General features: G+C 34.1%; 1 protein-coding gene across 1 annotated transcript; it reads right to left on the bottom strand.

Moving 5' to 3' along the window:
- Positions 1-29,521: 29,521 nt before the first annotated feature.
- Positions 29,522-55,327, bottom strand: LOC139849616 (uncharacterized). The gene is made up of 2 exons (XM_071839252.1): positions 54,521-55,327; positions 29,522-29,647 (listed from the first exon to the last, which is right to left on the bottom strand). The coding sequence occupies exons 1-2, from the start codon at positions 55,325-55,327 to the stop codon at positions 29,522-29,524; spliced, it is 933 nt and encodes a 310-aa protein (XP_071695353.1).
- Positions 55,328-72,089: the final 16,762 nt, after the last annotated feature.

Below are 72,089 nucleotides of genomic sequence, written 5' to 3'. Positions count from 1 at the left end.
ATATATATATATATATATATATATTATATTTTAATTTTAATTTTAATTTTAATTTTAAATCCTAATAATAAGGGTATGTTAGCGAATGTTGTAAGGATGTAAGTCGAAATTCTGTCCGTGTAACGCTACGCTATTTTTAATCATTGTAAGTTATGTTCAACCTTTTTACATTAATGTCTCGTAGCTAAGTTATTATTATGCTTATTTAAAACGAAGTAATCATGATGTTGGGCTAAATACTAAAATTGGGTAATTGGGCTTTGTACCATAATTGGGGTTTGGACAAAAGAACGACACTTGTGGAAATTAGACTATGGGCTATTAATGGAATTTATATTTGTTTAACTAAATGATAGTTTGTTAATTTTAATATAAAGATTTACAATTGGATGTACCTATAAATAACTATATACACTCAATCGGACACGATGGGCGGGATATTTATATGTACGAATAATCGTTCATTTAACCGGACACGGGAAAGGATTAATAGTCTATGGAATTATTAAAACAGGGGTGAAATTATGTACAAGGACACTTGGCATAATTGATAACAAAGTAATAAAACCTTGTTACAGTTTAAGTCTCCAATTAGTTGGATTATTTGACTTCGGGTATAAGGATAATTTGACGAGGACACTCGCACTTTAAATTTATGACCGATGGACTGTTATGGACAAAAACCGGACGGGCATATTAAATAATCCAAGACAAAGGACAATTAACCCATGGGAATAAAACTAAAATCAACACGTCAAACATCATGATTACGGAAGTTTATATAAGCATAATTCCTTTATTTTCATATTTAATTGCACTTCTAATTATTACATTTTTATTTATTATCATTGTATTTAATTGCACTTTTAATTATCGTACTCTTTAATTATCACAAGTTTATTTCATCACACTTTTATTTATCGCAATTTCATTATCGTTATTTACTTTATGCCTTAAATTAAGTTGTATTTATTTTTAATATTTTACATTAGGTTTTAACTACGACTAAAGTTTTAAAAATCGACAAACCGGTCATTAAACGGTAAAACCCCACCTTTATAATAATAATATTACTTATATATATATTTGTATTTTTATAAATTAAAACTAATATAGCGTTAAGCTTTGTTTAAAAGATTCCCTGTGGAACGAACCGGACTTACTAAAAACTACACTACTGTACGATTAGGTACACTGTCTATAAGTGTTGTAGCAAGGTTTAAGTATATCCATTCTATAAATAAATAAATATCTTGTGTAAAATTGTATCGTATTTAATAGTATTTCGTTGTAAAATATAAGCTATTTCATATACACCTCGCATAATATCAAGTATTTTTGGCGCCGCTGCCGGGGAACTTAAACGCCAAAAACGCAACGCTAATGATATAAAAAATAATAATATAATTTTGTAAAAGTTTTTATTAAGTCCTTCGTATAAAAATATAAGTTTTAAAAAAAAATTCTAAAAATATAAAAATACAAAAAGAGTTTGTTAAAAAATATAGAAAGTTAAAAAGTATTTTTATTTTTGAGTTTAAATATAAGTATTTTATTGTTTTATATAAATATTTATTTATATTTATATACATATTTTATATTTATAGAAAAATAGAAAATTAAAAAAAATATATATATAAAAAACGAACCCTTTCTCAGCTTAAATTTGACCCTCCGCGATTCGCGGAGCATTTGAACTGGACTATACCGCACTCGCGGAGGTCCTCTGACAGGTCAAACCTGGTATCATTTAATGCGAAATTAGGGTTAATTATATTAATATTAATATTAATTAGGTTTTAATTTTAAATTATTTATTTTAGTTTTTAATTAATTTGTATTTTTACGTTATATTATGTTTTATTAAATATATAAAATTAATAGTTTTATATAAAAATAATATTTTTATAAAAAATGTACTTTTTACAACTTTTAGTATATTTTTATATTTTGTCCCTTTTAATTGTTTTAGCGTAATTTTTGTATTTTTCGCTTATATTTAGTTTTAAGTCATAGTATTTGCCATAGTTATTTTTATTTCTAGATTTTTAGGCTTTGCCGTAAAATCCCTTAAGTGCTTTTTCTTTAGACTAAGATTTAGGTGATTTAGAATTTTGCGACGCTGTTCTAAGTTTTTAGTACCTTTTTAAAATATTGCCATTTGGGATATAGAATTCCTTGTAAGCTTTAATATTTTTAGACGCAACTTTTAATTCTTAGTTTTTAGTTCCTTTTTAAGTTTCAACGCGATACTTTCTTATTTTTATTTTTCGACGCTTTTTACCTATGTATCAATTATCACTCCAATTAGTAATCTCAATTTGCAATTTTAATTTTAAGTTAGTGATAATAATAAGGTTGGGTTAGTCGAGTGTTTTAAAGTTTTATAAGTCACTCTTTTTCTTTCTTATTTCTCCAATTTTAATACCGACGCGCTCTTTTTCTTTCTTATTTCTCGCCATTCTAGTTTTTAGGACATAGAATTTTCTACTTCTTCTCTAAATTTCTTTAAATTACGAAAACTTATTTTAAACGGTTAAATTGATAGACATTAAAATTTTCTGGTTCGTAGTAATAGTTGGATTTGTACGTGGACCGGGTTATTGGAGCCAAACAGTACTCAATTATATTGAGATCAAACGAATCCTGCCCCTCTGCTGCATCTTTTGGCTATTCGAAACGTGGGCAAAATCAGAAAAGTCTATTAATTTGATAACTTATATAATTTTTATTTCTTTTTAAAAACTAATAAGATATTCAGTGAATGCACCGAGCAAAACGTTCACCACCTTTTGTATGTTCATCACCTGTAACTCGATCAAGACATCTAGCAAATATTGTCGCCGTTGATTTTTCTTTAGAATCGTCATCCAGTCGACCAAATACTCTAATTCAAATTTCCGATAATCCATTTTTTGAACCCGACCTCACAATTGAGAATCCGGAGAATATTCAGGGACAATTCGTAGATCCTGAACCATTAATTTTTCCTCCGGAACCACCAATCATTCAAACAGAGATTGTTGAGGAACCAACCATTAAATCAGAATCCTTTAGTGATTCAGATTCAACAAATTCAATCATGGAAAATCTGGAACCTTTAAGTATGGAAGACCGAATGAGAGCTAAACGCACAGGCTAAGGTCACGCAATTACTCATCCAGACATTAATGCACCAGATTATGAAATTAAAGGACAAATTCTACATATGGTAACTAATCAATACCAATTTAGTGGTGCACCGAAGGAAGATCCAAATCAACATCTTCGTACCTTTAATAAGATCTGCACTCTATTTAAAATAAGAGAAGTTGAAGATGAACAGATATATCTCATGTTATTTCCCTGGACTTTAAAAGGAGAAGCCAAAGATTGGTTGGAATCGTTACCTGAAGGGGCGATTGATACATGGGACGTTTTAGTTGAAAAATTTCTTAAACAATTCTTTCCGGCATCTAAAGCCGTGAGACTTCAAGGAGAAATTGTTACGTTCACACGGAAACCAAATGAAACTCTATATGAGGCGTGGATCAGATTTGGAAAGTTATTAAGAGGATGTCCGCAACATGATTTAGACACCTGTCAAATAGTACAAATATTCTACCAAGGATGCCACATCACTACAAGGAAAGACATAGATATAGCAGCTGGTGGTTCTATTATGAAGAAAACAGAAACTGATGCTTACAAAATTATTGATAACACTGCTTCCCACTCACATGAGTGGCACCAAGAAAAAGATATCGTTAGATCATCTAAAGCAGCTAGAGCGGATTCTAGCCATGACTTAGATTCTATTTCAGCAAAGATAGATGCTGTCGAGAGACGAATGGAAAAGATGACTAAGGATATACACTCAATACGAATTAGTTGTGAGCAGTGTGGAGGACCACATTTGACAAATGATTGTCTCAGTATTGAACTAACAATGGAACAAAGAGAAAATGTTTCATATCTAAACCAAAGGCCTGGAAATAATTATCAGAATAATTATCAACCGCCAAGACCGATTTACAATCAAAAACAGAATTATAATCGAAATGTTCCATACAACAATCAACAAGGTCCTAGTAATCAACAAGTATCTAATAATACTTACAATCAGCAAAGACCTAATTTTCAAAACAAACCACCACAAACCGATGATAAAAAGCCGAATTTAGAAGATATGATGACGAAGCTAGTTGAATCTCAAACACAGTTTTTCACATCTCAAAAACAAACCAATGAACAAAATGCTCAAGCATTTAGAAATCAACAAGCTTCTATTCAAAATCTGTAACAAGAAGTAAGTAACCTAGCAAGGTTAATAGGTGAAAGAAAACCTGAAAGTCTACCTAGTGATACAAATGCTAACCCCCGGAATGAAACAGCTAAAGCCATTACCACAAGAAGTGGTATTACACTTAAACCACTTGAAATACCTGTAATTTCTGAGGAAGCTATTCCTACTCCACAAGAACCACAACCTGAACAAGATAAGGAAAAAGAACCGGTAGTTGAAAAGGTTAATGAAGATAACACAGTTAAGGCAAAACCTTATGTTAAACCATACCAACCACCACTTCCTTACCCAAGTAAAATGAGAAAAGAGAGACTTGAAGCCGAGCAATCCAAATTCTTGGATATGTTTAAACAGATAAATGTAAATCTTCCTTTCATTGATGTGATTTCAGGAATGCCTAGATATGCTAAATTTCTGAAAGATCTAATCACGAATAGAAAGAAAATGGAAGAACTCTCGGCTGTTACTATGAATGCTAATTGTTCAGTAGTGATGTTGAATAAGATACTAGAAAAACTATCTGATCCAGGAAGTTTCACAATTCCATGTTTTCTGGGTAGTCTTAGTTCAATAGAAGCATTGGCAGACTTAGGTGCTAGTATAAATTTAATGTCGTATTCACTATACGCTAAACTAGACCTTGGAGAATTGAAACCAACATGAATACGTATACAATTAGCCGATAGATCAGTAAAATATCCTAGAGGGATAATGGAAAACATGCTAGTTAAAGTTGGTACTTTAGTATTTCCAGTAGATTTCGTTGTTCTGGACATGGAAGAAGATCCTCAAGTTCCTCTCATATTAGGATGACCATTCTTAAACACGGCTAAAGCAATGATAGACGTGTTCGGTAAGAAACTTACCCTAAGTATAGAGGACGAGAGTGTTACCTTTTCTGTTGATAGAGCAATGCAACAACCGTAATCTGCAGATGATACATGCTATTATATTCAAACTATATATTCACATGCAGAACTGTTAGAAGAATTTCCAGAATTACAAGGAACAGAAGAATGTTCTTTAGGAGAAGGAACTGAACCAATTGATGAAACTGAAAAGTTAGCTACACTTATGGCTAATGGATATGAACCAACAATAGAAGAAATTCAAATGCTAAAAGAAGAAGACAGATATCGATATAAATCATCGATAGAAGAACCTCCGAAATTAGAGTTAAAGCCACTTCCAAACCATTTGGAATACGCTTATTTACATGGTGAATCTGAATTACCTGTAATAATATCGTCTTCTCTTACTGAAAATGAAAAATCTCAACTCATTTCTGTGCTAAAAGCTCATAAACCAGCTATTGCATGGAAGATTCATGATATTAAAGGAATAAGTCCTTCGTATTGCACACATAAAATCCTTATGGAAGAAGGTCATAAAACGTATGTGCAACGTCAACGAAGACTAAATCCTAATATGCAAGATGTTGTTAAGAAAGAAATTATTAAACTGCTTGATGCAGGTTTAATTTATCCAATCTCTGATAGTCCATGGGTAAGCCCAGTTCAATGCGTGCCTAAGAAGGGTGGCATGACTGTCATTACAAATGAGAAAAATGAGCTTATTCCTACTAGGACTGTAACAGGATGGCGTGTATGTATTGATTATAGAAAATTAAATGACGCCACCAGAAAAAGATCACTTTCCCTTACCTTTCATTGATCAAATGTTGGAAAGATTAGCCAGAAATAGTTACTATTGTTTTCTTGATGGTTTTTCCGGATATTTTCAAATTCCAATAGCACCCGAAGACCAAGAGAAAACCATGTTCACGTGCCCTTATGGTACTTTTGCTTACAAACGCATGCCATTTGGACTTTGCAACGCCCCTGCAACTTTTCAAAGGTGCATGATGGCGATTTTTCATGACATGATAGAAGAATGCATGGAAGTTTTCATGGATGACTTTTCAGTCTTCGGTGATACATTTGAATCATGTCTAGTTAATCTTGAACGAATGCTTATTAGATGTGAACAATCAAATCTAGTTCTTAATTGGGAAAAATGCCATTTCATGGTTAAAGAAGGCATCGTTCTTGGACATAAAATTTCAAAGGAAGGAATTGAAGTGGATAGAGCTAAAGTAGATGCAATTGCTAAACTTCCACATCCCACCAATGTTAGAGGAGTTAGGAGTTTTCTAGGGCATGCCGGTTTTTACCGACGTTTCATAAAAGATTTTTCTAAAATTGCCACTCCTATGAATAAACTCCTAGAAAAGGATGCTCCATTCATCTTTTCAGATGAATGCATCAAATCTTTTAATATTCTTAAAGAAAAACTCACTAATGCGCCGATCATGATAACACCAAATTGGAATCTACCATTTGAACTAATGTGCGATGCAAGTGATTTTGCAATGGGAGCCGTTTTAGGACAAGGGATTGAAAAACGATTTCAACCTATATATTATGCTAGTAAGAAGTTACTAGGAGCACAAACGAATTACAGAACTACTGAAAAAGAACTCCTTGCTATTGTCTTTGCTTTTGACAAATTTCGATCATATCTCGTTCTAGCTAAAACGGTAGTCTATACCGACCATTCTGCTCTTAGATACCTATTTTCGAAACAAGATGCCAAACCATGATTAATCCGTTGGATCTTACTCTTACAAGAATTTGATATTGAAATCCGAGATAAAAGAGGAGCAGAAAATCTCGCCGCTGATCATCTTTCTCGTCTTGAAAATCTAGAATTAGAAGTTCTAAATGAATCGGCCATACAAGACAACTTTCCTGATGAATATCTATTAAAGATAGATTATAATGAAATTCCATGGTTTGCAGACTATGCAAACTACTTAGTATGTGGATTCCTTGAAAAAGGATTATCGTACCAAAAACGAAAGAAATTCTTTAGTGATATAAAACACTATTTCTGGGAAGATCCACATTTATTTAAAAGTTGTCCAGATGGAATAATACGCCGATGTGTATTCGGAGATGAAGCTAGTAAAATTTTAAACCATTGTCACACAGGACCAACAGGAGGGCATTATGGGCCTCAACTAACAGCAAGAAAAGTTTACGATGCTGGATTCTATTGGCCTACAATTTACAAAGACGCACACCTTCTTTGCAAATCCTGTGATGCTTGTCAAAGGGCCGGAAAAATAAGTCAACGTAATGAAATGCCACAAAATGTCATTCAAGTATGTGAAGTATTTGACATTTGGGGTATTGACTTTATGGGTCCATTTCCAAAATCTCATAATAATCTATATATTCTCGTTGCCATTGATTATGTATCTAAATGGGCGGAAGCACAAGCTCTCCCAACTAACGATGCACGAGTTGTAGTCAACTTTTTAAAACGTCTTTTTACAAGGTTTGGAACACCGAAAGCTTTAATAAGTGATCGGGGAACTCATTTCTGTAATAACCAACTTGAGAAAGTTCTTAAAAGATATGGAGTAACTCATAAAATCTCCTCTGCTTATCATCCACAGACAAGTGGACAAGTTGAAAATACCAACCGAGCTTTAAAACGTATTCTAGAGAAAACCGTAAGATCAAATCCGAAGGAATGGTCCATTAAATTGGAGGATGCACTCTAGGCTTTTAGAACAGCCTACAAAACTCCAATTGGAACCATACCTTTTAAACTCGTTTACGGAAAAGCATGTCATCTTCCAGTAGAAATTGAACACAAAGCATTTTGGGCTTTGAAGACATGTAATCTTGATTTACATGAAGCTGGACGTCTACGGTTAAGTCAACTAAACGAATTAGAAGAATTAAGACACGAAGCATACGAAAATTCGTTAATCTATAAGGAAAGAACAAAGAAATGGCATGATAAAAGAATCAGAAGTTCAAAAGAATTTAAAGAAGGAGACAGAGTTCTTCTTTTCAATTCACGATTCAAGCTATTTCCTGGAAAATTGAAATCAAGATGGTCTGGACCATTCATAGTCAAAAGAGTTTTTCCGTACGGAACAGTAGAATTAATAAATTCAAATGGGATTGAATTTAAGGTTAATGGTCACAGAGTTAAACATTACATAGATAGTCCAATGAAAGTTGACAACGAAGTTAATCACAATTTCGACACCACAGCTAACTAAGTATGGGGAGAATCAAGTCTTTAAAGGATAATATGTATTTCTGTTAGAGTTAGATTTTTTGTTTTCGTGTAGTTCTCGAAAATGGAACCCGAATGGTCTTTCCCTAGCAGACCCTAAAGAACTAGTCTTCTCCCCCATTCTAAATTTTTATTTTTTTTAGGTTTTACGAAATGAAGACTTCCTGTGAATTAAACCATGGTCTAATGCTACACGCTTTGATCACTAAACGTAATAATGACACCCTTCCAAGTGAAATAGTATCATTAATCAGAGAAAAAATGGACGGAGTAAGAAAGGAAAATCAAAATCAGCAGCGAAAAGAAGAGCACGACACCTTGAAAAATGTCACAAATGTGGAAAATGGTCACACGAAGGTAAATGTTCAAATAACCAAACCTATTCAAACACCGAATTTGTTACTTTATGCAGAGACGGACCGTTAATATGTTTAGAAGAAAAAACGTTAAATGCTCGAGGTTACGCCTATGTAGCCATGGAAAACCAATTAGTCCGACTATCTTATGAGTGGGCTAGAGCATATCACTAAGAAATCTATTTCACATGTAAGTTTGTACAGTTTTCATTTTTTATTTTAATTTTTAACCTTTTGATAATAAACGCTAATTTGTTTGCTATAAAGTATTAAATTGGTATTCGATAAAATTAGGTCTTGCGACCGAAATTATTGTTATCATTCAAAAATTTATTACATCACTGCGAAATTTAATGTTTATTCGTAAGGTATAAATATCTTTAATCAATCAACCCAAAATATTTCAAAAATTCGTCATGAGTTAAATTATGTCATGGAACCGAAATTACTTTACCGAAAAGAGGGGCGCATATTTTTAATAATATTTGATTGATTAAAGTGGGATAAAAGCCAAAAAGATTTTTAATTTTATTTTTACCATGTTTTTAAAATTAATATATAAATATTAAATTAATATTGTAAACTTCTTTAAAATTGTAAATATTTGAAAAACCAATATTTTTAATATAAGTTTGTATGTATAAAAACAAAAATATAAAATAAATTTGGTGTGAATTTTTAATTTTAATTTTATGCATTTTAAATTTAAGTTTGGTGTGAATTTAAAAACAAAAATTTACTTTATTTCGCTAAGTTAAAAATATGATTTTTAAAATTCGTTGTAAGTTTAAGACTAGGTCGTTGAACCGAAATTGCTTTACCCGAGGGAGGGACGAGAACTTTTATTATCATTATTTTTAATCTTATTGAATTAAAGTATGCCAAAAACATTCAAAAAAAAACCCAAAAATCTTTGCTTTTAAAAACCGCGCTTAAAAATGACAAATTTTAAAATTTTTGTCGAGGGACAGACTAGGACATCGTTCCGAAACGCCCTCATTCTAAAAAGAAACAAATTTTTTTAAATTTAATTTAATTTATGTTTTATTAGTATAAGGTTTTAATTAAAAAAAAAAACCACCGCGACTCGCGGAGGTTTAAATGGCCCCACCACCGCATTCGCGGAGGTCAAAAAACCCAGAAAAAAATATAACTGGTCGAACAGACCAGTTTCTTCACCACCATACCCATTTTTCACGAAAAACCCACGAAAAAATCGCCCAAATTCGTAATTTTTCACCATAAATCGTCAAATTTGTTGCTAAAATCACAATGAGGAGACTATTATCAAGGAATTACTCAAGGAAATCGGTAAATTTCTACACCTAAACACCATTTAATCCGAATTTTTAGTGTTCTTGAACAATTTTATGCCTAATTTGATTTTGATGCTTTCTAGTGTAATAATGCTTCAATTGTTTGTGTATTATGCTTGTATAACCTAGATTGATGCTATTTAACATGATTAGAAGCTTTGAACTTCAATTTTTGAATAATCTAGGGTTTGTGTTCTTGAGCAAAATTAGGGCTTTTTGATATAAACAGGTTATTGCCAAATTTTGTTGTTAGTTTATGCTAAATTGAGTAGTGTAGCATGTTTAGGTTGCTAAATGATCAAAACTTTGATCCTAAACATGATTTATGAAGATTAAAGTGGACTTTTTGAACCAAAATTGCATAAACTTGATTTAATTGATATGAATGCCATGAGGAACTTGTTTAATTGTTATAATGATTATTTTTGACATGTTTTAGAAGTTAAATGCAAAGAAACTTTGTATACATTTTTGTAAAAGTATATTTGTAAAAGTGTAGAATTGTTAATATTTTGAAAATGTGTATAGAGTTTAATATGAATTAAACATGTCATTGTAATTATTTAGATTTATGATTTTGCTAAAACTAATGCAAATTTGGATGCACAAAAATTGTATTTATTTTGCAGACTGAAAGGGGTGAATCTTCATCCCAGGCTCACAATGCTCCTCCGGAAGATGCAAATCAACAGGAAATTAATAACCAATACCGACAAGATATGCCTCACCCAATTGTTTCATATTCAAACATTCATGAGGCAGATTTACATCCGAATTTGAGATTTGATAGATATTGGATAGACTATCCAAAATATCAAAAGAACCTGCACAACCTTGTGTCTAATAATGTTGAGGTACCCAGAGTTATAGATTGGGCACCATTAGAGGTGGTGGAATTGGCCGAGCCAATCAGGGAATTACTTACTCAAAGGTATGGTAATTCTACTTTTAGTGATTGGGTACATTTATTCAACATGCGTAGACCTGTATATAGAGAATGGTGTATAGAGTTATTGTATACTATTGAGATAAATGATCGGGTAGATACTTTAACTGATCGTAGTTTTATTAGATTTTTATTAGGAGGGGAGATGCGCCATATGTCCTTACTAGACATGGCTCGGGCTTTAGGTATATATACGCCCGAGGAGCTAGCATCTTATGATTGCCAGAGGTTAATAGTTTATGGTAGGAGGGTGGATGAGAATTTTGATACAAATGACGTATGGAGTAGGATGACTAGCCATCGCCGATTCCAGGGGGGATTATACTCTTATCTTGATATTGATAGAGCTGAATTAAGAGTAATCCATAGGTTTTTAGCCAATTCGATTACACAACGAGGTAAGAATAAGGAAAAGGTAAATGAACAGGATTTGTTTTACCAAATGTGTATTCGAGACCCACATAGCGCTGTAAGTATACCTTTTTGTGTGGGTTATTATTTATTGACTATGGTTAGGGGTATGAGGCGTGGTAGCATAATAGGAGGTGGTATATTTATTACTTTAATTGCTGAATATCTCGGTGTGGATAGAAGTCAGGGGGGGATTATTAATGGCAGAACCAGAACCCTGCAATAGAATAGATTTGCGTATTTATCATGGTGCTAAGGTCTTAAAGAAACGAAACAATGCGGCAGCACGTTATGATGGCAGGCATCCACAGGTTGAGAGAGATCAACAGCAAGGTCAACCGGGAGGGGGTAATCCAATGACGAAAATGCAAATTTTTATGGCTCGACACGAGTATGAAATGGCTAGACAAAAAGCATTTCAAGATTGGTAGTATCATCAAAGCCAAATCATAAGCCATTGTACACACGTAGGTAGAGACTACATTCCTACCGTTATGCCCGAATTTGCTCCTTGGACTTTAGAGAGCCGACCACCATATCCTACATATGACCCGGCCCAAGCATTTTACAGCATCTATGGATACGCTTGGGACCCATACTGGAACCATCCTCCTCATCCGTAATTTTCTATTTTTGTTTATTTTATTGTAATGTTACTAATTCTTAATTTTCTTATTTCTTATTTTATTATTATTATAGCTTTTTTCTAACTTTAATAGATTTTAATAATTTTGAATGTGGTGTGAAAATTCAACTTCAAAAATATGTATATATGTGTTTGTAGTTTATCTCATGTACAAAACAGGGTAAAACAGCGCATTTTCAAAAACTGTCATTAAGTTCAGCAAAAGCTATTAATTTTGACGACAAAACGAAAAACAAATGTGATGTACCAACAGACGGAATGAACAAATGATATGCACCATTTATCATTCAGCAAACAAACGCCAATATGTTTGGAAACTTTGGTAAAATTTAATCATTTTTCTACGCTAATCACCCTCAATAATTTAAATTGTTACTGATTTCTTGCAAATGAGGGCATTGCAAGATCTTAAGTGTGGGAAGGGGTTAAATTCTTTCGGATTTTTAAAATTTTTAACTTAAACACTTGGTTATCATTAAAAATACTAGTAACATAGTAGTTGTATTAGAATCTAGTGCTCTCTGATAATAAAGAACAGCCCTAGTCTTATATACTGACTACCCACTTCTAGTAAAATTTTTCAAAATTTTCAATTAAATGAACTCAAAATCATGTTTATACATATTTATGAACGATAAAACTAGGTGTTAACACCGAAATTATTGTTACCTCGAAAAGGACATAAATTGAGAAACAAACCAAAATGTTAGAATTCATTTAAAATGGAATAGAGGACAATAAAAAGGAAAATAAAAAGCCAAGTGTGGGAAAAATTACCAAGTTATTTAAAACATATATCACATATTTTTGTACAAATAACTAAAGATACTTTTGTTTTGGACAATTTCTAAAAAATTTACCCGATTTACTGTAAGAAAGATGGATCTACACGATGAATAAATTCCATCATTAAAAGGAAGTAAAGTCTTCCGAAAAAGAAACGCACTTCTTGATTTAGGTCATGAAGTTGTCGTCCAGACCAGCTGTAGGTTGACGAAAAATCTAGAAAAGTCATCTCTAAAATCAGCAGGAAATCCACGGACCTCAGCATTAAATAGGGTCGCCAAGTGGTTAGACTTATCATAACCATGAGAGGATCTATCTTGTAAAATGGGGAGGACGCCGTGCAAATTAGCTGGATAAGACTAATGAATCAGATCCCCAGAAAGGATAATCTCTTTAAAGATCAAAAATCAGCTTTTAAGCCTGATATTACTCAATCCTAGAGATTGACCTTAAAGATTGAGAATTACAAACTCATGGAATTCAATGATATCTAAACTCGAGCTTGAACGAGAAAATATTTTGATCAAAATTACAAACCGATTTGTTTTCTGAAAACCCATTTTCAATGCGTTCATTACCATTGAACGTAAAATCCTAGGAATTCACCTGGAATTCATTAGGTCACCTGAACCAAATCGGGTGTCAACCGTAAGAACGGTGGTTGCATAGCATGGTCAAAGACAGGACCTTGTGCCAGATCGAAAAATTATAAGGGTGAGCTTTACTATTGCTCCTACCAAGGATAGTAATTGCGTCCGACACGTTATAGGCCATAATTAAAAGCATGTCAGGGGACATTGCCTTAACAATTGCTTGTTCAACACTTTCCTTTACAACCGGACGGTAGTTTACCAAAAGGTAATATACGGAGCAAGTATACTGGATGTGTTGCTTTCCCAATACAAGGTTAGCAAGTGGGTGACACAAAACCACAAGTTTTGAGCTAAAATTTTCAAATCTAAAACCCACCAAACCCACAAAAATATTTTGCAAACATCGGTGAAGGGTTATTCCGGAAAACTTATCTAGGGTAAAAACTAGATTGAATTTTCAAAAAAGATCAAATATTTTCATAAAGATCCAATTTCCTTAAAGGATCTAAATTTTATAGTCATGTGGGACTGTAACCATAACGTTACTACCATTGTTCATACCGCCGTATAGAAATCACTGATGTACAAAGTGTGAAGAATAAAGAAGTGATTCTAGTATATTTCAAGACTATATTGCTTGAGGACAAGCAACGCTCAAGTGTGAGAATATTTGATAATGCTAAAAACGAACATATATTTCATAGCATTATCCCTCAAGAAAGACAAGCTTTTAGTTGCAGTTGTCCTATTTACAAGGAATATTCGTTTAAATATTAAAAGGTGAAGACAAAAGGTAGATTCGACAAATTGAAGACGCAAACGACCAAAAAGCTCAAAAGTACAAAGTACAATCAAAGTGGTTCCAATTATTGATGAGAAACGTCTCAAAATTACAAGAGTACAAGCCGCAAAATGCAAAGTACAAGATATTAAATTATACGCAAGGACGTTCGAAAATCCGGAACCGGGACCAGAGTCAACTCTAAACGCTCAACGCAACGGACTAAAAATTACAAGTCAACTATGCACATGAATATAATATAATATATAATTAATTCTTAAAATTAATATATATATTATATTATATTATAAAAACCGTCGGCAAGCTAGGAGCCAAGCTTGTGTGAGCTGGAATCCACAGCTCCGCACTCGCAGAGCTTATAAAGGCAACAACTACCGCACTCGCGGAGGTCAAACAGTAAACGTGGGCCTATAAAAGGCCAAGCATTCGGCCGATTTTTACACATCTTTTTCTCTTCACTCATACGTAAACTTATATATATATATATATATATATATATATATATATATATATATATATATTATATTTTAATTTTAATTTTAATTTTAAATCCGAATAATAAGGGTATGTTAGCGAATGTTGTAAGGATGTAAGTCGAAATTCTGTCCGTGTAATGCTACACTATTTTTAATCATTGTAAGTTATGTTCAACCTTTTTACATTAATGTCTCGTAGCTAAGCTATTATTATGCTTATTTAAAACGAAGTAATCATGATGTTAGGCTATATATTAAAATTGGGTAATTGGTCTTTGTACCATAATTGGGGTTTGAACAAAAGAACGACACTTGTGGAAATTAGACTATGGGCTATTAATGGGCTTTATATTTGTTTAACTAAATGATAGTTTGTTAATTTTAATATAAAGATTTACAATTGGACGTACCTATAAATAACCATATACACTCAATCGGACACGATGGGCGGGATATTTATATGTACGAATAATCGTTCATTTAACCGGACACGGGAATGGATTAATAGTCTATGGAATTATTAAAACAGGGGTGAAATTATGTACAAGGACACTTGGCATAATTGATAACAAAGTAATAAAACCTTGTTACAGTTTAAGTCTCCAATTAGTTGGAATATTTGACTTCGGGTATAAGGATAATTTGACGAGGACACTCGCACTTTAAATTTATGACCGATGGACTGTTATGGACAAAAACCAGACGGACATATTAAATAATCCAAGACAAAGGACAATTAACCCATGGGCATAAAACTAAAATCAACACGTCAAACATCATGATTACGGAAGTTTAAATAAGCATAATTCCTTTATTTTCATATTTAATTGCACTTCTAATTATTACATTTTTATTTATTATCATTGTATTTAATTGCACTTTTAATTATCGTACTCTTTAATTATCGCAAGTTTATTTCATCACACTTTTATATATCGCAATTTCATTATCGTTATTTACTTTATGCCTTAAATTAAGTTGTATTTATTTTTAATATTTTACATTAGGTTTTAACTACGACTAAAGTTTTAAAAATCGACAAACCGGTCATTAAACGGTAAAACCCCCCCTTTATAATAATAATATTACTTATATATATATTTGTATTTTTATAAATTAAAACTAATATAGCGTTAAGCTTTGTTTAAAAGATTCCCTGTGGAACGAACCGGACTTACTAAAAACTACACTACTGTACGATTAGGTACACTGCCTATAAGTGTTGTAGCAAGGTTTAAGTATATCCATTCTATAAATAAATAAATATCTTGTGTAAAATTGTATCGTATTTAATAGTATTTCATTGTAAAATATAAGCTATTTCATATACACCTCGCATAACATCAACTATATCCTAGGAACCAATAAAAGATTCTTACTCGTCCCGATTCTACCCCGACCATGCCACGTTTCCTCCGCTCGGTACTTGTCATGTCATGCTTGGTGCCAAGATACACGATTGTAATAATGGTGATCGGTCACTATTACAATTGCGTACCTTACCATTTTCACATGGTCACGTAAAGTACTTTACTCGGACTGACGTGACATTCACACAAGATAACACGCGATAACTCCTAGTACCCGAATGACCAAGGTCCTTACTGCGAACTTGATCACTCAAACAGCCAAACATGCGAATCTCTCCAATAGATTCGTCCCCAGGACACCGCACTAATAGGTACCTGTATATATACACCAATATATAATATAGTAATAAACGTACACAAGTACACCACAACAACAAGTCAACCTACAACCTAGGTGACTATCACTGAAACAACGTCCAAGTTCGCCTACTTACATTAGGTACTAGCTATCTAAGGCACTAATTTACACACGAAATAAGGCCCCCACCTAATCATACTTTGGACAAGCACTAGTCCTAGTTAGTCACCTACTCTAAGGCACTAACAAAACTCAATATGACCCGTATACCAACAAGTCCCGCAAATAGCGCATAACCGTCAATAAGTCTAAGACTAGGCACCTATTACAAGGTCACCTAATTCCCTTAGACTATGCTCTGATACCACTTGTAACGACCCAACTTCGTTTTACCAGAAACACGGCATAATTTAATTTTTATTTTTTTTACACAGCAGGGGTGCGCGGTGCGCGGCCCCTTATGTGCGCGGCGCGCACAAGGCCTGACAGCCTCTATCCGGATTTTCCAAATTTTGATTAAAGATCACCCATTTCCCGACACTATTAGTCAAAATGATTTTCACAACATATAAGATTGGATAAAATTAACACGTTCCAATAATAAAACGAGTTTTACGACACCGGGCCCACATCGGCCGTTTTACGACTTTCGTACAAAATTCAAGTATCAATCCCAATTTACATTTCGACAAGTTAGGACTCTATAACCCAACCTGATACCAAGAGCATAATCCCGGGGACTACCAAATCCCCAATCCGCGTCCGTATATCCAATAGCTACCCCATCGACCCCAAGCGTGTAACATCCCGCATTTTTCCGTTAAATTATTTTAACGCCCGTCTTTTTCTTTTTAAATAATACCCTTCGTATCTAGATTCGTATCCTTTGTTATGTAACGTTTTAAATATTCTCGTTATCGGATTTCAATATCTCCCGTACTCCCGTGTAACTTAAAATAAATCGTTTGGTTATATCCCGCACCCGATTTGAACTCGAAGGACTAAAGTCGCCAAAGGGTCAAACTAGTGACTAGGTCAACTAGTCAACCCTTCTCCTCCATCCATTCATTTCACCTCCTTCTTCCTTTTTGATACTTTCAAACTCTCTCAACATTCAAACCTTAAATCATCATCCAAATCCGTTCAAGCGAGCTTCAATCCAAACAAACTACATATTCTTGATCCTCTCATCATCCTCTTCGATTTGATGCTAACCACTTCGATTTTGGGTAACATTTCTTAAACACTAGATTTCTTTAAATTCGTGTTCTTGACTTAAAAGTATGTTAATTGGTGTCTATGGCTCATTGTGATGTCGTGTATGTAATTTGTATGCTCGATTTGTTGTTTTTGGGAGTAACTAGTTCATTATGAAAATTGCTTGCTAAATCCTTGATTTTGGACGATCAAATGTTGTTAGATTGTTAAAGTGCATGTTTTAAAAGTGTTACTAGTATCTTTAGCTTCGTTTTGATGTATAGGTTGATTAAGGAAACATCAAACTCATGACTATTGATTTTTGTGAATTTTCGTTAGAGTTTGATAGACTTTAAATGAACTTTTGATGATTTGAATGCCATGAAATGTTGTTAGTAAGTGTTTAGTTGTATTACATGTTTCATTACCTTCAAAACGGCATATCATATGTATAAATTGGATTCCCGAAACTTGAATTGCAATTGATGAACTTGAAACCTTGTTTTGGAACGTTTAACGAACTTTCGACGAGATTTTTGTTGTCTAAAATGATAAATTTGATTTAGGAAATGTATCTAGTTGTGTTCCTTGTCGAAATAGCTTTCCGGTGATATAAAATACATGTCTTGATTGTTTGCGGATCATAAACTAGGATTGATTGAAGTTTGGCTCGTGCCTTGTGTTTTCTGCAAACAGGACATGTAAGCCTTTTGGGACGCCGTCCCAACCTCCTAGACGCCGTCCCACCCTTCATATTGGGACGCCGTCCTGACAATTGGGACGCCGTCCCACTCTTCACATCAGGACACCGTCCTGATTTTTGGGACACCGTCCTGATACACTAAAATGGGCTGTTGCTTTGATCTTTTGACGTAAAATGTTTGCTATGCTACGGACCTCCGATTAACATGAAACTTGGCCAACATGCTCATATATGATTATATAACTTAGAAAAATTGTCGGATACCCAACCCGACCCCGTTGACTTTTCCGTTGACTTTGACCCGACCAAGTTTGACTTTTTGTCAAACTTAACCAAATACTTATGCAACCTTTCTAACATGATTATTTACTTGTAACTTGCATGAAACTTGACTAGTTGATTCACATGTTAATATAATCGAGTCGTAACGAGCCATAGGACTAATTAAACACCTTTGACCGTTTGTGCTTACCGATATTGATATAACCTATATGTTTAGGTCAAGACTAGCTTTGTCTTTGCACGCGTTTACTTGTTGAAGTACTTTATTAACTCTCGCGCTCAAGGTGAGATCATAGTCCCACCTTTTCAACAACTTTTATACTTTTAAATCGTGGGCTGAGAAAACATATACTTTGTTACATCTTGTACTACTTACTTTTATGTTTTGAACACAAGTGTGAAAACAAACATTCCACGTGCGAGTTAGAACAAAAATGCCTCAATTCGATTATCATTAGTTACACTTGCAGGGTGTAAGCGAGAACTTATATTGTGTGGCCATACGGGTTTAACAAACCCTCATTCGGACGGTTCGCTACCGTTATGCGGATGAAATATATTTTTGTGTTTTAGTGTGGGTTCTAGCACTGTGTGATGGGGTAACGTTGGTTAAGTTTTGATAATTGAGTGCTCGCGTATAACAACACTTTTGGAATGCAAATGATTTGGATAATCTACGTTATGGAAATACAAAATCTTGTGGTTCAAAAACAACGTTTAATACTTACTAAACCTATGATTTCACCAACGTTTTCGTTGACAGATTCTTCTATGTTTTCTCAGGTTTTGAATGCTTAGTGATACATGCTTCCGCACTTTTTGATACTTGCTTGGATGTCGAGTATACATGCATTTTGGAGCATCTTTTGAACGTATTTAAACTGTGTCGCATAGTTTTCATTTGTACTTATAACGTTGTAACTTAACTTGTGGTCAATTATCTTTGTAAACTTTGAAACAATCTTTACACTTGAATGGATGCGACATATTTTGGGTCAAACGTCTGTTTTAAAGACTTATGACCAGGTAATGGGACCTACGTAGTCGACGCCGTCACTTGACGATTTGTCGGGGTCGCTACAAAGCGCTCCTACACAACTAGTCTAACAACTAGCTAGCCTCATGACACAATACCTGAAAAAGGTAAACAACGAGAGGGGTAAGCATAAAGCTTAGTGAATGCAACAATTATACACATACATATATAATATACCTACTTGCAAACACTTACACACGTACCTCATACAAGCTAGCAATATAATTAGCATACCATCTCAAGTACGAAGCTAATAATCTCTAAAACCGCAACTAGCATAAACAATAGCATATAATCGACATAATGCAATATGCTACAATACAATACACAACCATGGTTAACCATACTCGCGTCATGGTGCTACCGGCTCTTTGGTTCACACCATACGCATCGATTATGACGCTACCGGCTCTTTGGTTCACATCACAACCCGAGTCATACTCGCGCTAAAGTGCTACTGGCTCTTTGGTTCACACTCTAACAACTGGTGCCGTAGTGCTACCGGCTCTTTGGTTCACACTACAACACACGTACTATGACGCTACCGGCTCTTTGGTTCACATCATAGCACGATCGCACATACTATGGCACCACCAGCTCTTTGGTTCATACCATAGCATACAAATAAATACATTATATACATATGCATATAATTACTCCACTCACCTCGAACTCGAGCAATACAAACCATGCGTGAAATCTCCACCAAACGCAACCGAGCAAGCTTTTACCTATAATAAGCATATAGGTATACAAACAATCAACATACATTCTCTACGAGAGAATTTGACTCCAACACCCTTAACCAAGGGTTTATATCGACCTCCACAAACCGTCCATTTAGACACCTAAAGGGGACTTCACCAATTACCACTACGGGTGGTAATTCAAGCCCACTCAACAAAGTACAATTTAACCCAAATGGCACTCGACACCAATTAGACCAAACCTAGGTCTTAACATTAAATTACTACTTAGGTAGTAATCATTTCAATGTCATTTAACACTTAATAAAAGTGTTTAACATCCATTTAACCAAAACTAGCGTCGTTACCAAATTCCCCAATCAAAGTCAACCTTTTTGACCTAAGTCCCAAAACGCCCAAAATCACTAACGACTAGCAATTTTTTTCCAAAACATCAATTAACACCTAAATCATGACGAATACTTCCAATTTCGTCATCAAACCTTAAACCCACAATAATCGGGTTTACTTACACTAGCAATACAACAAAACCCCCAATTTCATGAGAAATGAGGTTTAGAACCCTAGCAAGCTCAACATGAACAAGAATCATAACAATTAAATTCAGAGTTAGAGCTTACAAACACTACAAAAACATAGCCAAGAACGAGATGAACAACTTTAACACCCAAGCTTTTAATCGATTCAAGCTTCTTCTTCTCTAAAACCCCAAATCTCTCTCTAGAACTCTCTCCCTCTCTCTAAGATTGATGAGAGTGTTTGTGGATGTGAAAGTGATCCAAAATTGGATCTAAAACTGCTAATATGGCCACAGATCCATTCTTAAGTGAAAAGACCAAAAAGCCCCTCATTTATCTCAAAATAGAAAAAGGCAGAAAACTATCGCTGGCAGTGTGCGCGGCGCGCACAACGGTCTGAGCAGTTTCTGAAGTTCAGGGACTGATTCTGACAAATCCTGATTCTGATGTAAATTCTGAAAATGCATAAGTGTTAGGTAGACCTTTTGTGGTGCTTTCTGATGCACACATATACTGACAGTTTCAGGAATATTTTCTTATGCACAAAATTCATGATCTTACACGGTTGCACCATACCATAAGGCTTTTGATGCTCGCCCTTAACTTGCAAGCAAGTAACACATTGCTCAACATACTTAACCACATCACGCTTCATACGGGGCCTCCAATACTCTTTCTTCAAGTCAAGATATATCTTGGTAGCACCGGGATGAATAGAATACTTCAATTTGTGCGCCTCATCGAGTAGTACCGTACAGTGACCATCCAATTTTGGCACCCACACTCGACCTTGAAAACACAACAACCCATGCGTGCTTCGGACGATCGACTCCATTTGTCCTTGGATTTGCTCTTTACGCTTATGGTTAACAATCGTCTCAATTTGAACCTCACCGAGTTTCTCAGGAAAATCATTTGAAAGAATCGTTCGTAACTATTTTACTTGCAAACTCGGAACTTAGTTCTTCCGACTTAATGCATCCGCGACCACATTAGCTTTACCTGGGTGGTAAAGTATCTCTAGGTCATAGTCCTTCAACAAATCTAACCATCATCGCTGACAGTTGTTTAAATCGTATTGATCAAAGAAGTACTTTAAATTCTTGTGAATCGAATAAATCGTACACTTAACACCATAAAGATAATGGCGCCAAATTTTCAACACATGAACCACCGCCGCCAACTCAAGATCATAAGTCGGGTAGTTCTTTTCGTGCTCTTTTAGTTGTCTCGAGGCATAAGCGATCACTTTACCCCTTTGCATAAGAACAGAATCGAGCCACTAATCGAGGCATCACAATAATTCACAATGTCTTCCACCCCTTCCGGTAACACTAACACCGGAGCTTGACACAATTTTCTCTTTAATAGTTGAAAAACATTTTCTTGCACATCACCCCATTCAAACTTCACATTCTTTCGAGTTAGCTTCGTTAAGGATGAAGCAATCTTGGAAAAATCTTGAGTAAATCGACGATGATAACCGGCCAATCCGAGAAAACTTCAGACTTCCGTAGGTGTAGTCGGTCGTTCCCAACTCTTAACTGCCTCAATCTTCCCCGGATCCACTTTAATCTCCTCGTGATTCACAATATGGCCAAGGAATTGTACTTCCCTTAACCAAAATTCACACTTAGAGAATTTCGTATACAACATCTCCTTACGAAATGTCTTCAAGAACTCACGCAAATGATATTCATGTTCCTTCATAACCTTTGAATAGATGAGTATGTTGTCAATGAACACAATTACCGACTTTTCCAACATAGGTTGGCACACTCGGTTCATAAGGTCCATGAATACCGCAGGCGCATTCGTAAGACCAAAAGGCATCACAATGAACTCAAAATGACCATATCGCGAATGCCGTCTTCTCAACATCTTCCTCACGAATCCGCATTTGATGATAATCGGATAGCAAGTCGATCTTAGAGAAATAACACATACCTTAAAGTTGGTCAAAAAAATCGTAAATCCTAGGCAACAGATAACGATTCTTGATCGTCACCTTATTAAGCTCACGGTAATCAATGCATATATGCATACTACCATCTTTCTTTTTTACGAACAAGACCGGAGCACCCCATGGAGAGCTACTCGGTCGAATAAAACCCTTTTCTAACAACTCTTGGGTTTGGCTCAACAATTCATGCATATTGTTTGGTGCCAAACGTTAGGGAGTTTTGGCAATGGGATTCGCCCCCGGAACCAACTCGATGCGAAACTCCACTTGTCTCACCGGCGATTCGAAAAAACATCTTCAAATTCATTAACAATGGGAATAGATTTAATGGAAGGTGGCTCATCTCGAGTATCAACCATGTGGGCTAGATAAGCCATACCTCCACTGTGACGACCCGGAAATTTTCGAGCAAATTTAAATTTAATCTTTATATGATTTCGACAAGATAAGCAAAGTCTTTAATGTTGAGTCTCAAAAATCTTGAACTATTTATATGGAATCATTTAACCTGTGACTATTCCCGACGATTCACTAACAATTAATTGTATATAGATAGGTATATATAAATGTGTATGCATATGATAAATTGAATTATATTAATAAAATTTTATAGTTGTAAAAATTAATGACATAAAATAATTTATGATAAACAATAAAAATTTGTTATATATATAATATTTTAAATTATATCTAACTAATCAGTTTGAATACATTATTTTTTTAACGAGGTTGGTATCGAATATTTAGGTTAATATGTAAAATATGTATATAAATATAAATTCTATACATAATACTGTAATAATTCATAAATATTATATGTAGGAGTATATAATATTTCATTTTTTATGTAAATAATTTTGTGTTAATATTAAATTGTTATATTAATATTATCATCATTATTATAAACTATTATTTACATTAATATTATTATTACTAATATTATTATTAATATTTTTAGAAATATCATTAATACTTAAATTATAAAAAAAATATTATAATTATTGTTATCATTATTATAATATCATTTATTATTATTGTTATTAATATTATTATTATTAATTATTATTATGATTATAATTATAATTAATAGTATTATTATCAATATATTTATAAAACTAGAAAGAGTTCGGACCGCGCGTTCCGGCGGTTGCATTTGAATCTATATTGTTTGGTACCTTTTTGTAGTATCAGACGATATTTATGTAAAAAATATCTATATAAAAAAGGTGCATGAGACTCGAACCCATGTATTTTCCGTTACAAATGCATAAACTTATAATGTGCTCTAGACATCTGCTTGATATAATTAGTTGAGTTTGTTTATTATTTATATATATATATATATATATATATATATATATATATATATATAATTTATTGAAAATGTTTTTCTGCTTAAAACAACTTTGTTTCGAATATAATTAGTTGCGTTTTATTCGTAGAATTATTTAGAGTTGAATGGTGAGGACGGAAAAACTTAGCTCGTGACGAGAAAAAAAGATAAATCCCGTTAAAAAATTGGGTAAGTTTTATTTATTGATTATTAAATTAAATTTAAAAGTTATATATTTGATCCCTGAAGTTATCCTACATAGTAGTATATATCCTTAAAAAATTACAATATTGACCCCTTAAATGATGTTCATTTGACATATTTCTTCCTTGGCAAAAACGGCATCCATCTACATGTAAAACTACCAAATTTTTTATGGCTATTAGTATATATGATAATTAGTAAAATTAAATATAATAGATTAGATATAGATATATACGTGAAGTCTGTTAAACATCCCTCTCCACTTTATTTCTTTTTCTTCTTCCTCTGTATACTCGTGACCCCTAATCGATCCCTTCTGTCTGCTACACTCAATTATTCAATTCTCATAATCGATTTCATCTATATATTGCTATTGTTGCTGTTATTGAACATCAAAAACCTAAATATGATAGAATGAGTTCGGCTCCTCCCCTTTACGAACGGTTTCTGTAAATAACCCAAATCCAAATCAATTACCAAAATCTAAAGATTCAAATGTGTTAGGAATCTTATAGCTGAACTATCTGCAAATTTTCAATTCCTAATTCCTTCTGTTGATTACGAATGTTCGAGTCAAAGACCAAAGTTTAAGAAAAGTCAACGTTTTGATTTCGATGGAATTTGTGCGTTTCAATTACAATTGGTGGTTAACGAGTCTTCAATGATGGATTTACAACAACTTTGAGGAAGAAATCAAGTCCTGTATGTGATTAAAACGCAATATCAAATTTTGAATTTGTGTTGTTCATAGCAGGTGATTTTTTTTAAACCGTCGAATATATTTTTTTATTATTTGTTGCAGTTGGATTTAAAAATTCATTCACATATGATGATTTTGCTGTTTCTGTTATTATTGATATTTTTTTTGTTTGTAAATCAAAACTGTATTTTTTCTTGTTATGCTTGGACTGCTACTTTGCTGCTTCCCTGATACATTTCGATAGCTTAAATAAAATCCAAACACTTGAATTTTATTTCAGATTTATCCCTGTAACTGCTACTACTGCCGATATGTTGCAACTGTTCTGTTGTTGCTATTATGTTTACGACTAACCACTGAAGCCAACCATCCATAGAACCATCGAATTGCTACTGGTAGTGATCTGGTAATGCTGTTATTCTGTTCCTATTTCGATCAATCCATAAATCAAAACCAGTTAACACCTGCCGTTTACATCTGTTTTATATTCAAACCAAAAACCCCACTCCTGCGAATATTCCTATCATATAAAACACAGACTTAAAACTTAAATAAATTAGGTTAGTTAATTGGACTGTTGGGCTTGTCACTTGGGTTTCTTAATCAATTGGACTTTTGATGGACTGAATGTTGGCTACAGCTACCGATCTTGGTCCGGATGCATTTTATAACAGCCCAACAGTGTACGATGGTCCATTTGTTAGCCCAAATCAAAACCTACTCGTGTTGACTGCCGTTGCTCGTCGACCTGCTGCTGATGTCGGGCTTCACTTTCAAACATTACTCGTCTTTCATATTCGATTTAACCCGAAGGTATAAACAAACTCAAACATATAAATTATATATATAAATATGATAGTATGAACTTTAATAAAATGAGAGGTTAAGTGTTATGTAACAAATATGCTACTAAGAAATATGATGTTAAAATAAATATTATTTGGATCTTAAAACATAAAGTAATGAACGGGATAATTAAATAGTATATGATTATGGGTATGATTAAGATTATAGTTATGGTATGATGCTCGAATGATAATAATGAAACGCGTACATGAATGATGGAGATAATGATAATGATAATAGTATAAATTCAATTATTATTATTATTATTATTATTATTATTATTATTATTATTATTATTATTATTATTATTATTATTATTATTATTATTAGTATTAGTATTGGTAATATTATTAGTAAAATTATTATTATAATTATTATCATTATTTTTACCATTATTATTATTATTAGTATCGTTATTAGTATTATCAATATCAAAATTAGTATTATTATTAACATTAGTAAAACTACTATTTTTATAGTAATTATTATCATTTTCATTAAAATTATTATTATATTTATCATTATTATTAAAATTATCATTATTACTAAAATTATTATTTTTATCAAAAATTATTATTAATATTATCACTATAATCTTTATTGAAATTACTAATATTAATACTGATACTATTATCATTATCTTTATAATTATTATTATACTATTGAAATTATTTTAACAAAAATTTAACATATTAACATTAACGATTTACCTTTTAAATTTACATTAATAATATATATTATTTAATTACTTCAAATATTGATAACAAATATATATAAGTTAAATATCAATCTAACATATATATATATATATATATATATATATATATATATATATATATATATATATATATAACATTTGAAATAACGAATATATTGATAATTTAAAAAGATAATATATTATATATTTAATATATAAAAACTTGTTTAATTGTTATTATATGTATTAGTATATATAACTGATATAGGTTCGTGAATCCGAGGCCAACCCTGCATTGTTCAGTATCGTCGTATGCATATTTTTACTACAAAATATCGTATAGTGAGTTTCATTTGCTCCCTTTTTAAATACTTTTGCAATATATATTTTTGGGACTGAGAATACATGCGCTGCTTTTATAACTATTTTACAAAATAGACACAAGTAATTGAAACTACATTATATGGTTGAATGATCGAAATCGAATATGCCCCTTTTAGTCTGGTAATCTAAGAATTAGGGAACAGACACCCTAATTGACGCAAATCCTAAAGATAGATCTATGGGCACTAACAAGCCCCAGTCAGAGAATTTGAACTGCTTTAGTACTTTGAATTTATCATGTCCGAAGGGAGTCCCGGAATGATGGGGATATTCTATATGCATCTTGTTAAGGTCGATTACCAGGTGTTCAATCCATATGAATGATTTTTGTCTCTATGTATGGGACGTATATTTATGAGAAATGGAAATGAAATCTTGTGGTCTATTATATTATTAGAAATGATTTTTTATGATAAACTAATGAACTCACCAACCTTTTGGTTGACAATTTAAAGCATGATTATTCTCAGGTATGAAAGAAATCTTCCGCTGTGCATTTGCTCATTTTAGAGATATTACTTGGAGTCATTCATGACATATTTCAAAAGACATTGCATTCGAGTCGTTGAGTTCATCAAGATTATTATTAAGTCAATTATAGTTGGATATATTATGAAATGGTATGCATGCCGTCAACTTTCGATGTGAAGAAAGTTTGTCTTTTAAAAACGAATGCAATGTTTGTAAAATGTATCATATAGAGGTCAAGTACCTCGCGATGTAATCAAATGTAATGTATTCATCCAGATGGATTAGGACGGGTCACTATAGGTGGTATCAGAGCGGTGGTCTTAGCGAACCATGTCTTGCATTAGTGTATCTAACTGATAGTTGTTTAGATGCATTAGTGAGTCTGGACTTCGACCGTGTTTGCATGTCAAAAGTTTTGCTTATCATTTCTTGTCGAAAATTACCTGCTTATCATTCTTAGTCTAGACACGTTTTACTGCATTGACTGCATGAATAGTGTATAGACAAAATTCATGTCTTAGCGTATCTGATAATTCATATCTTAGCGTATCTGTTACTGTAGACTTTGCTTGACAGCTTTCGTAGATTCCTCCGTAACTTATGGGATTTTAGTATTATATATGCATATGTAAATTATGTATTGCAGGGTACTAATCTACATCCTATAATCTATTTCTTATCAAAAATCCTTCATCTGATCGTACGAGATGAATCCCTCAACCAGTTCGAGTCCCTCAGATTCCGATAGTTATTCCGACAGCTATTCCGACATGGATGTTCAGTTAAGCTCTGGAAGCAGCGTCACCAGAACCAATCAGCCATCCCCAATTCATCTGATGGGTTTGTAGTCTACTTAATCATTGGAGACAAGAAGAAGGCGATCCCTTTCATCCACCATATTGTCCTTTTGGCGAAGAACCTGAAACACTTACCGGCGAACCTGTCCGTAATACCATTTTCAGCCTCATTTCCTGAATATCTCGCCACGATTATATTCTATCTAAAATTCTAAACCTTATTCATCCGCTTGTTCCGACCGACAATCATCCCGGAATAATAGAATAAGTCAACGAACTTCGCGCTCGAGTAATCAATTTGGAATATATGGTGCAAAACGTACCAGCTTCAGCAACATCACCGACACCAACAGTACCACCAACATCAATACCAGTACCACCAACAACCCAAGTTTCAACATCACACGCCTCAACATCTCATTATGTACCTCAATCATAATCATCGTTCTACGAATCGATCTACATCATTTATCTCCGTTCGACATGATGATTATGTAATCTCTAATGTTTTAGAGATTATGTACTCTAGATTTAACCGTAAATCAAATGAGTTTAAACATCCCTCTGTACGTTATTTCTTTTTCTTCTTCCTCTGTATACTCGTGACCCCTAATCGATCCTGTCTGCTACACTCAATTATTCAATTCCCATCATCGATTTCATCTATATATTGCTATTGTTGCTGTTATTGAACATCAAAAACCTAAATATGATAGAATGAGTTCGGCTCCTCCCCTTTACGAACGGTTTCGGTAAATAACCCAAATCCAAATCAATTACCAAAATCTAAAGATTCAAATGTGTTAGGAATCTTATAGCTGAACTATCTACAAATTTTCAATCTAATTCCTTCTGTTGATTACGAATGTTCAAGTCAAAGAACAAAGTTTAAGAAAAGTCAACGTTTTGATTTCGATGGAATCTGTGCGTTTCAATTACAATTGGTGGTTAACGAGTCTTCAATGATGGATTTACAACAACTTTGAGGAAGAAATCAAGTCCTGTATGTGATTAAAACGCAATATCAAATTTTGAATTTGTGTTGTTCATAGCAGGTGATTTTTTTTAAACCGTCGAATATATTTTTTTATTATTTGTTGCAGTTTGATTTAAAAATTCATTCACATATGATGATTTTGCTGTTTCTGTTATTATTGATATTTTTTTGTTTGTAAATCAAAACTGTATTTTTTCTTGTTATGCTTGGACTGCTACTTTGCTGCTTCCCTGATACATTTCGATAGCTTAAATAAAATCCAAACACTTGAATTTTATTTCAGACTTATCCCTGTAACTGCTACTACTGCTGATATGTTGCAACTGTTCTGTTGTTGCTATTATGTTTACGACTAACCACTGAAGCCAACCATCCAGAGAACCATCGAATTGCTACTGGTTGTGATCCGCTAATGCTGTTATTCTGTTCCTGTTTCGATCAAGCCATAAATCAAAACCAGATAACACCTGCCGTTTACATCTGTTTTATATTCAAACCAAAAACCCCACTCCTGCGAATATTCCTATCATATAAAACACAGATTTAAAACTTAAATAAATTAGGTTAGTTAATTGGACTGTTGGGCTTGTCACTTGGGTTTCTTAATCAATTGGACTTTTGATGGACTGAATGTTGGCCACAGCTACCGATCTTGGGCCGGATGCATTTTATAACAGCCCAACAGTGTACGATGGTCCATTTGTTAGCCCAAATCAAAACTTACTCGTGTTGACTGCCGTTGCTCGTCGACCTGCTGCTGATGTCGGGCTTCACTTTCAAACATTACTCGTCTTTCATATTCTATTTAAACCGAAGGTATAAACAAACTTAAACATATAAATTATATATATAAATACGATAGTATGAACTTTAATAAAACGAGAGGTTAAGTGTTATGTAACAAATATGCTACTAAGAAATATGATGTTAAAATCAATGGTATCTAGAGCCAAAGTCTTGTTAATATGCTTCTTGTTTTTGGCTAGAAAACTCATTTGTTTTACAATCTACTAACATGCATGAATGTAGAATGTAAAAATCTTGAGTTTTGGTGGGGTTTATGGTCTTGGCCGAATTATTGGACCCAAAAGTGGGTTTTGGGACTTCAAGTTTGGCCAAGTTTGTTGTTATGTTATTGTTCACAATCAAGCCTAGACCATATGTTTGAATGTTTGGTTGAATTGGTTGTGATATTCATTCATATGATTTGTAATAATTTTGTTATTTTGGTTTGTAATAAGTTGTATGTAATCTTGTAATATTCATGTAATTTGTTCTATTTGGTTTGTAAAATAGAATAGGTTGTTATTTCATTTTCTAGAAAGATTGTATTAGGATATAATTTTGTAAAGAGAAAATGAAGATCATGAAGAAAGTTACAAGATGAAGCATTTGAGGATTACAAGATTAAGTGGGAGATTTTGGTAAAAATCTCTTATTTTGGTTTAACCCCTTAGGTGACATTTGTTTATTGGCTAAACAAATGTCTACCAAAATGGCTCTTGATTGTGAACACTTTGTTATGCATGTTTGTGAATGTTTGTATGTTTGGTTGCTACAAGATCATCACTAGATAACACTTGCATAATACATTATAAAATGGTTATAATAAAACATAACAAAATGACACTAATAATTGGTTATTAGACTTAGATAAAATGGTTTATTTAAAAGCAATGGAATGGTTAAAACTAGTAATTGGTTACTAAAAGGTACATGAAAATGGGTTTTTCATAAACATACTACACACCAAATGCATGTTGGTGTATAGCTCTTTGTTTTCTAAACTAGAATGTAGAAAACCTAAAATCCCTTTAATAAAACAAGGTAAACAAGTTTAACGCCATCCTTTTGTGGAAACACTTAGACATATTAGGAATCTCTTGATGGGATAAAGGTCACCTAACCGTCATGAGTGAACTAATATGAATAAGGTACACTTCACATACATGTGGGATAAAGGTCACCTAACCACTTGTATGTTAAGTCTACATGTCTACACAAGTAGGACAACTTGATTTGGGAATCATGAACTTAGGGTCACCGAAGGATGAGGAACAAATAGGCGTTGATGGGATTAATATGCCATGCAAAAGGATTGCATGATCCCATAAATTAGAAGTTGCAAAAGGATTGCAATTGTCATTATGACTACCTAGCAAAATCAAATAACGGGATAAAGGTCACCTAACCGAAATTTGATTTACCGTTGGATTCTAATATTTAATAAAACAAATTAAAAGGGTATTGTTTATTAAATTTGAAATCAATACTTAAATGAACTTTGTTGAATTTTGTAGATGGCCACTAATAACAACAACAACATGAACAACGCACCACTTAACTTTAACAACCTATCGTTACGGTCTCTCCTCGAGAAAGACAAACTCAACCATACAAATTTTATGGATTGGTTCCGCAATCTTCGGATTGTCCTCAAACAAGAGGATAAAATGTATGTGCTTGAGGACCCCATTCCCGATCAACCGGATGAGAATGATGTGGAGGCAATGGCCGCTTACGATAAGTATTGCCACGACTCCCTTCAAGTCTCATGCTTAATGCTTGGGACTATGATACCCGAACTCCAAAAGGATTTCGAGCATCATAGCGCATACGACATGATAACACAATTGAAGGAGATGTTTCTCCAACAAGCACGTGTTGAGCGTTTCGAAACGGTTCGGGCACTTCATGCTTATCGTATGGACGATACCCAATCGGTTTCATCTTATGTACTTAAGATGAAAAGCCTTATCGATCGTGCTAACCGTCTTAACCTTAACATATCTAATGAGTTAGCCACCGATCTTATCCTTAACTCCCTATCAAAGAGGTTTGATCAATTTGTAATTAATTACAACATGAATGGGATGGATAAGAGTATAGGTGAGCTTCATGGTATGCTTAGGACGGCGGAAACAAGCATGGGTAAAAGGGCTTTACCCGTGTTAGCAATCGATCAAAGTGGGTCTAAAGGTAACACCTCTAAGCCAAAAGTGGCTAAGAGAAAAGGACCCGCCCATCAAGGCAAAGGGAAGGGGAAGATGGTTACCCCAACCATCAACAAGGCTAAGAAGCAAAAGGTAGCCGAGAAGGCAAACCCCAAGGAAGACCCATGTTTCGGTTGCGGTGAGATGGGTCATTGGAAACGAAACTGTCCGGTCTATCTTAAAGAGTTGAAGGACAAGAGGGATGCAGGGCAAACCTCAGGTAATATATATATGGTATATATAGAGCTTAGTATTACTTCTTCTAATACATGGGTATTAGACACGGGATGTGGAACTCATATTTGCAATTCTTTGCAGGGGTTCAAAAGAAGTGATCATAAGGCGGGAACATCAAGTCTCTATATGGGCAATGGTGCAAAAGTGCATGTTAAAGCTCAAGGAGATTTTATTTTGAAGCTTCCAAGCGGATTGGAACTTATTTTAGAAAATGTTTTGTATGCTCCGGATTTGTGTAGAAACATTATTTCTATTTCTCGCTTAAAACAATGTGGTCACGTTGTTAATTTTATTGATGATGATATTCATGTTTCTAAAGATAATGTATTCTATTTCAAGGCTTCGCCTTCAAATGGAATTTATGAATTGGTTCATGATGACACATCATCTAGTAGCTCAATGTACCATACAAGCACCAAGAAACTCAAAAGGGATTTGAGCGATTCCTACTTATGGCATTGTCGCCTTGGTCACATAAACAAGAACCGAATACATACACTTCAAAAGAATGGACTTTTGAAATCAAATGAAATGGATTCGTTTGAAGTATGTGAATCTTGTTTACAAGGCAAGATGACTAAAACACCTTTCAAAGGGACCTATGAAAGGGCTAAAGATTTATTGGGATTAATACATTCGGATGTATGTGGACCCTTTAAACCCATGACTAGGAAAGGTGAAAGATACTTTGTTACTTTCATTGATGACTTTAGTCGTTTCGGATATGTCTACTTACTAAGACACAAGGACGAAACGTTTGAAGCATTCAAAGAATATCAAAACGAAGTACAAAATCAACTCAATAGGACAATCAAGGTACTTCGTACCGATAGAGGAGGTGAATACCTAAGCGATGCCTTCCAAGATCATCTTAGGAGTTGTGGGATCATCTCACAACTTACTCCACCCGGAACACCCCAACTTAATGGAGTTTCCGAAAGGAGGAACCGAACCCTAATGGATATGGTTCGATCTATGATGGCAAGAAGCTCGTTGCCTCTATCATTTTGGGGTTATTGTCTAAGCTCCGCGGCTCGTATTTTAAATATGGCCCCAACCAAGAAGGTGGAACGAACTCCTCATGAGATGTGGTTTGGAAAACCTCCTTCTCTTTCATACTTGAAAGTATGGGGATGTGAAGCTTATCCTAAGCGTTATGTAGCAAATAAGCTACATGCTCGATCCACAAAGTGTATCTTCATAGGATATCCCAAAGATGACATGGGATATTACTTCTATGATCCATCCGAGCAAACCGTATTTGTTGCTCGGAAAGCGGAATTCCTTGAAACCAAGTTCCTTATGGAAGGTGATGGTGAAAGGAAGATAGATCATGTAGAGGTACAAGATCAAGCCGATGATACACAATTGGTTGGCACTAGTACTCAACATGAGGATGTTGAAAATGATCAAGTGGATGATCAAGGTACACAAGACGTTCGAAGATCTAGTAGGATTAGTAATCCTCCCGAGAGATATGGGTTTCTCGTGGAAGGTTGCTATACGGTTGATTTGGATGAACCGACAAACTACAAAGATGCTTTATCAAGAATTGATAAAGATAAATGGCAGGAAGCCATGAACGCCGAGATGCAATCCATGTATGAAAACCAAGTTTGGGAACTTGTTGTGCAACCTCCTAGCTCCAAGCTAGTTGATTGCAAATGGCTTTTCAAAATGAAAACCGACATACATGGAAACTTGGATACATACAAAGCTAGACTTGTAGCAAAAGGTTTCACTCAAACTCAAGGGGTTGATTATGATGAAACTTTCTCGCCAGTGGCAATGCTAAAGTCTATTAGGATATTGTTTGCCATCGCTGCTCATTATGATTACGAAATTTGGCAAATGGATGTCAAAACCGCTTTCCTAAATGGATATCTTGAGGAAGATGTCTATATGGTACAGCCCGAAGGTTTTGTCGATCCGAAAAATCCTAAAAAGGTATGCAAGTTAAAGAAATCAATCTACGGATTGAAGCAAGCATCGAGAATGTGGAATCATCGTTTTAATGAAGAGGCAAAGAAATTTGGCTTCATTAAAAATGGTGATGAAGCTTGTGTATACAAGAAGGCTAGTGGGAGCTCCATGATGTTCCTTGTGCTATATGTGGATGATATATTATTATTTGGGAATGATATAACCACAATGCAAGAGGCCAAAACTTGGTTAAAAGGTTGCTTCTCCATTAAGGATCTTGGAGAAGCACAATACATATTGGGGATTGGAATCTATAGAAATAGATCCAAGAGATTGATAGGTTTAAGTCAAAGTACATACATTGATAAAGTCTTGAAAAGGTTCAAGATGGAAAACTCTAAGAAAGGTTTGGTACCTATTCAAAAGGGAACTGTTCTCAGTTCATCTCAGTGTCCTACCACGAAAGATGAACAAGAGAAAATGAAGAAAGTCCCATACGCATCTGCTATTGGGTCTATCATGTATGCAATGATATGTACTAGACCGGATGTGTCATGCGCTCTTAGCTTGACAAGTAGATACCAGAATAACCCAGGAAATAGTCATTGGACTGCGGTTAAATGTATATTGAAATACCTTAGAAGGACTAAGGATATGTTTCTAATATATGGGTCTGGTGAGGAGGAACTCGCCGTAAAAGGTTACGTGGACGCGAGTTTCCAAACTGATCGAGATGACTCTCGATCACAATCCGGTTATGTCTTCAAGTTAAATGGTGGTGCGGTCTCTTGGAAGAGTGCGAAACAGGAAGTTGTTGCGTTATCCACTACAGAGTCGGAGTACATTGCCGCCTCATTGGCAGCTCAGGAGGCTGCATGGATGAAGAAATTCATCGACGACTTAGGAGTGGTCCCTTCCATTCAGGACCCTCTTGAGATCTTTTGTGACAACGAGGGTGCGATTGCTCAAATCAAGGAACCTCGTGCTCATCAAAAGACTCGTCACATTGAGCGGAGATTCAACTACATTAGGGATGAGGTTGAAAAAGGAAAGATATGTATTCACAAAGTTCACACAGATCAAAATGTTGCGGATCCACTCACGAAGCTCTTACATGGGCCAAAACATGAGGGACATGTTTGTGCATTAGGGCTTCGATATTCTAGTGATTGGAATTGATCTACTTTATGTATTGTAACGGAACGAATTAATTCAAACTCATTAATATAATTATGGTATTAATTCAATTATGAGTCATGTTCCAATTTAGCATATTTTATCCATGAATAAATTATTATTCTAAATTCCGTAGTTGATCACATTTGTGGGAACAAGTGTGAGGTCTAGACTATTATGAACTTGGATTGGTTAACATTCAAATGATGAATGTGGGGCAAGGTTGCAACCAAGGTTCATAGATATTTGTGGGATACAAATATTGGAAGACCCGCTCTCAAGATTACTATATGGAACCTTTGTGGTTGATCACTTGTAATCTTGAGTAAAGGAGAATATCATTATATCCTCTGACCTGAGACACATATTGGGTTCAGATATTCACCGAATATTGTGCCTTGATTCTTTCCTTCGCTATTCTGAAACATGGTAGTACATAAGGGAGGCTTCAGGTATGGTACAAGGTGTAGCATCTAGGACGTATGTAGTTGATGTCAAAGCAGAGGGGTATAAAATACTATTAAATTTTAGCAGGAAATACTATTAAATACGATACAATTTTACACAAGATATTTATTTATTTATAGAATGGATATACTTAAACCTTGCTACAACACTTATAGGCAGTGTACCTAATCGTACAGTAGTGTAGTTTTTAGTAAGTCCGGTTCGTTCCACAGGGAAATCTTTAAACAAAACTCAACGCTATATTAGTTTACTTTTATTAAAAATATAAATATATATATAAGTAATATTATTATTATAAAGAGGGGTTTTTACCGTTTAATGACCGGTTTGTCGATTTTAAAACTTTAGTCGCAGTTAAAACCTAATGTAAAATATAAAATAAATACAAGACTTTAAATTAAAGCGTAAAGTAAATAACGATAATGAAATTGCGAATAATAAAAATGCGATAAAATTAAATTACGATAATTAAAAAGTACGATAATTAAAAGTGCGATAAAATGAAATAACAATAAATAAAATGCGATAATTAGAAGTGCAATTAAATATAAAATAAAGGAAATAAAATATGAAATAAAAGAATTATGCTTATTTAAACTTCCGTAATCATGATGTTTGACGTGTTGGTTTTAGTTTTATGCCCATGGGTTAATTGTCCTTTGTCCTGGATTATTCAATATGTCCGTCTGGTTTTTGTCCATAACAGTCCATCAGTCATAAATATAAATTGCAAGTGTCCTTGTCAAATTATTATTATACCCGAAGATAAATATTCCAACTAATTGGGGATTCGAATTGTAACAAGGTTTTAATACTTTGTTTAATGAATACACCAGGTTATCGACTGCGTGTAAACCAAGGTTTTACTACTTTGTTAACAATTACACCAATTACCCTTGAATGTAATTTCACCCCTGTTTCAATTATTCTAGTGGCTATTAATCCATTCCCGTGTCCGGTTAAATGAACGATTATTCGTACATATAAATACCCCGCCCATCGTGTCCGATCGAGTGTATATGGTAATTTATAGGGACGCCCAATTGTAAATCTTTATATTAACATTAACAAACTTTCATTTAGTTAAACAAATATAAAGCCCATTAATAGCCCATAGTCTAGTTTCCACAAGTGTCGTTCTTTTGTCCAAACCCCAATTATGGTACAAAGCCCAATTACCCAATTTTAGTAATTAGCCCAACATCATGATTACCTCGTTTTAAATAAGCATAATAATAACTTAGCTACGAGACATTAATATAAAAAGGTTGAACATAACTTACAATGATTAAAAATAGCGTAGCGTTACACGGACAGAATTTCGACTTACACCCTTACAACATTCGCTAACATACCCTTATTATTAGAATTATAATTAAAATTAAAATATAAATTATAAATATATATTACTCGTATATATTGAGAGAGAGATGAAAATATTGTATATTTTTGATCAGAATTCGGGTTGATTTTATAGCCAGATTTGATTTTTGGGGCTCCGCGACTCGCGGCAAAAAGCCCTTCAAACTCCGCGAGTCGCGGAGAGGTATTTTCATTTTACTCCCTTGGAGTTTCTGGCTGCCGACAGTTTTAAATATATATATATAATATATATATAATTAATATAATTAATTATATATTATATTATATTTATATATATAGTTAACTTGTAATTTTTAGTCCGTTGCGTCGAGCGTTAAGAGTTGACTCTAGTCCCGGTTCCGGATTTTCGAACGTCCTCGCGTATAATTTAATATCTTGTACTTTGCGTTTTGAATCTTGTACTCTTGTGATTTCGAGACGTTTCTTATCAATAATTGGAACCTTTTTGATTGTCTTTTGTACTTTTGAGCTTTTTGGTCGTTTGCGTCTTCAAATCGTCGAATCTGTCTTTTGTCTTCACCTTTTATTATTTAAACGAATATCACTTGTAAATAGAACAATTGCAACTAAAAGCTTGTCTTTCTTGAGGAATAATGCTATGAAATATATGTTCGTTTTTAGCATTATCAAATATTCCCACACTTGAGCGTTGCTTGTCCTCAAGCAATATTGTCTTGAAATACTAGAATCACTTCTTTATTCTTCACACTTTGTACATCAGTGATTTCTATACGGCGGTATAAACAATGGTAGTAACGATATGGTTTACAGTCCCACATGACTTATAAAAATTTAGATCCATTAAGGAAATTGGATCTTTATGAAAACATTTGATCTTTTGAAAATTAAATCTAGTTTTTACCCTAGATAAGTCTTCCGGAATAACCCTTTACCGGTGTTTGCAAAATATTTTTGTGGGTTTGGTGGGTTTCAGATTTGAAAATTTTAGCTCAAAACTTGCGGTTTTGTGTCACCCACTTGCTAACCTTGTATTTGGAAAGCAACACGTCCAGTTTACTTGTCCCGTATATTACCTTTCGGCAAACTACCGTCCGGTTGTAAAGGAAAGCGTTGAACAAGCAACTGTTAAGGCAATGTCCCGTGACATGCTTTTGATTATGGTCTATAACGTGTCGGACGCAATTACTATCCTTGGTAGGAGCAATAGTAAAAGCTCACCCTTATAATTTGTCGGTCTGGCACAAAGTCCTGTCTTTGACCATGTTATGCAACCACCGTTCTTACGGTTGACACCCGATTTAGTTCAGGTGACCTCATGAATTCCAGGTGAATTCCTAGGATTTTACGTTCAATGGTAATGAACGCATTGAAAATAGGGTTTTCAGAAAACAAATCGGTTTATAATTTTTGATCAAAATATTTTCTCGTTCAAGCTCGAGTTTAGATATCATTGAATTCCATGAGTTTGTAATTCTCAATCTTTAAGGTCAATCTCAAGGATTGAGTAATATCAGGCTTAAAAGCTGATTTTTGATTTTTAAGGAGATTATCCTTTCTGGGGATCTGATTCATTAGTCTTATCCAGCTAATTTGCATGGTGCCCCCCCATTGTACTTGATAAATCCTTCTCATGGTTAGGATAAATCTGACCACTTGGCGACCCTGTTTAATGCTGAGGTCCGTGGATTTCCTGCTGATTTTAGTGATGACTTTTCTAGATTTTTCGTCAACCTACAGCTGGTCTGGACGACAACTTCATGACCTAAATCAAGAAGCGCGTGTCTTTTTCGGAAGACTTTACTTCCTTTTAATGATGGAATTGATTCATCGTGTAGATCCATCTCTTCTTTTCTTTCATTGGGTAAAACAGTTTAGTTTAGTCCAAAGCAAAAGTATTTTCAGTTATTTGTTACAAATATATGTGACATATGTTTAAAATAACTTGGTAAATTTTCCCACGCTTGGCTTTTATTTTCCTTTTTATCGTCCTCTATTCCATTTTAAATGAATTTTAACATTTTAGTTTGTTTCTCAATTTATGTCCTTTCCGAGGTAACAATAATTTCGGTGTTAAAACCTAGTTTTATCGTTCATAAATATGTATAAACATGATTTTGAATTCATTTAATTGAAAATTTTGAAAAATTTTACTAGAATTGGGTAGTCAGTATATAAGACTAGGGCTGTTCTTTTTTATCAGAGAGCACTAGATTCTAATACAACTACTGCTTTACTAGTATTTTTAATGGTAACCAAGTGTTTAATATAAAAATTTTAAAATCCGAAAGAATTTAACCCCTTCCCACACTTAAGATCTTGCAATGCCCTCATTTGCAAGAAATCAGTAAAAAATTAAATTATTGAGGGTGATTTGTGTGAAAATGATTAAATTTTTACCAAAGTTTCCAAATATATTGGCGTTTGTTTGCTGAATGATAAATGGTGCACGTCATTTGTTCATTCCGTCTTGTTGTTATTTCACATGTATTTTGCATCATTGTCGTCAAAATTACTTGCTTTTGCTGAACTTAATGCCAGTCTTTGAAAATGCGTTGTTTTACCCTGTTGTGTACATAAGATAAACTGCAAACATATATACATATTTTTGAAGTTTGGTATATTACCCCACATTCAAAAATTATTAAAATCTAAGAATAAAAGTTAGATAAATATAAAAATGATTACAATATTAACAAAAAATATTAAACATATCAATAATTACAAATTACAAAATAAAAATAAGTAAACTAAGGATGATATTGGTACCAATAGGGGTTCCACGCATAACCATAAGTGCTATAGAATGCTTCGGCAGGGTCATACGTAGGATATGGTGGCTGCATCTCTATCGACCAAGGAGGGAAGACGGGTTTCGGTGTAGGAATATAGTTTCTACCTATATGTTGGCAATGCGCTATGATCTGGTTCTGATGAACTTGCCAATCTTCAAATGCTCTCTGTCTAGCATTTTCGTATTCCTGAGAAGCTATAAACCTATGCATTTCTTGCCCCCCTCCTACATTACCTTGTTCCTGGTTTCTCTCTACCTGTGGATGTCTACCATTGTATCGTACTGCGGCGTTGTTTCGCCGCTTCAACACTTTCGCACCATGGTACACATTTAAACCTATAGTGTCGCGGGGTTCCGGCTCTTCTACTAATAATCCCCCCCGACTTATATCCACACCGAGATATTCACCAATCAAAGTAATAAAAATACCACCTCCTATTATGCTATGTGGACGCATCCCTCGAACCATAGCTGATAAATAATAACCCACACAATATGGTATACTTACAGCGCTGTGTGGGTCTCGAATACACATATGGTAAAACAAATCTTGTTCATTTACCTTTTCTTTGTTTTTACCCCTTTGTGTAATCGAGTTAGCTAAAAACCTATGTATTACTCTTAATTCGGCTCTATCTATATCCAAATAAGAGTAGTTTCCCCCTTTAAAACGGTGGTGGCTTGTCATTTGACTCCACACACCGTGTGTATCAAAATTCTCATCTATTTTCCTACCGTTTAGTATCAATCCTCTACAATCGGCAGACGCTAATTCCTCAGGCGTATATATACGTAAAGCCTGAGCCATGTCTAGTAAAGACATGTGGCGCATCGAACCGCCTAACAAAAATCTAATAAAAGAACGATCGGTTAAACTGGCTACCCGATCATTCAACTCTATACTACATAACAACTCTTCACACCATACTTTATATACAGGTCTGCGTATGGTGAATAAACATATCCAGTCATTGAAAGAAGAATTACCATACCTCTGTACCAGTAATTCCCTAATTGGCCCGGCCAATTCTACAGCTTCCAAGGGTCCCCATTCTATGACCCTTGGTACCTCAACAACCTTAGAGTGAAGAGTATGCAAACCCCGTTGATATTTTGGATAATCTATCCAAAGTCTGTCAAATCGCAGGTTCGGGTGCAACTGTTCCAAGTGCATATCTGAAAAGGTCATGACTGGATGAGGTACATCCTGCTTGTAGTAGTTATCTACCTCCTGTTGTTCCAAGTTCTCAGCAGGAGCATGGCGGGCTTGGGATGAAGATTCACCCCTTTCAGTCTGCAAAACACATCAAACACAAATTTTGTGCATCCAAATATGCATTAGTGTCAGCAAAATCATCAATCAAAATAATTACAATGACATTATCAATTTATATCAAACTTAAGCTTATTTTCACATTTTTATCAATTCTACACTTTTTCAAATAAGCATATACGAAAATTTTCGCCAAGTTCATAAGCATTCAACTCAAATAACATGTCAAAATAATCATTACTAGCAAATAAACAAGTCTCAAATGGCATTATCTTTCAAAAATCAAGTTCATGAATTTTGGACTTGAAAAAGTCCACTTTAATTCTCAAATTCATGTTTAGGCTCAAAGTTTGGATCATTTAACTACCTAGACATGTTACACTACTCAATTTAGCAACAATTCATGACAAAAATCGGCCATAACCTGTTTATATCAAAAAGCCCCAAATTGCTCAAGAACACAAACCCTAGATTCTAAAGATTTTGAAGTTTTTGGCTTCAAATCATGTTAACAAGCATCAATCTAGGTTATACATGCATAATATACTAACAATTTAACACTAATTACACTAAAAATTAACAAAATTCAAATTATGAAAATATGCTCAAGAACACACTAAAATTCGGATTTAAAGGTGATTTGGGGTGTAATTGTACCTGTTTTCTTGAGTAGTTCCTAGATATCATCCTTCTCAACATGATTGTAGTGAAAAATTTGAAGATTAACGGTGAAAAATTGAGTTTTTGGGATGATTTTTGTGGGTTTTTTCGGGTTTTTTCGCAGCTGTTTCGGGTGTTTATGTGTGTGTGTGAGTGATCAGTTCGAGCAGCTAGTTTTATTTTTTTTTCTGTAATTTGGTCCCTCCGCGAGTCGCGGAGGTTTTAACTGAAAACTCCGCGAGTCGCGGAGTTATTTTTTTTTTTTTTTTTTTTTTTTTTTTTTTTTTTTTTTTTTTTTTTTTTTTTTTTTTTTATAATCTTTAACTTATAAAACAATTAAGAAATTAATTTTAAAATTTTGTTTCCCTTGTTATTTAGGACGAGGTCGTTTCGGATTGATGTCCTAGTCCGTCCCTCGACAAAATTTTAAAATTTGTCTTTTTGTAGCGATTGTTTTAAAAGCTAAGATTTTTGGGTTTTTTAATGTTTTTGGCATACTTTAAATCAACAAGATTAAAAATAATGATAATAAAAGTTCTCGTCCCTCCCTCGGGTAAAGCAATTTCGGTTCAAAGACCTAGTCTTCAACTTACGACGAATTTTAAAATCATATTTTTAACTTAATGAGATAAAGTAAATTTTTGTTTTTAAATTCACACAACTTAAATATAAAATTCAAAATTAAAATTAAAAATTCACACCAAACTCAAAATTTAAAATGCATAAAATTAAAAATTAATATTTTAAAAATTAAAAATTCACACCAAACTTAATTTAAAAATTTATAAATTCATACCAAACTTATATTAATTTTTCAAATATTTACAATTTTAAATATATTGTTTTTATAAAGTTTACAATATTAATTTAAGGTTTAAATATTAATTTTAAAAACATAGTAAAAATAAAATTAAAAATCTTTTTGTCTTTTTATCCCACTTTAATCAATCAAATATTATCAAAAATATGCGCCCCTCTTTTCGGTAAAGTAATTTCGGTTCCAAGACCTAATTTAACTCATGACGAATTTTTGAAATATTTTGGGTTGATTGATTAAAGATATTTATACCTTAAGAATAAACGTTAAATTTCGCAGTGATGTAATAAATTTTTGAAGAATATCAATAATTTCGGTCGCCAAACCTAATTTTATTTAATACCAATTTAATACTTTTTAGCGAACAAATTAGCGTTTATTATCAAAAGGTTAAAAATAAAAATAAAAATAAAAACTGTACAGACATACCTGTGAAATAGATTTCTTAGTTATATGATCTATTATATTCATAAGATAGTCGGTTTAATTGGTCTTCCATGGCTGCATAGGCGTAACCTCGAGCATTCATTGTCTTTTCTTCTAAACATATGAACGGTCCGTCTCTGCATAAAGTAACAAATTCGGTATTTGAATAGGTTTGATTATTTGAACATTTACCTCCATGTGACCATTTTCCGCATTTGTGACATTTTTCTAGGTGTCGTGCTCTTCTTTTTGCTGCGGATTTTGATTTTCCTTTACCAAATTGTAACTTATTATCTTCGCATCTGGATCCTTTTCTAACTCCGTCCATTCTTTCTCTGATTACTGATACTAATTCACTCGGTAGTATGTCATTATTACGTTTAGTGATCAAAGCGTGTAGCATTAGACCATGGTTTAGTTCACAGGCAGTCTTCATTTCGTAAAAACCTAAAAAAATAAAAATTCAGAATGGGGGGAGAAGACTAGTTCTTTAGGGTCTGCTAGGGAAAGACCATACGTGTTCCATTTTCGAGAACTACACGAAAACAGACAATCTAACTCTAACAGAAATACATATTATCTTTTAAAGACTTGATTCTCCCCACACTTAGTTAGCTGTGGTGTCGAAATTGTGATTAACTTCGTTGTCGACTTTCATCGGACCATGTATGTAATGTTTAACTCTGTGACCATTAACTTTAAATTCAATCCCATTTGAATTTATTAATTCTATCGTTCCGTATGGGAAAACTCTTTTGACTATAAATGGTCCAGACCATCTTGATTTCAATTTTCCAGGAAATAGCTTGAATCGTGAATTGAAAAGAAGAACTCTGTCTCCTTCTTTAAATTCTTTTGAACTTCTGATTCTTTTATCATGCCATTTCTTCGTTCTTTCTTTATAGATTAACGAATTTTCGTATGCTTCATGTCTTAATTCTTCTAATTCATTTAGTTGACTTAATCGTAGACGTCCGGCTTCATGTAAATCAAGATTACATGTCTTCAAAGCCCAAAATGCTTTGTGTTCAATTTCTACTGGAAGATGACATGCTTTTCCATAAACAAGTCTAAAAGGTGTGGTTCCAATTGGAGTTTTGTAGGCTGTTCTAAAAGCCCAGAGTGCATCCTCCAATTTAATGGACCATTCCTTCGGATTTGATCCTACGGTTTTCTCTAGAATACGTTTTAAAGCTCGGTTTGTATTTTCAACTTGTCCACTTGTTTGTGGATGATATGCGGTGGAGATTTTATGAGTTACTCCATATCTTTTAAGAACTTTCTCAAGTTGATTATTACAGAAATGAGTACCCCGATCACTTATTAAAGCTTTCGGTGTTCCAAACCTTGCAAAAAGACGTTTTAAAAAGTTGACTACAACTCGTGCATCGTTAGTTGGGAGAGCTTGTGCTTCCGCCCATTTAGATACATAATCAATGGCTACGAGTATATATAGATTATTATGAGATTTTGGAAATGGACCCATAAAGTCAATACCCCAAATGTCAAATACTTCACATACTTGTATGACATTTTGTGGCATTTCATCGCGTTGACTTATTCTTCCGGCCCTTTGACATGCATCACAGGATTTGCAAAGAAGGTGTGCGTCTTTGTAAATTGTAGGCCAATAGAATCCAGCTTCATAAACTTTTCTTGCTGTTAGTTGAGGCCCATAATGCCCTCCTGTTGGTCCTGTGTGACAATGGTTTAAAATTTTACTAGCTTCATCTCCAAATACACATCGGCGTATTATTCCATCGGGACAACTTTTAAACAGATGTGGATCTTCCCAGAAATAGTGTTTTATATCACTGAAGAATTTCTTTCGTCTTTGGTACGATAATCCTTTTTCAAGGAATCCACAAACTAAGTAGTTTGCATAGTCTGCAAACCATGGGATTTCTTTATAATCTATCTTCAATAGATATTCATCAGGAAAGTTGTCTTGTATGGCCGATTCATTTAGGACTTCTAATTCGGGATTTTCAAGACGAGAAAGATGATCAGCGGCGAGATTTTCTGCTCCTTTTTTATCTCGGATTTCAATATCAAACTCTTGTAAGAGTAAGATCCAACGGATTAATCTTGGTTTAGCATCTTGTTTTGAAAATAGGTATTTAAGAGCAGAATGGTCGGTATAGACCACCGTTTTTGCTAGAACGAGATATGATCGAAATTTGTCAAAAGCAAAGACAATAGCAAGGAGTTCTTTTTCAGTAGTTGTATAGTTCGTTTGTGCTCCTTGTAATGTCTTACTAGCATAATATATAGGTTGAAATCGTTTTTCAATCCTTTGTCCTAAAACGGCTCCCATTGCAAAATCACTTGCATCGCACATTAGTTCGAATGGTAGATTCCAATTTGGTGTTATCATGATTGGTGCATTAGTGAGTTTTTCTTTAAGAATATTAAAAGATTTGATACATTCATCTGAAAAGATGAATGGCGCATCCTTTTCTAGGAGTTTATTCATAGGAGTGGCAATTTTAGAAAAATCTTTTATGAAACGTCGGTAAAAACCGGCATGCCCTAGAAAACTCCTAACTCCTCTAACATTGGTGGGATGTGGAAGTTTAGCAATTACATCTATTTTAGCTCTATCCACTTCAATTCCTTCTTTTGAAATTTTATGTCCAAGAACGATGCCTTCTTTAACCATAAAATGGCATTTCTCCCAATTAAGTACTAGATTTGATTTTTCGCATTTAATTAGCATTCGTTCCAGATTAACTAGACATGATTTAAATGTATCACCGAAGACTGAAAAGTCATCCATGAATACTTCCATGCATTCTTCTATCATGTCGTGAAAAATCGCCATCATACACCTTTGAAAGGTTGCAGGGGCGTTACAAAGTCCAAATGGCATGCGTTTGTAAGCAAAAGTACCATAAGGGCACGTGAATGTGGTTTTCTCTTGATCTTCGGGTGCTATTGGAATTTGAAAATATCCGGAAAATCCATCAAGAAAACAATAGTAACTATTTCCGGCTAATCTTTCCAACATTTGATCTATGAAAGGTAAGGGAAAGTGATCTTTTCTGGTGGCGTCATTTAATTTTCTATAATCAATACATACACGCCATCCTGTTACAGTCCTAGTAGGAATAAGCTCATTTTTCTCATTTGTGATGACAGTCATGCCACCCTTCTTAGGCACGCATTGAACTGGGCTTACCCATGGACTATCAGAAATTGGATATATCAAACCTGCATCTAGTAGCTTAATAATCTCTTTCTTAACTACATCTTGCATATTAGGATTTAGTCTTCGTTGGCGTTGCACATACGTTTTATGACCTTCTTCCATAAGGATTTTATGTGTGCAATACGAAGGACTTATTCCTTTAATATCATGAATCTTCCATGCAATGGCTGGTTTATGAGCTTTCAACACAGAAATGAGTTGTGATTTCTCATTTTCAGTAAGAGAAGACGATATTATTACAGGTAATTCAGATTCACCATGTAAATAAGCGTATTCCAAATGGTTTGGAAGTGGCTTTAACTCTAATTTTGGAGGTTCTTCTATCGATGATTTATATCGATATCTGTCTTCTTCTTTTAGCATTTGAATTTCTTCTGTTGTTGGTTCATATCCATTAGCTATAAGTGTAGCTAACATTTCAGCTTCATCAATTGGTTCATTTCCTTCTCCTAAAGAACATTCTCCTGTTCCTTGTAATTCTGGAAATTCTTCTAATAATTCTGCATGTGCATCTATAGTTTGAATATAATAACATGTATCATCTGCAGATTGTGGTTGTTGCATGGCTCTATCAACTGAAAAGGTAACACTCTCATCCTCTATACTTAGGGTCAGTTTCTTACCGAACACGTCTATCATTGCTTTAGCCGTGTTTAAGAATGGTCTTCCTAATATGAGAGGAACTTGAGAATCTTCTTCCATGTCCAAAACAACAAAATCTACTGGAAATACTAAATTACCAACTTTAACTAGCATGTTCTCCATTATCCCTCTAGGATATTTTATTGATCTATCGGCTAGTTGTATGCTTATTCTGGTTGGTTTCAATTCTCCAAGGTCTAGTTTAGCGTATAGTGAATACGGCATTAGATTTATACTAGCACCTAAGTCAGCCAATGCTTCTATTGAACTAAGACTTCCCAGAAAACATGGAATTGTGAAACTTCCTGGATCAGATAGTTTTTCTGGTATCTTATTCAACAGCACTGCTGAACAATTAGCATTCATAGTAACAGCCGAGAGTTCTTCCATTTTCTTTCTATTCGTGATTAGATCTTTCAAGAATTTAGCATACCTTGGCATTCCTGAAATCACATCAATGAAAGGAAGGTTTACATTTATCTGTTTAAACATATCCAAGAATTTGGATTGCTCGGCTTCAAGTTTTTCTTTCTTCATTTTACTCGGGTAAGGAAGTGGTGGTTGGTATGGTTTAACATAAGGTTTATCCTTAACTGTGTTATCTTCATTAACCTTTTCAACTACCGGTTCTTTTTCCTTATTTTGATCAGGTTGTGGTTCTTGTGGAGTAGGAATAGTTTCATCAGAAGTTACTGGTATTTCAGGTGGTTTAAGTGTTGTACCACTTCTTGTGGTAATAGCTTTAGCTGTTTCATTCCGGGGGTTAGCATTTGTATCACTTGGTAGACTTCCCGGTTTTCTTTCACCTATTAACCTTGCTAGGTTACTTACTTCTTGTTCCAGATTTTGAATAGAAGCTTGTTGATTTCTAAATGCTTGAGCATTTTGTTCATTGGTTTGTTTTTGAGATGTGAAAAACTGCGTTTGAGTTTCAACTAGCTTCGTCATCATTTCTTCTAAATTTGGCTTTTTATCATCGGTTTGTTGTGGTGGTTTGTTTTGAAAATTCGGTCTTTGCTGATTGTAAGTATTATTGGATACTTGTTGATTGCTAGGACCTTGTTGGTTGTTGTATGGAATATTTCGGTTATAATTCTGGTTTTGATTGTAAATTGGTCTTGGCGGTTGATAATTATTCTGATAATTATTTCCAGGCCTTTGGTTTATGTATGAAATATTCTCTCTTTGTTCCATTGTTAATTCAATACTGAGACAATCTTTTGTCAAATGTGGTCCTCCACACTGCTCACAACTAATTCGTATAGCATGAATATCTTTAGTCATCTTTTCCATTCGTCTCTCGAAAGCATCTATCTTTGCGGAAATGGAATCTAAGTCATGGCTAGAATCGGCTCTAGCTGCTTTAGATGATCTAATGATATCTTTTTCTTGGTGCCACTCATGTGAGTGGGAAGCAGTATTATCAATAATTTTGTACGCATCAGTTTCGGTTTTCTTCATAATCGAACCACCAGCTGCTATATCTATATCTTTTCTTGTAGTGATGTCGCATCCTCGGTAGAATATTTGTACTATTTGACAGGTGTCTAAACCATGTTGCGGACATCCTCTTAATAACTTTCCATATCTTGTCCACGCCTCATATAGAGTTTCATTTGGCTTTTGTGTGAACGTAACAATTTCTGCTTGAAGTCTTACGGCTTTAGATGCAGGAAAGAATTGTTTAAGAAATTTGTCAATTAAAACATCCCATGTATCAATCGCCCCTTCAGGTAACGATTCCAACCAATCTTTGGCTTCTCCCTTTAAAGTCCAGGGAAATAACATGAGATATATCTGTTCATCCTCCACTTCTCGGATTTTAAATAGTGTGCAGATCCTATTAAAGGTACGTAGATGTTCATTTGGATCTTCCTTCGGCGCACCACTAAATTGGCATTGATTAGTCACCATGTGTAGAATTTGTCCTTTGATTTCATAATCTGGCGCATTAATGTCTGGATGAGTAATTGCGTGACCTTGGCCAGTGCGTTTAGCTCTCATTCGGTCTTCCATACTTAAAGGTTCCAGATTCTCCATAATTGAATTTGTTGACTCGGTATCACTAGATGGTTCTGATTTAATAGTTCGTTCCTCAACAATCTCTGTTTGAATGATTGTTGGTTCCGGAGGAAAGTTTAATGGTTCAGGATCTATGAACCGTTCCTGAATATTTTCTGGATTCTCAATTGTGAGGTTTGTTTCAAAAACTGGATTATCGGAAATTTGAACTGAAGTACTTGGTCGACTGGATGATGATTCTAAAGAAAAATCAACGGCGGTTATATTTGTTAAACGATGTCTTGATCGAGTTACAGGTGGTGAACGTACAAAAGGTGGTGAACGTCTTGCTCGGTGCATTCACAGAATATCCTATTAGTTTTTAAAAGGAAAGAAAAATTATAATAAGTTATCCAATCAATAGACTTTTCTGATTTTGCCCACGTTTCGAATAGCCAAAAGATGCAGCAGAGGGGCAGGATTCGTTTGGTCTCAATATAATTGAGGACTGTTTGGCTCCAATAACCCGGTCCACGTACAAATCCAACTATTACTACGAACCAGAAAATTTTGATGTCTATCAATTTAACCACTTAAAATAAATTTTCGTAATTTTAAGAAATTTAGATAAGAAGTAGAAAAAATTCTAAGTCCTAAAACTAGAATAGCGAGAAATAAGAGAGAAAAAGATTGCGCGTCGAAAAATGTCGAAAAAGAAAAAAAATGGTTGAAAAATAAAAGGTGACGGAAAAATAAAAGAAACTTATCAAAACTTAAAAATACTTAACTAATTTAACCTTATTACTACAACTAACTTAAAATTATAATCGCAAATTGAAATTACTAATTGAAATGATAATTGATACATAGTAAAAGGTCTAAAAATATTAAAGCTTACAAGAAAAAACTAAATCCCAAATGGAAATAACTTAAAAAGAAACTAAAACTTAAAAAGGCGTCGCAAAATCATAAAGCACCTAAATCTTAGTCTAAAGAAAAAGCACTTAAGGAATTCTACGGCAAAGCCTAAAAATCTAGGAGTAAAAATAACTATAGCAAAAACTAAGTTTAAAATTAAATATGAGCTAAAAAATACAAATATTACGCTACAACGATTAAAAAGGGACAAAATTATAAAAATATACAAAAAGTTGTAAAAAGTATAATTTTTATAAAAATATTATTTTTATATTATTTATTTAATAAAAACTACTAATTTTACAATTTAATAAAAACTTATTAAACAAAATACATATATAAAGTAAAAAGTAAAAATAAAACTAAAATTAATAATAATAATAATAATAATTAAGTAATTAATAATAATAATAATAAATTAAAACCCGTGATTAGGGTTTTGTCCGTGTGTCAGAAGACCTCCGCGAGTTGCGGTGAATAAAGAGGAAAACCCCGCGAGTCGCGGGGTTCAGGAATTCAGTTGACAGGTTTTGTTTTTTACGCGTTTTCTTTATTTTTTTTTTTTTTTTTTATTTTGTTTTCTGTTTTTAATTTAAATAAACGATTTTTAATAAAATTTATATTTTTATAAATTAAAATAAAGATAAAGAAACTCCTAAAACTTAAATATTTAACAAAATCCTAAAAATACTTGTATTTTTGTTTTTCTTTTTCTATTTTTGAATAATTAAAACGTAATTTTACAAAAATGACTTTTAATAAAAGTAACTAAAATTTTTTTTTTTTTTTTTATTATTATTAGCGTTGCGCTTCCGGCTTTTAAGATGTTTTCCCCGGCAGCGGCGCCAAAAATACTTGATGTCAAAGCAGAGGGGTATAAAATACTATTAAATTTTAGCAGGAAATACTATTAAATACGATACAATTTTACACAAGATATTTATTTATTTATAGAATGGATATACTTAAACCTTGCTACAACACTTATAGGCAGTGTACCTAATCGTACAGTAGTGTAGTTTTTAGTAAGTCCGGTTCGTTCCACAGGGAAATCTTTAAACAAAACTCAACGCTATATTAGTTTACTTTTATTAAAAATATAAATATATATATAAGTAATATTATTATTATAAAGAGGGGTTTTTACCGTTTAATGACCGGTTTGTCGATTTTAAAACTTTAGTCGCAGTTAAAACCTAATGTAAAATATAAAATAAATACAAGACTTTAAATTAAAGCGTAAAGTAAATAACGATAATGAAATTGCGAATAATAAAAATGCGATAAAATTAAATTACGATAATTAAAAAGTACGATAATTAAAAGTGCGATAAAATGAAATAACAATAAATAAAATGCGATAATTAGAAGTGCAATTAAATATAAAATAAAGGAAATAAAATATGAAATAAAAGAATTATGCTTATTTAAACTTCCGTAATCATGATGTTTGACGTGTTGGTTTTAGTTTTATGCCCATGGGTTAATTGTCCTTTGTCCTGGATTATTCAATATGTCCGTCTGGTTTTTGTCCATAACAGTCCATCAGTCATAAATATAAATTGCAAGTGTCCTTGTCAAATTATTATTATACCCGAAGATAAATATTCCAACTAATTGGGGATTCGAATTGTAACAAGGTTTTAATACTTTGTTTAATGAATACACCAGGTTATCGACTGCGTGTAAACCAAGGTTTTACTACTTTGTTAACAATTACACCAATTACCCTTGAATGTAATTTCACCCCTGTTTCAATTATTCTAGTGGCTATTAATCCATTCCCGTGTCCGGTTAAATGAACGATTATTCGTACATATAAATACCCCGCCCATCGTGTCCGATCGAGTGTATATGGTAATTTATAGGGACGCCCAATTGTAAATCTTTATATTAACATTAACAAACTTTCATTTAGTTAAACAAATATAAAGCCCATTAATAGCCCATAGTCTAGTTTCCACAAGTGTCGTTCTTTTGTCCAAACCCCAATTATGGTACAAAGCCCAATTACCCAATTTTAGTAATTAGCCCAACATCATGATTACCTCGTTTTAAATAAGCATAATAATAACTTAGCTACGAGACATTAATATAAAAAGGTTGAACATAACTTACAATGATTAAAAATAGCGTAGCGTTACACGGACAGAATTTCGACTTACACCCTTACAACATTCGCTAACATACCCTTATTATTAGAATTATAATTAAAATTAAAATATAAATTATAAATATATATTACTCGTATATATTGAGAGAGAGATGAAAATATTGTATATTTTTGATCAGAATTCGGGTTGATTTTATAGCCAGATTTGATTTTTGGGGCTCCGCGACTCGCGGCAAAAAGCCCTTCAAACTCCGCGAGTCGCGGAGAGGTATTTTCATTTTACTCCCTTGGAGTTTCTGGCTGCCGACAGTTTTAAATATATATATATAATATATATATAATTAATATAATTAATTATATATTATATTATATTTATATATATAGTTAACTTGTAATTTTTAGTCCGTTGCGTCGAGCGTTAAGAGTTGACTCTAGTCCCGGTTCCGGATTTTCGAACGTCCTCGCGTATAATTTAATATCTTGTACTTTGCGTTTTGAATCTTGTACTCTTGTGATTTCGAGACGTTTCTTATCAATAATTGGAACCTTTTTGATTGTCTTTTGTACTTTTGAGCTTTTTGGTCGTTTGCGTCTTCAAATCGTCGAATCTGTCTTTTGTCTTCACCTTTTATTATTTAAACGAATATCACTTGTAAATAGAACAATTGCAACTAAAAGCTTGTCTTTCTTGAGGAATAATGCTATGAAATATATGTTCGTTTTTAGCATTATCAGTAGTCAAGATGGAATTTGTCCCTCTTATTCGTTGAGAGTCGGATGTCTAAGGCCTGATTAAGTTAAATCTATAAGAGAGTGATCATTCTATGTCTCTTGGATTTAACATGACATCTGAGACAAAAGGATATATTGAAAGATTCACCTAAATCATGTTCGAGATGGGAACTCGAAAGGGATGATGTTATTGAATGGCACAAAGTCATAACATATTAAGGGTGATGGACGGTCGTTAGGTGGTATCCATCACTTGCATTAATTTCTTATGTTTCTCGTGCAAGTGGGAGATTGAAGGTATTTTGTATGCCCGAGAGACATATTAAACTAATGTGGCTAACATGTTATGATCCAAGTCGGGTCATACCCAATAACAAGCTTATCAACACTTTAAGTATTTATCTTGTCGAACTGGTCGTTAAGTAAATACTAGGCACTTAGCTTTAGAAAATTGGTTTTCTAAAATATAATAATAACTTGAGATAAAAATTATTTGGATAATTTATAGATAATGGATTTAATTGTTTAAGTGGTTAAACAATTAATGTGTGTTCTACATTTTATAAAAGGATTATAAAAGTAGATGCTACAACCCCTTTTATACTTGCTTAATATATAGTTGATAGTTTATAATTACTTAAACTATTAAATGGAGTTATATTTTATAAAAGGGACTTATAAAATATAAAAGGCAAGTAAATAACATCATGTACAAGTGTATAAAAGATGTAACAAAAAAAAAAAAAAAAAAAAGGGGGAGGGTAAGGTGGTGGCGGCATTGGGGCTCCCAAGACAAGCCAACCACCTTGCTTAATGCTTTAACTAAAGTATTTTTCCAAGGCATGCAACACATTCTTCCATTTTTTGAATCTAGATCTCACTTTAACTTTCAAACTAGCAAAAACTCTCTTGCACTCTCCTTTTGGCCGAATTTTACAAAGGGAATAAGGGGTTCCTAAATTAGTTTGAAGCTTGCTAAGTGTCTTAAAAATCCTAACCAACTAAGGTGTGTTGATTGCTAAAGCTTGGGGTATTATCTCTTGAGGCTTCATACACTTTGAAGCTCCATTCATTTCATCATCTTCATCCTTGCTTCTACCTCCATTTGGAGAAGGTATAAACTCCTACTAGCTTATACTTACATTTTAGCATATATTTCAAGACTAGATCTTTAATGGATTTCATGCTTTAAAAGGTTAAACTTTACATGCATGAACTTGAAATTGCTTCCGCTTTATATATACATATACACACGAATTTATATGTAACAAAATGGGTTTTGTAAATTTGTTTATGTATTGAAATCCATCAAAAATAAATATTATTTGGATCTTAAAACATAAAGTAATGAACGGGATAATTAAATAGTATATGATTATGGGTATGATTAAGATTATAGTTATGGTATGATGCTCGAATGATAATAATGAAATGCGTACATGAATGATGGAGATAATGATAATGATAATAGTATAAATTCAATTATTATTATTATTGTTTATTATTATTACAAATAAGCACGGGACATTTTCGACTTCACCATACACGATTAGCTCTCCCCCACTTGGGGTTCTTACCCTTACAAATTTCTCATGACAATCAATATTAGCTCTATTATGATCGAGCCAATCCATACCCACTACGACATCAATTTCCACCAAGGTAATAGGAACCAAGTCAATATCAAACTTCTCAGTTCCGAAATCAATAACACAATTTTTATATACCCCTTTAGCCACCGAGAACCTACCATCGGCGATCTCGGCTTGTAAAGGAGAGTCTAGACCACATAAAGGAAAATCTAAAGTAGCCGCATATTTTAAAGAAACATAGGAAATATCGGTACCACTATCAAATAACACCTTTGCGGATTTAGACTTAACCAAGAAAGTACCTGAAACCACATCATTGGAATTCTTAGCATCATCGATAGTTATCAAGAAATTTCGGCCTCTTGCGGGCTTTGTCGCCTTTTTTAACTGCTTGCCATTGTCGTAGCTCTTATCACCCGTCATTAAGTCAGGACACTCGGAATTCCGGTGGCCCTCCTTGTGGCAACTGAAACAAGTGATCTTACTTTTAGAAAACGGGTTTGGGCAATCCCGGGACATGTGACCTCTTTGCCCACAAGTATAGAAATTAGGGACATGACCCCCGGAACCTCCCTTATTCACACTACCCACACTATCGGCCCCGCTCTTAGCCTTCTTACTCGGGGCACTACTTTCCTCGAACTTCCTCTTGCCCGTATTACCATAATTAACTTTCAGATCATCGGGTTCAAAACCTTTCGCCACATCAAACAACTCGGCAAAAGTCTTAACATGACCAAGACTAATCTTTGACCGAAGATCATCATTCAAAGCCTTATGAAAATCCTCCATCAACATTCGGTCGTTCCCAATGTATTCGGGATAAAACCGCACCTTAGCAAGAAACGTAGCCTTAAAAGTGTTTAGGTCGATAGACCCTTAACGCAAGTTTCGAAAATCCTTCCAAATTCAAGTGAGATCTGCTTGAGTGCGATACTCCTTGAAAAATTCGATCTTGAAATCATCCCAAGAAAAATTAACAAAAGGCTCTTCACCCATCACAAGGATCTTATCATCTAACCAAGTCTTTGCCACACCCCTCATTAGGCTCGTATCAAGCCTTGTCATTTTGTTGGGTGGGCATTCACACACCCAAAAACAACCTTCAACGTCCGAAATCCATCTAGTGCTTTTTAGAGGGTCGGGACTCACTTCGAATAGTGGCGGCTTAGTGAACTTAAAGTCCTTGTAACTAAACCCTCCATTTCTGGGAACCCCTAAATTAAGCAGTCCCTCTTTAACACCTTCTTCACCTTGAGGCTTTGGAATCCTCTTATCGAACTCTTCCCTTACCACCACACTTACTTGATCTTGAAGGAGATCAGTTATTTGTTCCTCAATTGTCTCTTGAAGAACCTCTTTGACCTTCCCGGTAATCACCGCGAAATAACTCTCAAGCGCGACCTAAATCTTGGCTGTGAGATCATCATTGTTATTCACCTCCTCATTACACGAACCCTCAAGATCCGCACCACTTCTTCGTGTCCTCATTCTATAGTTTAAGGTAGATTAGAACACAATAAACGTCATGCCAAAACACTTAACAATCCCATCTTGCTTGACGTTCATCGTACTTCATTCATTTGACACAACGTGCAACCGTACTAATGGTGGCCAATCATTAATACACTTGCGCATCCTATCAAACTCCTTGATACAACGACAATCTCACTTGATGTTAACCGAATGCACGTAAACAAACAACCACAAGCACTAAAGTGTCTACAACAATACCGTGGTCCCGTAACCCGACAAGTCATGCATAAGACGTCAATTCAACCTAAGTCTAGGCTCCCATCCCAAAGCAACCTAGATCCCTCAGGTCATGCTCTAATACCACTTGAAACGATCCCAAACCAATTTAACAAACAACTTGTAAAAATTTGACATACCTTTTTTTTTTTAACACATTGATAATAACCATCACAACCACAACTTGATTACATTACTTGTTCAAAAGCTAGTACAAGTTTAAGTAATACATCAAGTTAAGTATTTACATCATCGGGTATACAAGACCCATAAACTTTAACCATTTGTTTAACCAAACACAACACATTAATGAGCATGACCGTTGGGACCATTACCAAAAAGCGCTTTCTCAAAATCCGCCACAAGCAAGCTAGAACAAACTCTTACCCTTATCCTTCGAAGTACCACAATCTAACAAAAAATAAACAACGAAATGAGTAAGCTACAATGCTTAGTGAGTGTAATACTTATATACATACATATATAAATCACTTACTTGCACAACTTGCACAAACCGCATACAAGATAACATCACTAACGCAAATATACACAACCAAGTACGAGCTAGCATGTTAATTACATAAACAAGAATATAACACGCTACACTACCCGAAATACAACTTACAACGCAAAAATGGTTAACCATTCCTAAATGTGCTAATCATCAAATGAACGGGACCAACAACCTGTGTACATGGCCAACAAAGGCGCCTCTAGGATGGCACCACCATATACACCCGAATGTGGTCAATGAAAAGTGTGGTCTCAATTGGTAACACTTCCCACATCCACACAAGTGGCCAACAAAGAGTGGACTTCAAAGTAATCATACTCACCTATTTCCCTAAACACAATGTGACCAACAAAGAGCGAGTCATATGTTAGAGACATTAATCACCACAATGCACCAAGTGGCCAACAAAGAGTAAAATCCTTCACAATAGGATAGTACTCGCCACTAACCCACAAATAAACAATTTATATATACACACACATATAAATACTCCACTCACCTTGAGAAGTTAGGCGAGTCACAACCTCTCTAGGACTTTAAGCTTGATCCAAGAGCAATTCACCTATCAAAAATACAACATCAAGCTATAAACACTACTAGTTTGACCTAAAACTCACAAGTGCCAATTTGACCTAAATTATACCCAACACCAACTAGATCAAACAAGAACCAATTTCCCCATATCACTAAAAACTAGTGATTTGGTTCCAAACTCATCCCAATACATCTCATGGTCAAGTTCTAGGAGCATTTCATGACCCAAATCAACCAAACGGCCCATTTTGAACCAAATCTGGTTTACACTCAAAATCACCTTTCAAAGACATCCATTCGGGTTCCATTCACCAAAAACATCACTAATACTTGTGATTATGTCCAAATTACAAGTCTACACATGACCAAAATATTTTCCAACCCAAAACCCACCAACAAGGATCAACATCACACACAACTAGCTTCAAACACCTACTTGTGAGCTAGATGGGTTAAATCAAGAACATGCAATACCAAACCTTAACACCAAATTGAAGAAAAATCGGAGTTACGAGGTACCACTGGTATTACATGATAGCTAGAAACAAGATGAACAAGGTTTACACTTGCACTTTGGTGAGATTCAACCTCCTTCTTCTCCAAATGAAGCTTTCTCTCTCAAGGATTAAAATTCTCACTCTAGAATGTTAGAGTGTTTGAGTGAGATGAAAATAAAATTGAAGTGGATCTAAACCTGATCCATCTGCTAAATGGCTGTTCATAAGTGAAAAGACCTATTTGCCCCCACTTAAACCTATTTTAAAACATAAAAAGGGAATCCTGATACGTGTACTATCGCATTGCGGTTCCATGTGTAATCTGGAATCAGATTAAGCCAAAAACAAACCCATCAGACATAGCTGATACTCACGGCACAGCCTCAACAATAACGTCGACAAGCTAGAAAACAAGGCATGTGGGCTGGATCCAGGTGGCCATACGATCGCATGGCCTGGAAGCCATTTTTCCATGCAAACGCACGGGCTGAAAATCCTGGCCACATCTATAAATACCAACGAATTCGGCCAGAATAAGGACACCAAAAATATATTACTCCCTCTGTAAGATAGTGTATATATATATACATATATATATTAGTTTAGTTTTATATTAGATTAGTTTAGGTAATGTAAAGGTTATTTTACGGGTTCTAAAGTCGAAGTTCTGTCCGTGTAACACTACGCGATAAATAATCAATGTAAGTTATGTTCTCCTTTTTAAATTAATGTCTTGTAACTAAGTTATTATTATGCTTATTTAAATTGAAGTAATCGTGATGTTGGGCTAAAATATTAAAGACGGGGTAATTGGGGTTTGTACCATAATTGGGGTTTGAACAAAAGAACGACACTTGTGGAAATTAGACTATGGGCTATTAATGGGCTTTATATTTGTTTAATTGAATGATAGTTCGTTAATTTAATATAAAGATTTACAATTAGACGTACCTATAAATAACCATATACACTCGATCGGACACGATGGGTGGGATATTTATAAGTACTAATAATCGTTCATTTAACCGGACACAGGAATGGATTAATAGCCAATGGACTTATTAAAACAGGGGTGAATTACATACAAGGAAAATTAGTGTAATTATAGTTTAAGTCCCCAATTAGTTGGAATATTTGAGTTCGGATATAAGGATAATTTGACGAGGACACTCGCACTTTATATTTATGACTGATGGACTGTTATGGACAAAAACCAGATGGACATATTAAATAATCCAGGACAAAAGACAATTAACCCAGGATAATTAATTAAAATCAAAAAGTCAAACGTCATGATTACGGAAGTTTAAATAAGTATAATACTTTTATCTTATTTCTTATCGCATTTTATTTTACGCACTTAAATTATCGTCATTTATATTTTTCATTAGGTTTTAATTGTGACTTAAAATATAAAATCGACAAACCGGTCATTAAACGGTAAACCCCCTTTTATATTATTATTATATATAAAAATATATATTTTGTACAAATATAGTTGTTTAAAATATAGTGTAAAATAAGTCGTCTCCCTGTGGAACGAACCAGACTTACTAAAAACTATACTACTCTATGATTAGGTACACTGCCTATAGTGTTGTAGCAGAGTTTAGGTATATCCCATTTGTAAATAAATTAATTAAAACTTGTATCATATTTTATCGTATTTCGTAGTAAAAATATAACTATTTCGTATCCACTCTACGCACATCAAGTTTTTGGCGCCGCTGCCGGGGACTCGGTGAAACGCTATATTTTTAATATATATTTGTAAAAATATAATTGTATATAATTTTTAGAAAAACAATATAAAATTAAAAAAAAAACCTGGACTCGTGTTCCATGCGATCGCATGGATTAATAGCCAAAACCCCATGTGATCGCATGAGGTGTCTGACAGGCCTGACCTGATGCATTAATTACGTAGGGTTTTTATTATTATTATTATTTAATTTAATTAGGGTTTTAATTTAAATATTATTAATTTGTATTTAGTTTTAATATATAATTAGTAATATTAAGTTTCAATATTATTATTAAAAATATAGATTAATATTTTTATATAATAATAATATAAAAATAATATTTTTATAAAAATTGTAATTTTATCATTTTTAGTTTCTTTTTGTAAATTGTATATTTATATCGCTTAATTCGTAATTTTTATATTTGTCGTTTATAATTAGTTTTAAGTTTAGTTTTGCCGTAGTTATTTTTATACTTCTAGATTCTTAGGCTTTGCCGTAAAATTCGTTAAGTGCTTTTTCTTTAGATTTAGAATTTAGGCGCTTTAGAATTTTGCGACGCAGTTTATAAATTTTAGTACTAATTAAGTTATTTCCGTTTTGGATATAGAATTCCTTTAAGCTTTAATACCTTTAGACGTAACTTTTAATATTTAGTTTTTAGACTTTTATTTTTCGACGCTTATTTTTCGACCTTTTATTTTTCGACATTTTTCGACGCGCTCTTTTTCTTTCTTATTTCTCGACGCTCTAGTTTTTAGGACATAGAATTTTCTATTTCTTCTCTAAAATTTCAAAACGAAAACATTATTTTAAGCGGTTAAATGGATAGACATCCAAAATTTTCTGGTTCGTAGTAATAGTTGGATTTGTTAGTGGCGAGTTGTGGGCTTCCGATTTAAAGGGTCCTGGCTACCTGCTGCATCTATTGGCTATTCGAAACATGGGCAAAAGCAGAAAAGTCTATTAATTTGATAACTTATATAATTTTTAGTTTTATAACTAATATGATAATTAGTAAATGCACCACATTGTAGCTAAAATTTGGTAAAAAGTGTATTATGGAAAATTTTGAAGATATGTTGGAAACTCTTTATGACATGCGAAATCGATTAAATCAATACTCTCAAACGAGTGTTGATGAAAATTCATTCGGTCAATCTTGGATCACGAATGACGAAAGAATAACTGGTTGTGAAATCTGTGGAGATTATCACTCAACATGAGAATGTTTTTATTACGTTCCTATGGAAAATTACGCACCCACGGAACCTGAATGGAACGATTATGAAGAATACAATTCAAATTGGGATTATTCCCAAGAATATTTCCAAACTCAACAACCAGAAGACGAGGAAAATTATGTGTCTGAAAATCTTTTAGACAATATGAAAATCAAACTCGAAGAACTCGATGCTCAAAATGAACAAATGAGAGATTTTGTAAAGCGGAAAGCTGAAACTCTATCAGATTACACACCTGTTGATCTGAGGAGTATTGTGCAAGAAAATCTCATATCATCGAATTTTGATGAATTCGAGAGCTCCGAAATCACCAATTATCCCGATGATACTTTTTATTCAGCTTTTCCAATTTCACAACATATCGACACATTAGCCTCTACCGACGAAATCATCGATCCATCAATGGATAAATAAGAAGTAAGGGTGACAAATTGGTACTCTTGGGAAAACAATAACGTTGAAAATTTTACCCACGAGACCAAAATGGTGGGACCGATAAGTACCGTTAAAGAAGAAGAATTTGTTTCAATCCCGATATTCACCATTCCACAACTTTCCAACCCAATATTCTCAATAGAAGAATCATCTACCGAAGACGAACTACGAGCTGTAATAGATATTGACACCTCGGATTTCACCCAATTGGGCAATAGAGATGAAAACTTTGATCCCGAGAATGAACGAAAGGAAATGTTAGGAATTGTCCACCCTATAGAAATATGTATATCGGTGTATATCGATCCATTTGACCAAGAACCAGAAAAGAGACATATCCATTTACTAAAAGTTACACTTAAAAAAGAATTAAGTAGTGACGATCGGGTGGGTCTAAACTTTAAACCAATTGATATATTTTATACCACCTGAGATGTAAATAACTGGATCACTATTTTAATTCGTGGAACTTATTCTACCGACTTCACATGTCGTCAGCTAAGTATGGGGAAGTCTAACCCCACTTAACGTTAAATTAGGGGTTCGGGTCAGTGCATAACTCGTTAATGAACATACATGATAAGTTAGGGTAAAATACGCATTTTCAAAAATTAACAAATAGTTCAGAAAAGCAACCATTTTTGAAGAAAAACATGTGTGATAAAACAACAAAAGGAATGAACGATGAGGCGCGCCATCTATCATTCGACGAGCTTTGCAAATTACAAACTGGTTATTTTTAATCACTTTTCTACACTAATCACCCTCATGAATTTATAATTATAGTCTGATTTCATGCAAATGAGGGCATTGCATGATCTCAAGTGTGGGGAAGGGTTATAAATTCTCTCGGGTTTATACTTGTCTTATTTTCTAAATATTGTGAAAATTTTAAAATTTTTCAACTAAATGAATTCAAAATCATGTTTATACATATTTATGAACGATAAAACTAGGTGATAATACCGAAATTATTGTTATCTCGGAAAGGACATAAATTGAGAAACAACCTAAAACGCTTGAATTCATTTAAAATGGAATAAAGGAGAATAAAAAGGCAAAGAAAAGCCAAGTGTGAGGAGAATGTACCAAGTTATTCAATTAAAAACTATCTATCACATGTTTCTATAAAGTTATTGCAGGTACTTCTATTTTGGACTAAATTAATTGTTTTACCCGTTTATTGTAATACATTTGAAAGAAAAGATGGATCTACACGATGAATCAATTCCATCATTAAAAGGAAGTAAAGTCTTTCGAAAAAGACATGCGCTTCTTGATTTAGGTCAAGAAGTTGTCGTCCAGACCAGCTGTAGGTTGACGAAAAATCAAGAAAAGTCATCTCTAAAATCAGCAGGAAATCCACGGACCTCAGCATCAAACAGGGTCGCCATGTGGTCAGACTTATCCTAACCATGAGAGGATCTGTCTCGTAAAATGGGGAGGGCGCCTTGTAAATTAGCTTGATAAGACTAATGAATCAGACCCCCAGAAAGGATAATCTCCTTAAAAGATTAAAAATCATCCTTTAAGCCTGATATTACTCAATCCTTGAGATCGACCTTAAAGATTGAGAATTACAAACTCATGGAATTCGATGATATCTAAACTCAAGCTTGAACGAGAAAATATTTTGATCAAATTAAAACCGATTTGTTTTCTGAAAACCCATTTTCAATGCGTTCATTACCATTGAACGTAAAATCCTAGAAATTCACCTGGAATTCATTAGGTCACCTAAACCAAATCGGGTGTCAACCGTAAGAACGGTGGTTGCATAGCATGGTCAAAGACAGGACCTTGTTCCAGACCGAAAAACTATAGAGTGATCTTTACTATTGCTCCTACAAAGGATAGTAATTGCATCCGACACATTATAGACCATAATCAAAAGCATGTCACGGGACATTACCTTAGCAGTTGCTTGTTCAACGCTTTCCTTTACAACCGAACGGTAGTTTACCGAAAGGTAATATACGGAGCAAGTATACTGGACGTGTTACTTTCCCAATACAAGGTTAGCAAGTGGGTGACACAAAACCATAAGTTTTGAGCTAAAATTTTCAAATCTGAAACCCACCAAACCCATAAAAACATTTTGCAAACACCGGTGAAGGGTTATTCCGGAAAACTTATCTAGGGTAAAAGCTAGAATGAATTTTTAAAAAGATCAAATGTTTTCATAAAGATCCAATTTCCTTAAAAGATCTAAATTTTTATAGTCATGTGGGACTGTAAACCACATCGTTACTATCATTGTTCATACCACCGTACCAAAATCACTAATGTATAAAGTGTGAGAATAAAAAAGTGATTCGAGTGAAGTGTGATTTTATTTCAAGTTATGTATTGCTTGAGGACAAGCAACGTTCAAGTGTGAGGATATTTTATAGTGCTATAAATGAACATATATTTAGTATCAATATCCTTCCAATATGTAAAGTATTTAGTTGTAATTGTTCTATTTTAAGTTGTAATCATTTATATTAAATAAGTGTGAAGACAAAAGGCAAAAATGAAGATTTGAAGACGCAAACGTCCAAAAAGGTCAAATGTACAAGATACAATCCAAGTGGTTCAATTTATTAATAAGAAACGTCTAAAAATGACAAAAGTACAAGTTGTTAAACGCAAAGTAAAAGATATTAAATCGTACGAAAGGACGTTCGAAAATCCAGAACCGGGACCTGAGCCAACTATCAACGCCCGACTCAACGGACCAAAAATTACAAGTCAACTATGCACAAGAATATAATATAATATTCAAATAAATATATAAATTATTTATATATTATATATATTATATTAAATAACGTCGACAAGCTAGAAAATAAGGCATGTGGGCTGGATCCAGGTGGCCATGCGATCGCATGGCCTGGAAGCCATTGTTCCATGCGATCGCATGGGCTGAAAATCCTGGCCACATCTATAAATACCAACGAATTTGGCCAGAATAAGGACACCAAAAATATATTACTCCCTCTGTAAGATAGTATATAATATATATATATATATATATATATATATATATATATATATATATATATATATATATATATATATATATATATATATATATATATATATATATATATATATATATATATATATATTAGTTTAGTTTTATATTAGATTAGTTTGGGTAATGTAAAGGTTATTTTACGGGTTCTAAAGTCGAAGTTCTGTCCGTGTAACACTACGCGATAAATAATCAATGTAATTATGTTCTCCTTTTTAAATTAATGTCTTGTAACTAAGTTATTATTATGCTTATTTAAATTGAAGTAATCGTGATGTTGGGCTAAAATATTAAAGACGGGGTAATTGGGGTTTGTACCATAAATGGGGTTTGAACAAAAGAACGACACTTGTGGAAATTAGACTATGGGCTATTAATGGGCTTTATATTTGTTTAATTGAATGATAGTTCGTTAATTTAATATAAAGATTTACAATTGGATGTACCTATAAATAACCATATACACTCGATCGGACACGATGGGCGAGATATTTATAAGTACTAATAATCGTTCATTTAACCGGACACGGGAATGGATTAATAGTCAATGGACTTATTAAAATAGGGGTGAATTACATACAAGAAAAATTGGTGTAATTATAGTTGAAGTCCCCAATTAGTTAGAATATTTGACTTCGGATATAAGGATAATTTGACGAGGACACTCGCACTTTATATTTATGACTGATGGACTGTTATGGACAAAAACCAGATGGACATATTAAATAATCCAGGACAAAAGAAAATTAACCCAGGATAATTAATTAAAATCAAAAAGTCAAACATCATGATTACGGAAGTTTAAATAAGTATAATACTTTTATCTTATTTCTTATCGCATTTTATTTTACGCACTTAAATTATCGTCATTTATATTTTTCATTAGGTTTTAATTGTGACTTAAAATATAAAATCGACAAACAGGTCATTAAACGGTAAACCCCCTTTTATATTTTTATTATATATAAAAATATATATTTTGTACACATATAGTTGTTTAAAATATAGTGTAAAATAAGTCATCTCCCCGTGGAACGAACCAGACTTACTAAAAACTATACTACTCTACGATTAGGTACACTGCCTATAGTGTTGTAGCAGAGTTTAGGTATATCCCATTTGTAAATAAATTAATTAAAACTTGTATCATATTTCGTCATATTTCGTAGTAAAAATATAACTATTTCGTATACACCCCTACGCACATCACTAACCATAAATAACGGTATGTTAGTTAGGAAAGGATTGCCTTTTAATTAAGGATAAGATCATCTGAGATTTTTTACATAAGCGTCAAGAATGATTGCGTAATGCGCCATCTGTTACTGTCCAGGGTTACTTATGAACGGCGTGCGCACATCACGTGACATGCACGAGGGCCATGCGCAAAGGTACGTGTATCATTAAGTCCTCCCAGTTAAATTTGATGCTCACGATCTTGGGCGCATGACATTAAACTATACAAAATACCACAAAGATTTCGCCCATTAAACTAATACAAGTAATTTATGGGAAAAATAAATTAAATGAGATTCGCACTCAATTTAGCATTAAATGCTGAGCAGACACTATCAATCAAACGTCTGCTAATGATGACGTTAATTCGGCGAGAATCAGATAATGATGACAGCATGTCAAATCACAACTGTCAGGGTTTGCTAACCTGCACCCCACTACAGTAAACGGTTGGGTTTTCCTTATCGTGAACCACACATTTTCCTCTCAATCCATTAAGATGGTGCACATGTATAGTTAGCAAATTAACTTATGCATTTTGGAGCCCTAATTTCTTATTATAAATTAACATCTCTTTTTACCAAATTGGGTAAAAAAATTCAAAATCATCATTTCCCTCCTTCGCTCCAAACCTTCTTCCTTTCAAGTATCCTGCAACAATTTAACTATCATCGCAGGTTAGTTTTCTATTTTCTTCATTCTCTTTTTGTTTAAACATGTCATCAACTTCTTCCTTCTCAACTGTTTCTCACATTCACTCCATCGCTTCAGCCCTTGATCAATAATCGATTAAATTTATAATCGATTAGTATCCTCCAATCAATGTGTATTCACCCACACTCTCCAAGTTAGACGAACGAGCCCACAAACCACCCCAAAACATGATCGGTGTGTACGATCAAACCCTGGAAGTCAGTAACACTCGTATTCCGCCCATCGATTTCTTTATGCGAGTTCTTTCAGCATACAACATAGGATTAGGTCAACTTCATCCTTATAGTGCTGCTCGTGTGTCCCTTTTTGAGATGTGGTGTCAAGCCAAAGATCGGGAACCATCATTGGACGTTGCCCAAAAAATTTTCTGATATCAGCTGAGCGAACACGATTGGTACAGTTTTTCTTATCGTGTTTCTTTTACCGCTGGTATGAAGAAAGGTTTGCAAAGTTCTTGGAAGGATTCTTTTTATTTTTTCAATAGCAAATTTGATCATGCTCAATATTCTAATATCCTCCAATCGCACACTGGTTCGAACACATCGTTGAATAAACCACCCTCTATGACCACGGCTAAACAAGAATTGTTAAATCTCTGTGCTGCCAAAAGCTCCAATTACGAGTCTACCTGAATGATTTACTTTATTTAACTTGAATTTCATCGTTTTGGCCATTCAATGGTTTTCACCTAGCCGTTGTTCTTAGAGGAAAGGGTATTACTTTTTACTGCCTAAATCATTTATGATAATTGTTTAACTGGTGTGCATGATAAACAGTGTGTACCATTTGTAAAATGATGAAGGTTGCGGAGTGCATTCTTGAGGAGAATTTCAAGTGATACTCCATTATAAAAGAAGTTGTTGATGACAATGTTTGTGTGAATGTTGCAGAGGATACTGGTGATATAAACGTGGAGGAGGATACCCCCTAAAGCGCAGGTATTCTGTGCGCCTCAACCCTTCGGTTCAAAAGAAGAAGAAAAAAACTGCGACCCCTGGCAATGTTTCATCATTGGAAGGTATAACCTGTTACTTTTATTTGTTTCGATGTGCTGTTCATGTCATGCATTACTTGTGGTCACTTGATTACTTTCTTTTACTTTTAAACTCGTTAATCTTGATGAAGAGGTTGTGCCTCCCCCCACTGCACTAGAACTCGTGACCACTGCTACTATGCCCACACATTATGCATCCCCTATGCCGCTTTCCGTGATTAATGTGTTGCCCCAACTCCAGCTGCTCATCAAATTAAAGCTGGTCCATCTACCTGCTTTGTCTTAAAATTGAACGCGAACCCATATGTTGGAATTCGGTTAGACAACCTTGATTTGATTTTGAATGTGTCAAAGTGCGCTGCCTAAGAACAGAATAGTACATGTAAGGGTACGTTCTTGCTGAAGTTAGGAAAGAGTTGGAGAAGATGACCCCAGAGCATAAGATATGCTTTGACACCCAACTTTCATTTTTGACATGGGTGAGGGATTGTGGCAGGCTAAACAGCGAGCGATCACACCATGCTGACCTTCATCTTTCTGGGCAGTTACAGAAATGGGTGCAGCTTTTGGAGAACCAGCTTAGGGCTGCTAATGAAGCATTCAAGATAGTGGAGGCCACCATGGAAATTATGAAAAAGGAAAAGGAGGATGCGCTTTCTTGGAAAGTCTTTTAATCAGGTCGAAAAATGATTGCCGGTGGGTAGAACCAAGACTCATTTTAGCCAGGAGCTTACTTAACTATGAAGAGGAAAACAGGGCACTTCATGAGGAACTTGCTGTCAAGGTGTATTGTGATGAATATCGTATGAATGTATGAATATCTATGAAGATTGATATGAATATTAAGAGAAAAAGTCAATTGGTCAAGATTGACTTTTCCACAACTCTCTTGAACTCTATACTAAACTTTGGCTATATGTGTGAAGTTCTTCCTTCTAAGGATGCCTTGTGGGATATTTATAGCCCTCTTCAATATCCCACCATTCTAAGGCTTAGCACACTATCTATGCAATTCTCGGGGTCCTAACAATCTCCCCTTTTGCATTGATTGTGTGCAAAAATTTAGCATCCTTACAAATTACATAAAAAAATCTAAAACTACTAGTCTAGTCTTCGATTTATGTATGTTGCCGTTGTTGACGATCTTGAATTTCTTGAATTCTTGGAGCTTCAACGGACATCTGGAGAATCTTCCTTGAATTTGTAAATTGCTGAAGACCTCGTACTTTCCCTTATATCTCCCCCTCAAAATCTGATTAACTCTTAAGCATATTTTTGATCTGAGAGGGAAAGGGTATCAGAGCCTACACAAAGATAATCGGCATTGAATCTTCATGCATAGCTCCCCCTTGACTAATGCAGAAACTTAATCAAGGTATCAGAGTTAGGAATCGTGGTAAGCATGTGTTCACTCCCCCTAGAAAGAATAGCCTGCGCTCCCCCTAGAAGTAAGATCACTTTCTCCCCTTGACAAGTCACGTCGGTCAAGGTACATGTGATGTTTAACATCTCTTTGAAGAGCGGGTCCCATACAGAAGTATATGGAAATCGTAGTGAAGTCAAATCATCTTCGTTTGAAATACTACTGGTAGGTATTATCAATTGCATCTATGGATTCTTCACTCCACTTTGTTGAGACACTTGGTTTAGCTTTTGAAAATAATTCCGATGGCACAGAAGGGAATGAAGTTTTAGCTATAGTCACAGATCTTGGATTAAACTTGAGCCACTCTTGAAAAGAGTATTTGGTAGTTGTTGAAGAAACGGGTGTGGTGCCAGCTTTGATTGACACTTGTTTCGAAAACTGAAGCATTGAGGTTTTAGAAACTATGTCAACTTTGGTACGAGGGTTTTTTCTCGGACTTATGGATGACTTCTTGGTTTTGTGTGAAAACCAACCATATTGATCTCGATAACCCGTAATCTCACCATTCTCCCCATATGTCATTTTTAGAAACGGACGATTCACGTTGGGCTCGTAACCTGAATAAACCTTTTTTCTTGAGGAAAATGTTGTCTTGAGTTTAGAAACTGTAGGAGGAGTGGATTACGTCTTGATGACTTTCTTATCAACCGTTTGAGGAGAATCCAGAATCGTAGTCTTTGGTTTATCTACTACTAATATCGGATCAGTATTAACTCCCAGTGACACCATTTTGGGTTTCGGAATTGGTGTTGATTTAATATCTAACTCCTTTTGTAACTCATAAATGCGTTTCTCAAAGTCACGAGTTAATGTTCGATTTTGAATCCGAGCATGATCAAGATCATTGCGAAGTTGAGTAATGATCTTTGAATCACGCTCACGTTCCTTGGAAAGTATTTGTTTTTCAACAACCTGTGAACGAAGATCCTGAATGATGTGAGTGGTACTCTCATCTTTTTCTTTGTAAGTCTTTGCTTGACTATCTAAGTCACTTTGAAGAGTAGTCGCTTTCTTTTGAATTTTTTTAGATTCTGATTGATATGCCCGAATCAGACGGTTTATTTATGCGATGTCGTTAGGTCACAAAACGTCAATTCAGGATATCAACAGAAGAAGTTGATTGATTAATTTATATATACTGGGCCTAAATCTATTATTCCTTCATATGGGTTAGCAAGGGCAAATATGACCTAGGGTCGTTCCTTGAGCGTTCGAATTTGAAACGGAGCTTATCTAGATAATTTAGTAATTAAGATGGGTTTGTACACAACTTAGTATCCAAGACTAGTGGTCAGGTACACCTTGTGTGGAGAGGCAGGATCCTTTTGGTCCCAATAAATTGGTGACTGTTCGGAAAATCCAACAACCAAGTCCAACCGGTTTATTCTAGACACCACTTTTATCCGGAATATCAAATTGTGTAAAGTCAACAGTTGGGTTGATATAGTTTATATTTGTAATTGAGATATTAAAGCAATATAACTAAAATAAGCTAGCTAGCATGCAACAGCTAAGGACAGAGAAGACGTGGTTCACCATGATTTAAGATAACGTAGTGTCGGGATGATTGCGAGACACTCATTGGTTAGATATACCTTGGTGTAAACACTAGATTCCCTACTAAGCAGTTTCCCAATTAGCATGTCACGAGGAACTAGGCTTTAAAGATTCTGATCGGATGGACTATGCTCAACTCCCAATCCTTTATCCGTTTTAAGGATATAAGCGGCCCATCTTGGATGCAATGCATACCTTGGGCGCATGAACAAAGTAGCATAGCCATATACATATAATATCTAACCTTTCTTAACACCTTAGTGTATTACCTAAATGAGTGGTTATGATTGTGTTTCGAATTCCTTTCTGTCAATGGTTTGGTAAAATCTAAGGGTTTGTAGACAAATTAGAACATCTGATAGTTCTCAGTCATCCTTAAAGATTTATAAGCTTAGTTTGTATTGTAGTGCGTAAAACTCCCATTTATGATTTAAACTAGCCCTTACTTAAATCTACCCAATAAATCCCTTAGTTATCCACCATGTACTTGACTTATAGTGGTTTCATAGCTTTTAACCTTGACCATGCTCAAGTGGTCCTATAGTACATCAACACTGTACTCTACTGTTGCAACAGTATTTCCTCGAGTCTTATACTCTTGACCAATGTCTTAATCTGGTCATACGGTAATTCTTCATGTACTTTATAGTATTTCTGATGGGTTCATACCTTGATCAATGTATAAACACAGATAATTAATTACCCTTATAATGTTGACTTTATAAAAGGTTTTAATCACGTTTATTGGTGGAAGGACGATAATAACGAGGTTTAATATCATAGACAGAAAGCGAATACGAAACGATAATCATCCCTAACTAACATTATTAAATCATGGCAAACAATCAAGCAATTACTCACACATCATGGCAACAAGCATTTCTAATATTAATAAATCACAACATCAAACAAGAATATTATAATAAATTAATAAAAGAAAGGATAGATGTTACCGAATAATGTCGGCAAAATAACACTTGTGTTTCTTCATAATATCCATAGCGTTACAATGCTTGAAAGCTTCTACTACTAACTACATACTATTCTCCTATTGATCACTAGAGAGCGACAATAGAGAGATAATTATTTTCCTAATCTCTGTACTTTTCTCTCTCTAGAATCTAGAGAGAGAAAGTAGAGAGAGAGAGAACTAATCTCCTATAGATCACTAGAGAGCGACTATAGAGAGATATTTAGAGAGAGAAGTGAAGAATGGTGTGTGTTGAAATGGTGGGATGAAACCCCCATTTATAGGAAATGCTCGATGGCAAAAATGTAAATAAATGGCCGAAAAATGACTTGCCGCTTGGCAAGCCGTTTGGCAGGGGGTTTGCGAGCCAGGCAAGCCATTTTTGATGTCCATTTGCTGGCAGGCCGTTTTCAAGCCTGGCAGGCCGTTTGGCAAGGGGTTTGGCAGGGGGTTTGCTGGATCGAACTAGTCTTTCACCGTTTTCGCTCAAGAATCTTCGTTTTAGCTCCATTTTTGACGATTCTTGCGCCCATGCGTTCGTAATTGAATATCCTACACTGGGAGATTAAGTATATAAACTTTTCCAAAAATTATAAAATAAGTTATTTAAACGCGAGTTAATCGTCTTAGCCGGTTTTGCTCGTTTTTCCTCGTTTTTCATCCGTTTTTAGTGATTCTTGAAACTTAGCCTTTGTAATGACTAAATCTACCAAATTAACCAAAAAAGTGATTATTTTGGCGATAAAGTATGGAACTTTATGGTTTTAGGGCACAATATCGGGGGTAAAAACGTGACTTTTTGGCTGATATCAAATATCCCACACTTACACTTTGCTTGTCCTCAAGCAAACCTCTCTTTTATTTTGAGTTCAAGGATGCTTCTGAGGTTTCCGTTCTATTATTCAAGTGGCTTGTTA

Source organism: Rutidosis leptorrhynchoides, chromosome 5 (genome assembly GCF_046630445.1).
Source record: "Rutidosis leptorrhynchoides isolate AG116_Rl617_1_P2 chromosome 5, CSIRO_AGI_Rlap_v1, whole genome shotgun sequence".
In the NCBI taxonomy this organism is placed as follows: Eukaryota; Viridiplantae; Streptophyta; class Magnoliopsida; order Asterales; family Asteraceae; genus Rutidosis; species Rutidosis leptorrhynchoides.
Note: the sequence above shows the minus strand (reverse complement) of the source record. Positions and strands in the feature narration are given on the sequence as shown.

What these genes read in the sequence shown, in the direction of transcription:
- LOC139849616 (XM_071839252.1), bottom strand. Translation starts at nt 55,327, where the DNA reads ATGGAGGATTTTCATAAGGCTTTGAATGATGATCTTCGGTCAAAGATT. An exon ending in GTCATGAGAAATTTGTAAGG is followed by an intron (nt 29,648 to 54,520) that starts GTAAGAACCCCA and finishes TGATCGAAACAG; the next exon opens with GAACAGAATAACAGCATTAG.